This window comes from Meleagris gallopavo, chromosome 4 (assembly GCF_905368555.1).
Source record: "Meleagris gallopavo chromosome 4, MGAL_WU_HG_1.1, whole genome shotgun sequence".
In the NCBI taxonomy this organism is placed as follows: Eukaryota; Metazoa; Chordata; class Aves; order Galliformes; family Phasianidae; genus Meleagris; species Meleagris gallopavo.
The window spans coordinates 44,985,470-45,041,008 of NC_139407.1; the positions used below are offsets into that span (position 1 = coordinate 44,985,470).

Genomic DNA, 55,539 nt, shown 5'->3' on the forward strand with positions numbered 1-55,539 from the left:
TTTCAGACTCGAAACATGCAGCTCTGCACAGCTCCAGCACTGTTTCTACATTTCTCCATTTCTACCAGCCTTGCCAACGGGACAAGCAGAAAACTCAGAACATGCTGCAGAGGTGCCCTGTTACACATTTAGCTGGTTCAGTCCTTCCTGGTTTACCATCTGTAGGTATGTGTGTACAAATGTATAGTGTGTATGGCTTATCAGGTAAATATGTATTGACATACAGCAAAAGCAATAAAAACTAAGCCCCGAGCTTAAATCTTATCCCTGAATTTCCATTCTTCCTCCTGTGTCCTGGTTCCTGCCAGCCATTTACTGCAGGAAGCTATACACTAATCAGACTGTAAACTGCTGCCCTGGGGGAGACCTGATCCCAGCCACAGGCTGGGGCAGATAATAAACTCGCCTCACTTGACAGAAAGATAAAAGAGTGCATTTTGTTCCTTGTGATTTGGCTGGTTTGGGGAGGTGGGTTCTCTCTTTTGTTTCAGTGACATAAACAACATGGAACACCACAACAGGAGCGGGAGCCTGCTGATGCAGCCTATAATTAGAACATTTCCACACGTGAGGCAAAAGGGGAATCTTCAGCTACTTCCCAGCCCACTCATCTGTAGATCAAAAACCCAGGGAAGACACTGATAAGACACTAGCCAGGAAGTGAAGCATACTTAAGGCAGGCTTGTTTTTTGTAGTGGTGTGTCTGCCTAGGTATGCATCTGCAGTGGATTTGAAAAGGTGGCAAGGTGCTGCCTTTTGGGGGCCAGGCATTTTGTGTTCCTTCCTTTGCTCTTCTTTCTTAACCGGAGTGTAACACTATGGACTCTGTGTAGCACCATGGGAGATGACAGTCTTGTGCTCATTCAGCCAGGGTGTTCAATTCTCTGACTCCTGCTCAAAGGACATGAGCCCACCTGTCCCCAGAGGCTACAAATGCCTCCTATACTTGACTCAATGGCTCCTGTTTTCTGCTACAGGCTTTTCTATCTTCACTTCTTATCATTGCTAGCCCATATTTCTCACTTAAAATTTTAATACTTTCTGTCTGCTTGCATGCCAGGGAGGTTCAGGTTGGATATTAGGAAAAATTTATTCTCAGAAAGAGTGGTGAGGGTTTGAAAGAGGATGCCCAGGGAGGTGGTGGAATTACCATCTCAGAGATGTTTGTGAAATATGTGGATGTGGCAATGGAGAATGTGATTAGTGGGCATGGGGTGACGGGTTGATGGTTGAACTAGATTACCTTAGTGGTCTTTTCTAACCTCAGTGATTCTGTGATTCTATGAACCTGGCATCTCCTCTCCTCTCCTCTCCTCTCCTCTCCTCTCCTCTCCTCTCCTCTCCTCTCCTCTCCTCTCCTCTCCTCTCCTCTCCTCTCCTCTCCTCTCCTCTCCTCTCCTCTCCTTTCCTCTCCTCTCCACGTGGTCACTTTTTGGTATGAAGAGCAGATGGCTGACAGGCTGTTGCAAAGCCCAGCTGCTGGGACTAGGGAAGGCAGTGGCAGGATGGGTGTGGGATGAGTTCTGTGCAGTATGATACAAGCTGAAGCCTACTCAGGAGGTTTTAATTGTGATGGCATCCAAGCTGAGCTAACTGATGAGACTGATGTCTTAATTCCCATGAAAAGAATACAGGTTCTGCAGCAAGGACTGGAGGCCAAGACCTCAGGCTCACAGTTCGGCAGAATGCATGCAGCAAATTCTCACAGGCCAGAGAGTTAAGATCATCTGTCAACAGCTCTGTCCCATAATGTGCTGAGAAGTCTGGCCCAGGTCCAGGGCTAATTTTAAGCATGTGAGTAGCTTCTTGCAAGCCAGAGGGAGGGGTGTGGTAAGCTGCAGGCTCAGGCAGCAGGATGCTGGGCTCTGCTGTGACCGGATCCCAGGTGGCCCTCACCGAATGTGAGCACACAGGGTAGCAACCCAGAACTGCCACGCACACTCCCCAGTCCCCTGAGCAGTGCCAGCAGTGCTGGACTGCTTATATTGCATAGGATTTCCTGTTCTGCATGGTCAAATCCCATGTGCTGTAGGACAAGCATATGGGATATGTCTTTTCCTGTATTTTTGCAGTGATCTGCCATGCTTCCGGATGCTTGGGAGTCCAGGCTGATTGTTGTCTGAGAGAATGGCCATTGCACACGTACGGATGGATTGTGTTGCGTGAGCCAGAACTGTTGTGCTGTGCTGTGCTGTTCATTGGTATATGCAGTCTGTACAGATGCTCATTTATCTGTCTGGGATGAAAATACAGTTAGAACCATGATCTGGGGCTCTAAAAGACTTAACACAACAAACCCAGGCAATAGTACCATGTTCACCCCTGGGGGAATTGCTAACCTATATCAGTGAAAATACACAAGGTAATGCTGCTTGTTTACGACAGTACTGTAGCTTGATATGAACGTCTGTGAGACAGTAGTTTTGTGCAGCTGTCATGTAGATCTTATTTTTATAAGCCAAACACCTTCCAGCTGTTACAGTTGCACTTACCTATTGAAATGCTCCTGGAGATGTGCAATTATTAGGAGAGTAGATTAGTTTCAGTCTGCAGAATTGTTTAATGAAGCTTAAGTCTTCAAAGTCAGTACAGCACACCCATCTTTTATCCAAAATCTCTCATTATGTCAGTGAAGGTCACATCTACTAGGGAGCAGCACTTATGTGCAAAACTCTTGTTATCTGAGCATATTTAACTAGTGAAATTCCATGTATCTAGGGTCAACCAGATAAAGAAAGCTACTGTATATTTAGGACATAGCCTGCAGAAAAATTCTTAATAAAATATGGTATCACATGAAACTCTGCTTTATTAAAAATCACTTGTTCTTTAACAGCCTTTTCAGATTCCCATCAAATCTAATACTTTTTTTAGAGTTTTTTAGTTATGCCTCCCCAGCATTCTGTCGAGAGCTTGTTGCTCTGTACTCATTTCCAGAAGATACAATCTCTTTCTTTGCTAGCAAATGCTATATAATGCTATATGTAGCATTATAGACACATATATGATGTTAAATAATGCTAGATATATTAGCATCATAAACCATACCAGTGTACTGAAGGGGTACTGACAAGTGATTGAATGGTTTGTGCTCCATACTATGTTGAACCAGACAGCTATTGTGTTTATAAAGCTGCACCTCTGGGAACCAAAGGGCGCTCCAGGCAGCAGTGTGGGTTGTGCTGGTTGCTACTTTTGGGCATTTTTCTTTTTGTGAGGTGCACCATAGCCCTGCCCAAAGAGGTGTGCTTAAATTCCTTTTTTTCTGCTTCAGGGGCTATGAATTCAAAAATCAATCCAATCCACATAGGATGAAGTCAGAAAACATTGACAGTTGCAAATTAGAATTAAACGTTTTCTTCAGAGGTGCTGCTTTTTTTTTTTTTTTTTTTTTTTAATTTTACAACAAGTATAAACTCAGGAACTCCTGTTATCGACAGGGAAGCACAGGAACAATAGCTCTTTCCTGTCACTATCATTAAAGTGATGAACTAAACAAGCACTCAATAGCAAAGCTACCTGCACTGGGCATGCGCTGAAGCTAAGGATGGCTGCTGAGAAAGACAATGAAATTATGCAGATTTACTAATATCTCCTGTCATGTTGCAAGAAGGGGTAAGTGATTATGAGGCAGCAACATACAGTGAGTGCTGGTAAGTGCAGTGAGGCTGTTTGGTATTCGATTACAGCTCCACATGCCTCCCATGCAGCTGTGCCACAGCTGCACTTCAAATTATGGTCTGGAAAAAACAACCACTGCTTTCTGCTTTGGCCTTGCGACCTGCTGGAGATAGCAGGTTTGTGTTTGACCCAGGCTCTTCGTGGCTGTTCCAGTTCATGCCTCACATGGGACTTGCATGTGTCAATGTGCATCAGTCTGTTGCACGGCCCCTGGCTGCTCCCTTACCCTGGATGTGAGAGACCTAGCACCAGTCACCCCACTATGGGTTGAGCGTGGAAGCATCAGTTGCTCTCACTTAGCAAAATGAAAGCAAGATTATGAGAACTATGTCTTGAGAATATCATCTTGCTAAGTGCTTAATGGGCCCACACTGAATCTTGGGGGCCTCTTTTCCTGCAGACGGGAACAGATATGGGCTGGCTGTCACCATGAGACGGAAGTAGCTCCAGGAAGAAAGCAAGACTCAGAGATGTAGTGAGGAGGAAGCTAGGACTCCATGGGGAAGAAGGCAGGAACTCTGGGCTGTGCTACAAATGGTGCTTTGCAGAAGTGACATGAGGTGCCTGTGAGCAAGCCCATGCCTCTGTGTAGCTGAGAGTCTTTAGGTAGAATTTGTGTTAGGGTCATAACCTCGTTGGAATCACCGCAGTTTGTTCAGTCAGCTCAATAAAATGCTGTTCTTGTGTCCCAGTGAGTGAGTAAGGAAAACCCCAACTTCTTTCATTGCTCCAAGTCTGTCCTTCTCATCATGACTTTCCTCCATTTCCCATGGTTTCAGTGAAAATCCTCCGTTGGGCCCACCACGCTTTTGGCTCATCCTGCGTCTGTGCAGAAGTGTGCTCCTCTCGGGTGTGCTGCAGGCATTCCCACCACGAACGCCCACAATGACAGCAAACAGCTTTTGCTCAGAAATAAAGCCTGGCAAATTCATAAGGAAAACTTGTTGAACTTGGCCTCATATTTCCAGGAGAAAGGAGTAGTAAGCAGATTTATTTGTCATAAATTCTTAGTTGAATGATTTCGGCAGATAATTTTTGGCTACAGACCATTTGCGAATAGTTTTTATTTAATATTGGAGATTTTATGTGTTTTGCTGTAGGGTGCATGAGAAATTCCTTGGCTAGATGAATGTAACTACTAGAATTAGGTTTCTTGAGGAAATTCTTGCGTGCAAAAATCCATATTTGCTTTCTGAGATAGTTTATAATGTACAGTTGATCCTGCCAGGGACTTAGTGGACTGTCCCTTCTCCAAAACGCCACTTATACCTGTGCTTAACTTTAAGGACGAGATTAGTTCTCCAGAAGTCAGGCCAAAGTTAATTGGAGCACGTGTAAGAGAAAAAGCAATAAAGTTGGTTTAGGATTATATGATCATGAAAAAATGTGTGCCCTTTCTTTGTCCTGAACATGTAACAGACTTCCATTTTTTTAAAAATTAGATAACTACTACGGATTGATCTCAGAAAGATGCCCAGTGCTTCTCAAGTCCTCATAAAAAGCCTCATATTGGATGCATGTTTGAAAATACTGGCTACATTTTACGTCTCGTAAAACATCCTTTAGCAGCCTGCCTTTAAAGAGAAGTCTGTGACTTTGAGAGTAAAGCTCTGAGGTGCAGTGGTCCAAGGAGAGGAGAAAGCAGGAGACCAAATAGGCACTGATAGAATTTTGCAACATTTGAGAAGAACTTCGTTCTCACACCAAGGCAAAGAAAAGGGCACACGGTGGTGGTAAAAGAACTCTGTTTATAGTAGACCTATAATAGGCCGCCATACTGTAGCTGATGTTCATAACACAAAACACAACTTTATTTTCCTGGAATTGGTGGAAGAAAAATATCAAAGCAACAACCTATTTTGAAGGGTCCATGTTTTCCTTTAAGGATCTGCTCATCAGAAGGTAGTCTGGAGCATTTCACAGCTCCAGTATGCCAGTGCTCCCTGACTGCTACATGTGACTTGTAATACCAGAGCTGTATGCTGACCTCCTGCAACCTAATGTTCTACTTGGGGGCAAAACTCCCTGCTGCTCTGATTCATCCTCTATTTGTTTTCTGTAGGAACAGCAGTCACACCTGGTAGTGCTGTGTATGTATGGATCTTCTTCCTGTTCCAGGAAGGCTCCTACCTCCTGCAGTGGGTTGGAACAATGCAGCAGGACCACGGCTTGTGTAGGAGACATCCCCATTTCCTATTTGTCCCCTTTTCAAAATAAACTAATCAAACAGCAGGTACACCCACCTTCTTCCCTCTCGCAGGAGAGATTTTGGATAACTTAAGCAATTTTTGTACATTTTGCAGGAAAGCATTTATGAATTTTTTATCTAAAAAAACCTCTCGCTAGGAACTTGAATCACAGGATCACAGAATCACAGAATGGCCAGGGTTGGAAGGGACCTCAAGGATCACGAAGCTCCAACCCCCCGGCCACATGCAGGGCCACCAACCTCCCCATTTAATACTAGACCAAGTTGCCCAGGGCCCCATCCAATCTGGCCTTGAACACCTCTAGGGACAGGGTATCCACAACCTCACTGGGCAGCCTGTTCCAGCACCTCACCACTCTTTCTGTAAAGAACTTAAGCCTTAGAGCTTAAGACTTGAGCCTTAGAACTGAGCTAATCTTGCAGCAGAACTGAGTCTTCCCTTTCTGGAAGTGGTCCCTGGGATGATGTCTGGAAACACTGGCACCACAATACAGAAAAGCTGCCCTTTTTTCTGTTAAGAATCAGAAGGCTTCCGATTCTAAACTTCATAATTGTCATCTCACCCCCTTCTGCTAAAGCTATTTCTATTAATAAATACATAAAATTAAGTGACAGCTTGAGGTCCCACCAGTCTACCTCAGCGTGCAACAACAGTTGTGGTCAAGCCCCATGTGAGAAATATGTTCTCACAGCTGCTATCCTGTTCGCTTTAGCTATTTTGTTATTTTGGCTAAGTTGTCAAAGTACTCATTTCCTGATGTCTGGGAAGCTGATGGAGCGGCATCGACAGCGCAAGGCTCTGCTGCGGGCTGTGAGATAGAGGGAGGCTGGTACTGGAGTGCAGGCCCTGCACAGGCGGTAACGCAAAGAAAGAGCTGCTCTTAGTTCCTTAGTACAAATTTTATCTTATCTGCACACACTGCTCTTTCCAAATCAAGACCAGCTTTTTCATTATTATAAACAACTGGAGAGTGGGAAAATATTCCCTGAGGCAAGGAGCAGTACTTGAACTAAAGCACTGTAATGGAAGCTGTAGAATGCAGCAAAATAAATCACTCCTTGAGATATGCTTCTCCAAATGACATGCAGCCTGGTGTTAACTCCATGAACCCAGTGAGACCCTATGAGAGGACAACAGCTTTTAACAAAGTGAGGCTCAATCTCACAGTGTGCCTCATCTGAGTGTCCCAGCCCCAGTCCCACACAGTGCCTCCAGCATCTACCTCAGCTCCAAATCTCTTCTCATTTGTGCAAGGCAAAGGAGACAGTCATGCTCTATACTGAGTGCTTCTCTTGGGAGTAGCAGGACCAAGGTGAGCCAAGCCATTAGTAACTGGCCTGCAGTCAGAATATGGCTCCTGTTATTCAGCTCCCTTCTTTAGGGATTTTTGTCGATGAACTCTGTTGCATTTTATGACCTTTCTCGGTACTTCAGGGTAAGGAAAGCAGCTCAAAGATTGTAAGACTGCCTCAAGTTGCACCAGAGGAGGTTCAAGTTGGATATTAAGAAAAATGTATTCTCTAAAATAGTGGTGAGGTTGACCAGAGAAGTGGTGCAGTCATCACCCAGGAGGTATTCAGGGAACATGAAGATGTGGCACTGAAGGACATGGTTAGTGGACATGGAGTGATGAGTTGGCAGTTGGACTAAATGATCCTAGTAGTCTTTCCCAACCTTAGTGATTCTATGATTCCTCCTGCACTGTGGTGCTGCTATTTTTGTTAGTTGTTTCAGTCATTCCATCATTAGCACTTTTACTGTGGGTCTGCTCGCTACTAGCTGTTAAATGCTGACTGGGTGTTTTGCTATGCTCGTGTAGGTATCACTTCACCTGGTATTTTCTCCAATACAGTGCCTGAGCCTGCCCCTAATCAGAACTCAGTGTTTGTGAGAGTGTGGTCAAAGTGCACCGCACAGCACAGGATGACAGCCTCAAAGTCAGCTCTGCAGCTGTTGTACTTCTCTGAAAAAGATCTCAGTCAGCTCTTACAAATTTGCTGATGTTACTTCATTTCCAGAGAACAGGCCAGGAGCCCCAGAGCTGTCTCTTTCTCCATCTGCCCTTCCCACCCACACACCTTGCTGAAAGCTTTTTGTTTCAAAGCCTGTCTGCATTCTGCATCAGGTCACTGGAGCGAGGTGCTTGCAAGTAGTCAAAATGCTCTTAAAGAACAATTCCTTCAGTCAGGACTTTGCTTTTTAGTTGCATCTGAACCCATTTTGATCAACATCTTGTGAGTATGCAGGATGGTCCTCCAGACTCTGTGCCCTCAGGAAGGCAAAGGAGAGTGCAGAGAGGGAACAGTAAACAAATGGATCTGAATCCCCTAAGGAAAGTGACACTGCTGCTGATGCAAGTTCAGGAGATGAATTTTTGCAAAACAGGAAGCTGGTGCAGTGTACATCAAACACCAGCCTCGGCTGGGACAGCAGAATTACGGTACGATTTCATGCTTTAGATATCTAGACCTAGATGCTTGCTGCCAACAAAGAGGTGATACTCTCCTTTTGCACTTTTTGTCGTACATTCCCTACCCTCTAGCAATGACATAGTTATGGGGGAATTGGTATATTGGGCTGATCTGTTTCCTGGAAGTGTGTTCGTTTTCTGCCAGACCAGCTCTGTGGAACGACTCATTGTAACAAGTTATGGCTGTAAGGTGGATCAATGACAACCCATGGCTGTGAACATGGTATAGGGTTCACCTGTTTCAGTGCAACCAGATCATGCTGGAACAGGAGACATACTCAGCTTCACTTTCAGGGGCTATATATGAGCCATCAGATGGACCAGCAGTGATCACATCTGCCCTAAAACCACTACCAGATTTGGGGGAGGGAGAAAACTGTGTTTCCCACAGAGCTGCAGCACTAATGTTGGCCCAAAGAAAGCCATAGGGATGCGTGGCTGAGGCTGGGGCCATCCTAGCTCATCTAGGCCAAACCCTAGCTCATCCCATTGGTCAAGATACACCTTTAGAGCTTGAACATACATTTGTGAGCAATGCAGGTGAAAGCTTCTGTGCCCAGATAAGATGAACGATACTAGTAAAATGTATATTCAAGACCTTGTGTATTAAATACAAGGAAGATTAAGGATCAAGCCATGGCATCAGGACATTTGAGTGCCCAGGACTGTACCCAGTCTTCTCTTTCACATAGGGTCTTGTCTTTACTGTTACTGAATCCACTGCCATTTGTATTTGTATCCATAAAATAGGTATTCATTTTGCATTCTCTTATTTTGCTGGATTGTAAATAGCAGTGATTCAGAAGTTGATGAGATTTCCTACAGCAAAAGCAGCAACTTTGAAGGAAGAGGTGACAGAAATCACCGTGATTTTTTTCCAGGTAATGAATCAGACCTTCTATCGAAATAAAACTACTGCTTTCCTGTTTTCTTAACAATTCACATTTCTTTTAAAATAAGAGACAGAAAATTTGTGGACATTTGTGGTATAGCATCCTACAGACAAAGGTACTGAAAGAAATTTGTTAAGGAGGAATCAAATGTTTATATATATAGAACTTTATCTTCCTTTTCCCCCTCAAACAGCGAATGTTTGGGTCATAGACAAAATAAAGGAAGCAGTAACTTCAAAATGTAGCTTAAAAATAGCAGAACTGCCTGGACTCAGCATTAGGAAAGTATCAAAACCAGTGAAATCAAAGGCGGGCTTTCATCTTCTTTCAGCATGAGCAAAATTGAGCCTATCTGTAAGTGGTTGACAAAATTTATCATGTACCGGATTATCGGTGCTGGATTATGTGTAAAGAGCCTGGTATTTTCTACAAGTCTGGTTCTGCATTAGAGCCCTAAGATGCTTTCACTTCTATTGTGCCTTATTAATTAATTGCTGGCAATTTTTAATGAAAGTTCAGCTGAGAGAAAACTATATGAACCCTCTTATCCAGTGTTGATAAATAAAGAAACTTCTCTATAAATTATGTTTTCACTTTGCCCATAATCTTCAGACTTGGAAACACAGTGTGCTTTAGATAATAAAGGACAAGTTCACAGTAATCTTCATGGAGCTGGGGTATAAAGCAGCTCCTTCTCTAAAATGCACTAAGAGAAGTGGAATGAAGTGGAACTGTGGGTGCAAAATAAAAGCTCTGCTCTGTGGCAGTATGTTTTTTTATTATTTTAGTCCACCTAGTTCTGGGTATATTTGCCACTTTCACTGGAAATTCATATTCCACTCTGAATTTTCAGAAGGGATTCAAGAAATAAAAATCAATTGGAAATATTTCCTCAAAGGAAGGGATTTATCAGAGTCTTTTCTACAATATTTCTTTTATTTGTGGAATATATATTAGTCTTTGCCTGTATGTTATTTGAAAGGATATTTGAACTGGTGTGTCATTAGGGAATCCTGAGGGGAGCAGAGAGAATGTTTACAGTGAAAATGGTGCTTAATCTCCAGGAATGACAGGAAAAGATTAAGCAAACTACAGATAAACCATCTTATCATTCAGTAGTATACACGCTGAATGCGTTGTAAAATAAATACACAGCTGCTCTTTACATCCCTTGTGCATCAAAGAACCAGAACCCTAAAAAGGATTTATTCACTTCCAATGGGATTTATGTGGACTCTCTATCCAAAGCTGAGATCTAAAAAACCTTCTACTGCACAGCGTTGTCTCTAGGTTGGAGGCTTCAGCAGCTCCACATTCATCTCCTTCAGCACGATTCAGAAGCTAGGCAAGGTGCCTCTGTCCTTAGCCCATTCTCATTGCATTGGACAATTATAAAACATCATCTGAGAATCTTTGTTTTTGAAACATTTGCCCGTGACAGCCTGTTTTATGTATGCAGGAGTATATATTTTATGTACACAAGAGCAAATTCACATATCCAATAAGTGGGAGGCTTGGGTTTTATGCCGTTTCTCATCAATGACAATTCAAAACTGCAGTTCCTAACACTAGATTATAGCTGTCAGGAACGAACTGAATCTTCAAAAAACCTAAATATTTAGAGAATGTGAGCGCTTGATTGACAAGTAGCATTTTGAGAAGAGTTTCATGGAAGGAAAATTTCCATGCCTCTATGACTTTTGTCAATACGGTGAGAGCTCATGAGATGTTTTTCCCACTGATGTGTCCAGAAAGTAGTTTAACTGTTCAGATATGGGGTTATTTTCCCACCATAATATTTTTTCCTCACAACTAGCTTTTTTCTACCACTAATGTACCAAACCCAGAGATTTCCAATGTTCAACACAGTTCACTTTGCAGAGCCCTTCCTGATGCCTGACATTGAGGGGAAAGCTCTTCCTCGTACAGTCCATTACAGTTCCTCTGAGGCCTACAGGGTACATTTTTCAAGTGCTATTATGGCTACATTTAATGATGATTGCAGTGGTGGAGCTAAAGGTTTAATCCATCCCTGGAAGTAGAGTATATGCTAAACCTTCAGTTGGATGAGTAAAGTGTGGAGCTGCCTGACACAGTTATGCCATACCACATCCAGCTCCCGTGCTGGAAATGCAAAATGTGAAACAAGGATTTTCCTGCATCAGAAATTCATCTATCTCTGCAGATTGAGAGTCATGTGGAAGAAATTGGTCTCTCTCCTCTTAATACATAAAAGTACTCCCATATTTACAGTGAAGGTATAAGTTTTCTCTGCTTCGATTGATAAAAGCACTGATTTTAGGAGGGTACTTGATGAAAGCCAGTGAAGAAAAATAGTGTCTAACCTGCTCTGAATTGCAAGTATTGCCCCTGTGCTGAGAACCCAACTTTACAAATTCTGGTTCTTCTTTTTATAAACACCATAGATTTCTACCTGCTCTGCAAACATCTCATGACAGATGAAAGTCAGTGCCCTTCTTTACATAGATCCTTTCTCACACATAATATTCAGGATTGCTTTTTAAGGAAACATGTCTGATACCAGCTCACGGGTGAAATTCTTTCCACTAGTTGGTGGAAGTGTCCAAGAGAGGACTCCAAATATTGCAACCAGAAGGGTATATTTCAGATGAAGAATTACTAGGTGTTTCTTTAATTGTGCTGAAACAGAGAAATTAAGGGTTACTGTCCAAAGAATGATACAGCAGAATGAGCCTATTAGAAAAGTACAGGATTTTTTCTTTGGCACTGTCAGGAGGACATAGTTTTAAGTGACATTTTAAGACATGCTAACAGTAACCGTTGAAGTATTTCCATATGGAGTTTTCCAGTCTGTATCAGTGCGAAGGAGAGCAGAACTGGACTCACATACCCATAGTTCCTTTGGATGTATAGTTATTTCTGTTTGGAAGGCATCTGGTTATGATGTGAGATAAATGCTCTGGCATTTGGCACCTGAATTACATCTGAACATATCAATGCATAAACACATTGGGCTTTTGAGCAACAGAACTAGCAAAGCTTATTTCCCATGGATTGTGTCCTTTCAGAAATATGTAACCCAGCTCCCTGCCCCTGGGCTGAAGCTGTACTTGAGCTGGGGAAAGTCTGAACTAGGAACAAACTGGCAGGCAGGATGATGTCTGTGTACCCTTTACTATCTATCTGGCCGCTGTCAAAGAGATTACCTGCTCCCCTATGGAGAGTGAACTGATTCTTTCTTCTCTGCTTAGCTGCCAGTTTCCACAAACATAATTATCTGTGCTATTTCTAACCCTCTTTCAACTTAAACAGAATTTGGCCACTGAATTAAAAAGCTTGTAAAGAGAGTGGGGCTTACACATGGACAAACAGTGCCATGGCACAGTTTATTTCCTTTGGACAATGTCATGGTTTTATGTTTTTTTTTTGTTTTGGTTCTCAGTATTCCGCATCAATAAAAAAAAACCATAAAACCATGACAGACAGCAGAGTCCATAAGGGTGGAAATTTCTCCCAAGAGGCTGAGCTATTTTAATTGTTTCCCTTTCTCATCTGGGTATGGAAGAAGCAGCAAGCCAGCATATACTAGATCATTACCAGTCCTGTTCTCTGGACAGATCCAGCTGTGGGAAGTAGGATTTCACAATCAGAACAGAGAGACTTGGCTAAAAGTTCCCTGTTCCTATCTGGCCCAGAAGAGACACAGAAATATATTTGCTTCAAAAACCTTTTTGATGGCACATACAGAGTGCCCCTCTGCTACCATCTGTCACACAGCAACAAAATGTAATGATTGGTGGGAAGGTTCAGCCTCTTCTGTCATACCACCACCACCTGCCTCTGATGTCGTGGGCTAACATAATAAAATAGGAGGCATTACTTTCAGAGTAGACCACGTATTTCTCAACAAAGGAGTGTTTTGTGGTGAATCACTCATCAATATGTTCTGAGCTCCTGTGGCTTTCCAAAACCACCATGCAGTGAGATGCTGTTGTGTTGCTCTGTTCTTTTCTCTTGAGGAATGTAGCAGTGGGCGTTCCCCTTGAAGCACTCATCTGCTTCGTCACCATCACTGCATGGTGAGGACAGAACAACATCAGTTGTGGTAGCATCAGTACAGACTCTATTCCATGAGTTAGATCAATCAAGGTAATAAAAAAAAGATGTTGAATTCTGAGGGGACTGAGCAGACTACTTTTTCTTCCAAGACTGAACTTTTGGGTACAGATACATTTTTCCACCTACCTCTGCTTTTTAGGCTTTTTTTAGACTCTGTCCAACTGCCTCCTTGGCCCTTTCAGCTGGGGCTATTTTCTGTTTTCTTAGGAGAAGCATCTCAGAAGAGACTCTTATCCTGGAAGGAGAGGCTTGGAATGAGAATATAGAAGAAAGTGCAAATTACTTTTTTCTTGCACTCACAACAGTGCATCTGTTGGAAGGTGAGGACAGAAGCATTTGGAGGAACAGTGCTCTGTTTTTTCATGCATACTGTCACCTCTGTGAGGCATTTTGCAAAGGCCAAGGTCCTCTTTCCCATGAAGCACTTATTGGCCTACCCAAAAAGGCAGCCAACACAATGCAAGGTAGTTTTTGGTCCCTTCTCTACCACCCAACTGATCATGATGAAACACCGCTTTGTTTTCCAGTTGCAAAAGCGATTTGAAACCAAACACATTCCCATCACACAGCCATCCTTGTGGGCTGGTGAAAATAATGAATCCTGGACACAGAGAAGGTACAGGATGTTGCCGTGATCCCAGAGCTGGTGTGCAGGTGGCAAGCCCTCTTGGAAGAGGAGCCAGGGGTCAGGAAACATGTGGAACCCCAGGGGCGGAAGAGAAAGTAGTGAGCCCAGACTCAGCTTTCCTGATGACATGCATGTCCAAGAGGAAGGCTGGAGGCTTATGCAAGCAACTTTCACTATCTGCACCAGAATAGTATGGCAAACCTCCCTATGCATCAGTGTGTCCCAGAGCATGGCTGTGCTGTGCTGGCCGGGGCCATGCTCAGTGGGTCAAATGGACTGAGGCAGAGAGGCAGAATGTAGAGTCTTTTAACAGCTTTTAATCAGGACCTGCTTTTTTTTTTCTTCTTTTTTTTCCTATTGGCTAGAAACCATATACCTACATTCTCCCACTCGCTTCCTTTAATAACTGGGTAATATTATTATATATCTGTAGGTGTGTTATTCTCCTAGTATATTTTGACATCCATACCTTGGGGTTGCCTGATATATTTTTGCATAACTTCAATCAAATTATTTTCACAGGTTCACACAAGAAAAACACCTAGTGACTGAAATGATGACAAGAGAAGAGAAAAATCCACAGTTAGACTCTGTGCATATGGTAAATGACATTATGAATGAGTCAGAGGGAAAGCTGTGAGCAGACAGAGCATTGTTAATGTGGTGAATGTTCACACATCTGTGCATGTTAGAGAGATTCTTTTTTCACTGGTTCCAGTTGCTACATTTTTGGAGTAAAAAGGAAGAAAGTGATTGTGATTTTTAAGAATTTAGAAAATCTTAAATACTATGCTTGGATTCTCTCTCCTTATAAAACAAGTCTTCCTGTATTTCTCAGTCATTGGCAATAAAATAAGTCTTGTTGGCAGGTAGCAGTGACCCTGAGCTCAATGTCTTCCTTCCTTGAGCTGCTCAGTTACCTTTTTCTTGGCACACGACAGTCAGCAGATGTCAAAGAATAAGGAGCAGTTTGGTGCCAACGTTTCAGTGCTGGCATACTGTTTTCTGCAATAAAGACTCTAATTTCAGGTAAGTAGAGAACTCCTGTTGACTTTTGTTCTGTGGCATTTTATGGATAAAAGTCCAAAAAATGGAGAATCTGAGGTAGTGAGAATCGTACAAAATTTTCACTCTATACAGCTGATCGCAACATTCATTTCTTAGTGGCGATAGCTGTGGCTTCAGGAGAAAATTCTTCCTACCAACTCAGCCTTGTGGATTTGGCATCCCTGCCTGCTTTTGCACATGTTCAGTTTGCACTCTCTCTGTCTGCCTGCAATTCTTGGACACCTAGTTCCCCATCTCACCTCTTTCGTTACCCAACACTACTCTGCCTGGATCCAGTGGAAAGAACTAGCAAAACACAGCCTCTGCAGAGAGAGCAACACCCCTAGCAGCCTGGCATCTTTCCATCATTTGCCTCCCATGTATCAGTTCTCCTGGTGCTTTGCATCCAGGGCTTCTCCAGAGAATGTGATCCTGATGATAGAAAGGAACAGAGCTGGGTGTTCTCCCTTGGCTGCAGGATGGGTTTCTGGGAAACCTCCTGCCCCTCCCAAGGGTCTGGGCTTTTCTGAGAGCTTCCTTGGCGGTGTCAACCTTCATCAGCAGCCTCTGAGTCTGGGCAGGAGGAAAGTAGTGCCAGTTCTCCCTCCTTATTGCTTGCTGACAGTGCTTCAAAGAAGGGTCCTCTTGGTTATTCCCACCAGCTGAAAGGGCTGGGGTGGTGATGCACTTCTTGCAAACACTGACAGCAATTCAGTGAAATGAAATAATTTCAAAATGTTTATACATCAACTATGTTAATAGTAAATGTTACACTAATGGAATTCCAGAATTCTTCCTGAACTCCCATGGAGTACAGGTATACATGTATATATGCGTGTATATATACACATGTGTACATATATATATATATGTAATACTTCCCAATATATAAGTCTGTTACTGTACAGTTACTGTTGTCTTTTTACAGCTAATTCAGTAGAGTGCTAAGGTTGTTACTATATATGATCCCTAAATACTCCTGGTTAACATGCAGGCCCTGACCCCTTCCCAAACTATACCCTGTCTGTCTCTAACTTTTGTTAGGCTCCTTCTACTGATACTTCTCTTCTAGCAGAATTTGTACATAAGCAACAGCAGGAGCCAACAGGCTCCCTATATTTAAGGGTCAAACTACATCTGATATTTTCTTTTGACCTTAATTTTCTAATTTTCTGAATTTTGCACATTTCATCCTGGCATCCCCCTCCAGAAAACAAACTGATATGTATTTTTAACCTTCTCTTTGTCCGCTACATGAGTCAAACTCAATGTAGAACAAGTACTCACTTCCTTTCCTGTCAGTGCTTTCCTTCTAGAAGCCACACTGCCACTCATCAAGTGCTAAAAGTTCAGAAAGCAGTGAAATCTTGATATTGTATTTTTTTATGACATTTCTGCTTGGGTGAGAGGTGTGAGAAAATATTCAGATATTTACAAAAAAACCCCACGTAGTCTAACATAATCAGTCGACTTGTTCACAAAGGCAAAAGTATGTAGAGAACAAGCTTTGGGGCTAGACTTTCTGGGTTTGTTGTCTGGTTGTTAGAACAGAGGTACTCTGCATCCCCAGATGCAGAAGGCTGATTTTTGGGTAGAGAAATGGAGAATTTTGATCAGCAATTGAACCGAGATATTCACCCTGAAATGAGGCTCTAGCTCTTCTCCAAACCTGATTGATTTGCTTCCTTGAAAGGGAGTCTGGACAGAAACAGAACATGTCACTAGTGGAACAGTTCTCTACTTTGGGACAAATGATGATCAATATCTGATAGATTTGGCTATGAAATAAAATGAGAAAAAATATTAATCAGAAAGTAGGCAATTCTTTTTTACGAACTTTTGTACTTCATCACTTTTAAGGTACCAGCTGTGCAAACAAATATTGACTGTAGCATAGTTGAAATAAGGCTTCCTCAGTTCTGGGGTAAAAATAGCTCTTTGGAAGAACTGTGGTAGCCAAGTATGCCCATACCCTGAAAAGTCTTCAGGAGGGTGGTAGAGTGATGGAGATGCCTCCTCTGTCTTTAGGAGGGAGCCTTTGTTGTGCTCTTTCCTTCATGTATTCTTACACTGGGGGACCCTACATTATGTCCCATAAGAGCTATAGCTCCTCTGTCTGGGAAAGGCTATTCAGTTCCACTCCTACTGGCTGTGAAAAAATTTGCAAAGAAAATTAATTACTTGGAAGAAGGCAGTTTAGACATTTCCCCAAGAGCTGCCTAGATGGACCAGCAAGTATTAGCTGAGAAAGAAGTCATCGTATGCCTTTGACATGTGTACTATGCACAGCCATTTGTGCTCATCTGGGAAAGATGTTCTATATCACTTCAAATCATCAGCGCTTGTATTTTGGCAGCTACTGACATGTTCCAGAAGTCCCCATCAACTTCTGCATTTTTCCTATCTCAGGAACTCCTACCTGGTACTAGGGCTATGTGAACAATTGTTTGGACATTGCCGTGTTTTTTGACAGTTTAGTTGCTGAACACAGCAACTCACACAACTCACCAAATGACAACAAAATAACAACAAAAGCACTTGCTCTGAGATGCCTCCCCCCAGAAAGAAGCAGAATAGGTATCAGCTCAGACTGATGGCACAGATATTGTGCCAAATACAAAATATGCTGGATGAAATACGTCTTGACCCAACAAAGTGCTTCATTTTCAGGCTGTTTTATTAAAGCCCAGGAAACCGCAAATTATATTCCTATCAATCATGAATTCATGGGCTTGAGTAAATCTGAGAAGACTACATAATCCCTACTTCTGTTGTAAAACAGAATTGCATTTCACCCTGACAGAGATCTGTCAGACTTAAAGTCCTCAGCTGATGCCAGTCCCAGGCTCTTCAAACATTTTTCTATGCTGGACTGCCAGGGAAGTCAGAAAATGTTCCACATTGCCTGAGATAAATCTCCTGTCCAGAAAGTTAGACTGATTGTTTCCTTTCCTACCCTTGGTGATTATAAAGGTAATTGATCAGGTAATAACACTGGAAGGCTGTTATCATATCCATCTGTCTGTTTGGAACAGATGACTGCCGGGGATCCCCTCAATTTCAAACCATTCTGCATGATCTCTTTTTCAGGATTGAGCAGGCTCAGTTCTTTCAGCGTTTCTTCACAGGCTGGATTTTTATTTCTGACAATGCTGTGCTCTCCTTTGTGTTGCCTCCAGTTTGTCTTGTCTTGTGGTGACACATAGTCAAGGTGAGTTAGCCTCATATGGGACTTGGAGCAATAAGCACAATCCTCCAGGTTTGTTGTAATCAGCATCCAGCCAGCCTCGAATCGAGTTTTCACACACACCACACTCACATCTTCCCTGGACACAGCCAAACACAAGTGACATGCTGTCTTAGTTTCAGCTGGAATGGAATTCTTTTCTTCAGACTGTCGGGTATGATGCTATGTTTGGTTCTGGAGAAAAACAATGTTGATAACACACTGATGTTTATAATTGCTGCTATGCAGAACAAAACAGAACAAAAGCCATCCCCAGTGAAGGGCCTGAGAGAGAGCTGAGAGAGAACAGAATTAGGACAGCTGAGTTAAACTGGTAAAAGGGATATTCCATACCATATGACATCAAGTAGAAGCAGTTTTGAAGGGAGTGAGAATTCATCTTTCTCTCTTCTGATGCTCAGGGGGCTAGCTGGGCATTGGTCAGGGGATGGTAAAGCAATTCCTTATGCATCGTTTGTTATGTAGATTCGTGTATATATATAGAGAGAGAGAATTTGGGGATTGGAATAATCTTAAAGGTGTCTCAGTGCTCTAATCTGAATGAAGGCATTTCCCTGAGCAGCTGCACACTTGAGGCTGCGAAGGACCACTCACAGGCTCGCTCAGCTCTGTGAGCAAGAAAGCACGTAGTGCTGTCCTTATCTGCCCTGGCTGTTAATTGAATAATTGAGCAAACAAAAGGCGGCTGCGCTGTTCTGGCTGGACTCCTGGCCGCTGCCCGGAGGTGCTGACGGAGCCGGAGGGCCCAAGGGAGTCGTGACAAGTCGGGATGGAGAGGGAAGAGGGCTGCTTTTCTTTGTGCCTTGTTTTCAATGAGCTTTAGCAAGTCGGAGACACGGATGTGTAAATAAAAGTTTGGCCAAGGCGGGACTGAGTGCCCACTCCATCTGCAGTGGTTGTTTCCCTGCACAGAGGCTGAGGGCAGAGAAAGGTGCAGGGAGGGAGGAAAACAACTCCAGGGAGAGCTGTGCTACGCAAGGTGCTTTGCAGGTCTAAGACTAAGGCTGTGCAGAGATGGTAACCTAAAATTGGGTAAGAAAGCTACCACCACTCAAATCTCTGTGGTTTGGGCTTTGTAACTTCTATCCCTTTGCTCCTCAGCCTCACAGACATCTGCGGTTCAATGCCCTGTAGCCATCATAGCAGCAGAGCACTTACGTGAGTCTTTTATCTGAAATTCAGGTGATTGTCTTCTGTGATCAGGTTGGTTTTCCTTCCGGATGTTTCCCACAGCACCCTCCGATGACAAACCACTTGAGGCAGCCACACCAAGGCTCAAACCAGAAAAATCAGAGTAGCAAAGCACATATTGTACCATATCCCTTGTGTCAGTAAAAACTTTGCATACTTTCCAGCTTTCACATATACCAACACTTCCAGTGATTTTACTTGACCTTACCAGAAGACTCGTCCCATGATCATTATGCCCATAAGTACTTTGATTCAGCCCCACATACATGGAATGACTCCAAATCGAAGTTGTTCTTGTGCTTTGATATTTATAGGGCCTCATTCAAGTATCGGGAGTGTAAAAACCTATCTTCTCATTTTCTCATTGGTGCCTCAACCATCCCTGGTGCAAGGGGGACAGAGATTTGTGCAGCGAAGCAGCACTGCCTGCAGCATTATTCTGGTTAACAAGATTACACTGGCAGCAAAGGACTGAAAGATTGTGTCCCAATTGGGAAGCATAGTATAAAGATTGAGATCTCAATAGGATCACTGGGGGAAGCAAAAGTGCTGTGTGGCTCTGTGTCCTTCCCAGAGGATGCCTTGCACTCAATCTGCATTCTCCTGATGTTGACTGTGTCTGAGGGCTCCTTCTCGCTCTGAGTCCTGGAGGAAAGGCACTTTTTTTCACCTTTGTGCCTCTTTGGGTGTGTGACTTAACAGCATGAGGTTTGGAAAAGCAGATGTAGCACTGTGTGAAAAAGAATTCATATATCTTTGCTCAGATCTGCTTAAGTCAAGCTGTGGGTATTTGTTCCTATGAAGCTTAGGAAACAAAATAATTTTTCGTGACAAAACCAACTGCCCCTCCTAACTTAAGAGCAATAACTCTACATGAAAACAAAGTGTAAATAAAATTACAGCAAGCTATTGTTGTGGATCATCTGATGGAATTTCGGAAAAGCTATTTGTTAAAGCCAATATAGTGATATATTATCTGCAGATAGCAATTGTGGAAGCCGTGGTTGGAGTGCAGAAAGCACTGAAGTGAGCTACCAGTGACTGCACCTTGCTTTGGGGTCCTATGGTGCTTTCAAGTGGCACTTTTTTAGCTTTGTTGGCCAGCTGAACTGCTCTGGAGGGCGACAGTTCTTGCACGCATGCCTTTCCCTAATAGAATTTGTTCTTTGTAGTTAGAAAACAAACAAACAAACAAACACAAAAACAATAAGACCAGCTTCACCATAAATACAGTTATCAATAGCCACTCTTTAGCAATAGGTAGGTTTGATGCTTCTCAGAGCCACAGGCACACAAGACTCTCATGCAGCCATCTCAGACAGAGACAGATGAGCCATCACAGCCAATTCATTTATAAACACCACTGGGCCAACAGCACAGGTGGGAAAATACCGATTTTCTGGTTGTGGAGCTCATAAGAATAACAAGAGTATGTGTTGTTTGCATGGTGCCAACTCACAACTGTTGAACCACACAAGTCCTCTGTGAGATATCGTTGGATTTATCGGATCTCTGGGAAAAATCATCAGAGAAATGTGGCTTCTTCCACTCCTTTATCTTTCTGAAAGCAACAGGACTATCGTTTCAAATGGAATTACGCTCATCCCCAGCCCAGCAAAACAGCCAGAATTGCACAATGTGGAAAATAAAATCGCTGCTTCATTAACTGAAGTCATCAGTGGACACGTGCGGGGGAAGGCAGCACAGAGCAGCACATGTATGCACACACAGGCACAGCTCTGAGTACAGCGTGTTGCTCCATCCCTGTTATCATCCACCTGCCTGTGCATATCTCCGTCCATGCACGTCTGTTTATTTCCAACAGGGGCATCATGTGCATGGACAAAACGTTAGCCTATGTTTGCTTCCCTTGTCTGGTCGATAATTTTACCTAAAAGTGCATTATAGTGGGGGGTTGGGTCGGAGTTGTTTGGGGACAAATCCAGCCTCCGCTAGGAGTAGGGCGGGGCGCGGGGAGGGGCTTGGGTCAGCTGGGCGGGGCGTAGCGGCGGGTCCCGCCCCAGGAACAAGAGGGCGGTGCTGCCCTCGGGATCCCGCATCCCTCGTTCGGTACGGTGCGGCTCGGCTCGGCTCGGCTTCTCGCTCCGGGATGGAGCTGGGGCCGCTGCGGGTGCTGACGGTGCTGCTGTGCCTGACTCCCGGTAAGCCGTCGCGGAGCCGTCGGGGAGGGCTGTGCTCGGGTCCGACTGCGGCACCGGCGCGGTCCCGGTGAGCGGGTGGCGGTCCCCACTTTCCTGAGGGCTGTCGGGGCGGGCAGAGCGGCTCGGTGCGGCATCACCTCGTGCTCGCTGGGATCCTACTGCTTCCCAGAGCTGAGCAGAGCTTGGCTGAAGGAAAGCTGTCATCAGTCAGCCCGTGAGGATGCCGGTGGCTGCAGCACGGGATCCCCCGGGGTTCCCTGGGAAATAGCGGGATAAAAGGGGGAAAGCTCCAATCCGGCCTCGCTGTCCCGTTACTCGCCCCGTCTAACTGCGCTGTGCCGGCCGGGCTTGGTGCTCGCCGTGATGCGGAGCTGTTCGCGGCACGACGGAGTGCTTGTCCGATGGGAAGGCTCTGCCCATGCCTTTCACTTGCCTAAGAGCAGCGCTGGCACCGGCATGTGGCCCTCAGACAAGCGGCCCAGGGCGAGCTGGTAGCAGCGGGTTTGTGTCACATTGCTTGGGAAGAAAGGGGAAAGCAGTATAAAGGAAAGTGATGCTGAGCTCCTGGGATCTAAGATTTGTGCCAAAATGTGTAAAGTAGTTTCTTCACATAATTCATTGATCAACAGTATCAAAGAGTATGAGTATTCGGTTTATTATGAGAGAAGCTTGTAATCCCTTTCCCCAGGGAGTGAGATCATCAGATGTAGGTTCACTTTATTTCAATGTTCCACATCCTCTTGTTAGACCTTGAAGTTGGCAGCACAAGGAAACAGGAACTCCACCCTGGCCGGCTGAATTGTCGTGCTCTGCAGCCAGCTCCTGACCATCTGCCTGGCTTTCCTGTTATGACAGAGTTTTTGACCTTTCTGTGATGTGTGAAAAGTCATTATTTACCTTTCACTGTTAAGTAGACGATGTGAAGGTATCTGCTTAAAGCACACTGCATATTCTTTCCTACAATGCTGTTCTGGTCGAGTAGCATTTCCTTTTGCTATCGTATTCGTCTGAGGGCTTTTTTTTATATCAGTTTTTGCAGGTTTGTTTATTTCTATGGATCAGCCAACCCTTAGCATCCAAAAAAGTGTCCTCACCATAACCACAAATGATACTCTGAACATTACTTGCAGGTAAGGGCCAATCTGTACATTCATTTTGATAGGGGTGATTTATGCAGTGAGTTTCTGGACAGTGCTTCAGGTGGTTCTGTCTCTCTCCCAGTAGTGCTTGTTTCCCCCCTTTCCTTTGCACCCCTCATCTGATTTTTCCCTGTGGTTCTGTCTCTCTCGCAATAGTGCTTGTTTCCCCCCTTTCCTTTGCACCCCTCATCTGATTTTTCCCTGGCAAAGCAGGCGTAGGATGGTGTGGGAGGGAGCTGGGTGCTGTGTGACAGATTCGGTGCAACTTTGTTCTCAAGTAGCTTCCTTTAGGATACGAGTAACAGGTCAATTTATGTGAATTTATCCTGATGCTTCATAAGGTGGGATGAAAGCAGTTCTCTAGGGAACCTGCAGAGATTAGCACTTACCCCTTTTGAATGCTTGCCTTCCAGTGGTCAGAGAGCTGTGTATTGGTCCTGGCCCAATAACCAGAGCAGTGCTGAGAAGCGCCTTGCTGTGACGGGCTGCAGTGATGGCCCTTTCTGCAAGACCCTCACCCTCCTCAGAGTCATAGGCAATGACACTGGGGACTACAGGTGCCTTTATGGAGACAGCCAGGCAGCTACAACCATTTATGTCTACGTTCAAGGTAAGTTCTCACGTGGCTTGTTTTATAAGCTCGGGAACTTTCGTTTTTTGACTGATTCCAAAAAGGGTGCTGCCATTGGGGGAGCCAGTGTAGCATATCACTGCTTTCAACTGATATTTCCTGTAATACTTATGCAAGAAAAATCACACTGGGGTAAATCAGATTTGTGTCGGCACGCAGACTGTGGTGGCAGGAAGCTGTTCTCCAAAGTGTGTACTGCTGCCGATAAATGCTTTGAGAATAATGATACTATCAACCTGGAGGGCTGTCAAAACATGTCCTTCCTTTTTAGTCTCATCGCTTAAATGTTTAAGCAAGTAGAAAAGAGCAAAACTGACTTGAGAAGAAATAAATAGGGAAAGATAATTTTAAAAATAGTTTCCTTGGTAATCACACGACTAATCATATCCACTTACCAACTGAATATTCTTCTAGATTACCGATCTCCATTTGTGACTTCAGTTGGTGATCAGCTTGGCATTGTGTACATCACTAAGAATAAAACTGTGGTAGTACCATGCCTTGGAACTGTGTCAAATCTCAATGTATCTCTACATGCGGTAAGGAAAAAGCTTGTTGTTATTTTAAGAGTTAATTAGAATCACTGTGATGTAAATATTTTGCCTCAGATATAAATGTGTTTCTTGAAAACATCTTTCCCTTGTTGGGAACTTTGCAGCCTGTGGTGAGTGCTGTGACTGTGTGTCACCATGGTCCTGTGCTTTGGAAGTGTGGGGTGATTGCCCACAAAGGGAGAAGTGCCTGAGCTGAGATGCTAAAACTGGCTTCCGGCTGATACGGAAGACGTTGCACTTGAAAATCCAAAGTTGTTTGCTTTTGAAACCTGACAATGCATTTTGTCACTATTTCAAACAGAAATATCCAGAAAAGGTATTTGTTCCTGATGGTAAATCAATTTCGTGGGATAATAAAAAAGGCTTCACTATACCCAGTCATCTAATCAACTATGCAGGCATGGTCTTCTGCGAAGCTAAAATAGATAATGAAAGCTACCAGTCCGTGATATACATAGTCGCAGTTGTAGGTAAGCCCAAGTTTTTTCTGTATAGCTGATGTTATTTTGCTTCTACAGCATGCTGACACAATTACATTTGATTGGGCCTTAGGTTACTCTATACTGACAATGTAGCTAATGCAAAATGGATGTTGTGATAAGCATTACTTTTCTGTTAAATACAATGTATTCTGTTTTTTCTAGTTGATCACTGGGTTAAGGGCTTCTATTTTTAGTTTAATATAGATGCCAGGCATTTTTCTTCCCAACAATGCAAGCCTTTCTTCCCCAAATCACTCCCTTCTGTACTTAATTTGCTTATCTAGGATCCAAGTCATTGTTGAAGGGAACTAGAGGCAGGCACCTATCAGTAGAAGATGGAAAGAAATTGCTCTGAGATGTACTGAGGGAATGGGTGATCAGAAGGTCATATGAGGAGTTGGGTTGTCTTATCTCACTTCAGACTGACTCTGAAGGGAATTTGTGCTCTCTTGGTATATGCTGTCAGTTGTTCAGCAAAGCCCAGAAATGCTATAGTGCTGTGTTGGGCAGCAGGATTTGTCCTTGTGCTGTTACAATGTGATGGCTGCTCATTGAATTTCTCCTCTCCTCATTTGGAGCTGTTCCCTTTCTGTGCTGAGATGCAGGACGTATGTGCTCAGATTCAATGCTGTGTTTGTGGGGGCTGTCTGGCTTCTAGCCACTTGGGGGTGAGCGGACCTCATTTGCCACTCCCTGGAAAAGACCATGTAGGTCACCATCTCCTGCCTGCACCCAACACCCGGGAGGATCTGAACAAGCATATACATCCTGTTGTGACACTGTCTTACATGGCTCTCGCGTCACACGTGGGAAATGCTTGAGACTAGCAGATCCCTTCCCGCCAGGCTCCTTTGCACGCTAGTCATCATGCTATGCTGCTGGAGCATTGAGATGCCTCTTTGTAGCAGTGGGTTTAGTGGGAGTTTTCATGAATTCAGCTGGGAAAGTTGGTACCGAGTGCTATAACACAATGTGTGCCTTTTTCTTCCTCCAGGTTATCGGATTTATGATCTAACAATGAACCCACACTACCAAGTTGAGCTGGCAGTAGGAGAAAAACTAGTTCTCAATTGTACTGTAAGGACAGAGCTGAACGTGGGAATTGATTTTAAGTGGGACTACCCTTCCATCAAGGTAAAATCATATTATCTGAAAGGTGCAGCAGAATTTGGTTTTGTTACAGTGTTACTCTGCATTTAGGAATGTTCACAAGACAGCTGATAATACAGAAAGAAAATGCTGGCATTTATGGGTGTGAGAAAGAATAAATTAAAATTCCCAAACACTTGTCTCTTCTATTGCAGGAAAAGCGTGCAACCATAAGAGATTTAAAAACCACTGCAGGAGAAATAAAGACATTTGTAAGCACTCTTACCATTGACAGTGTGAACTTAAGTGACAAAGGTCGATACACGTGTGCAGCATCCAGTGGTCGCATGAACATGAAGAACAGCAGTTACTTCATAATCCATGGTACAGCATCTTCCATTTCAGTTCTGTTGGTTGTTCTGGCTTTGGGGTGGGTAACTGGGACACAGGAGGCATCATGGTGACGCACTGAATGATGGAAATGAACCAAGTGAAGCTGCAGCTGCTCTCTTGCACCCATTAGATTGTTCTTGTGTAGTTTTGTACCACAAGCTTATCTAATATATTTTTAAAGAATAATTAATTGTTACTGAAAGCTGTAAAATCCCATAGGAAAATGGATACTTAACTAAGGTAAACCCCTTGTGCTCTTCTGTGATGACCTCAAGGTCCTACAAAGCTAGCTTTGCACAGATGACGTTGTGTAAGAGCTACCTGTTCTCATGCCAAGTGAATGTAAGTGAGGTTCTGATGGCTCTGTAGGACAAGATTCTAAGTTAGCTTAAATGAAGCTAGGCAAAGAAAACTTTTGGCTTCCAAATTACAATGAACTGAATCAAACTGAGTTCTGGTCATACAGATATGATGCAAAGGAAACAACTTTGACTACCTCCATAGGTAAGTATGAGGCCACATTCTTACAGCCTTTTTTTCAAGCCCCTCTTGGGCACAGCCATAGTGACTCCACTGGCTTATTTCTAGGAAAAAAAAATTGCCAGCATGAGAATGGCCCTTTTTTATCACTCAGTCAAACAAAGGACTTTGTATTTCAAAGGAGGCTGGTTTTCCTGTATTCTGTTTTCAGAGGCCATACAAAAATATAAGCATTCAAAATTACTGTGTGGCATAGTGCTTCAAAATACTCTTAACTTTCTCTTAGATTTTTTCTATTTTTCTTGAGGAGCCAAAACCAGATCATTTGTTATTCTGAGCACAGTAGATACCAAACTGATAAAGTCTTAGCCAAGAAGCTTGTTGCTGTTTTAGTCTGAATGCAAATTTAAAGTAGTAAAGCATTTCATAGTATTCTGCAACTGCTAAGTTTCAAGTAGATAAATTCTGCTTCTTCTCAAGTGTGTAACTATGACACTGTAGTTTTAAATACTTTTTTTTCCTAGAATGAGTCCATCAAGCCAGTTTTACACTATATATGTAGAAATACTGAGAAGGCTAAAAAGGGGATGCTAAGCAGCTGAGCACTGCCTGGAATTGCTCCTTTTGCAACATCATAGTGGCTCAATAGACCTCTAGGTCTGAACATTGGCATACTGAGGTCCCTCTGGTCTCTGTTTCTCCAAGCTCCCCAGGAGGGAACTGGGCAGTTCCTCTATGCAAAGGAAAGGACTTGTTTTTTGTGCTTCTTCAGAAGCCAGTTTAGAGATTACTGCGCTTTAACAGTGCCTTCCTGTCACCAGCCTCTGGTCATCTGGAGTTAGATGTTAACCCAAGCGGAGACCACTTACAACTTTTGCCTCTGCAGAAAAACCACTGTATTACTGTATTCTTTATTTATTTATTTATTTACTTATTGCAGAAAGTCCTTTTATTCATCTAGAGAAAATGGAGAATGTGGTTGAGATGAAGTTAGGAGATACAGTCAGTATTCCTGTGAAGTTTAAAGGATATCCTTCTCCAGAGGCAAAATGGTAAGAATCTGGACAAAATGAGTTTGAAAAGCTGAGCTATTGTTGGTTGAGGTAAATCTCTAAAATATTCAGAGCACTGTGTTTTTTCTGTAGGTACAAAAATGGAAAAGTCATGAATGCAAATCATACAGTTAAGCTTGGCTACACATTAGTAATCACTGAAGCAACTGAGAAGGATGCTGGGAATTACACTGTTGTCCTTACGAACCCTACCAACAAGATGCAGAGGAGACATACATTCACCCTGCTTGTGAATGGTAAGTGGTGTGCAGGGATTCCACCCTTCCATGCATAAACATCATGTGTTACTGTTCTTAGGATTAATTTCACATCTGAGCTATGAAGCTTTAAACAGGGGCGGGGGCTTAGATCAGAGCACTTTATGCTTAGCTGGGGTGATGCAAAGCTGGGCTGTCTCTCTTGGGCCCTGCCCTAGGATGTTCTGGTAGAGAAGCTGCAGGCTTCTGTTGTTGTTGTGGTGCTACATGGTGGGTGTGTTTTTGTTTTCTGCATATTATTTCTTTGCCTTTGTGTCCTGTCCTTTTCCTGTCCTCCTTGCTCCCCGGTGCCTCCCCCACTCTGCTCCATCCTGACCCTGGTTTGCCTCGCCCATCCTTCCTGCTCTATGCCAGCTGTCCCTCATCTTCTGCCCTGCCCCACTCAGTCGCCGTCCTCCTCTTCCTCTCCTCTGCTTCCCAGGAAACAGCCTTTCTCCTGTGCTTTGAAAACAGCGGGTCTTGGAAAGGGCAGCGAGGTTAAATTCTGGAGTGTAACAAACATTTAATAGCTGGGGATAGGGGTAAGACCTCAAGGGCTACCTTTTAAACACGAGCGTAGTGAAGGGAGATCTCAATGGAGATATTAAGCATTGCATCTTGAGATCCCGATCTTCAAGGCATTGGGCAGGTTCAACACTTTCCAATGCATATTGTTCCTTGGAGGTGCTCTGCTGTGCACTCAGATGTCCCCAGCTTCCATAGGGACAAAGTGACATGGGGTGTGTGTACACAGTGCCTTTGGGAAGCCTTGACGGAGGTGTAATATCCTGCTCTCTCCTCCAGTGCCCCCCCAGATTGGTGAGAACGCGCTGATGGCCCCTGTTGACTCCTACAAGTATGGCTCAACGCAGGCACTCACCTGCACCGTCTATGCCATCCCACCGCCCGCCGCTGTCCTGTGGTACTGGCAGCTGGAGGAGGAGTGCACCTTCAGCCCCCAGTGAGTGGCAGTGGTGGGGCTGGGTGCTCATCGTGGTGTTGCTTTGTGTCTGGGCTTTGAGGTGAGCTCAGCTGAGCTGGGTTGGTGGTTTGGGGCCTCCCTATACTATACATGCTGGACAGAGAGTGGTGGACACTGAAGGGTTCCGCTCTAGGAACCCTTTTCCTCTCTCTTAAGTCATGGGAGAGCTTCGCCATCAGCAAACCTGAGGCCTCAAAATTACTTCAATTGCCAACAAAGAAGATTGTTGTACTCAGTAGGCAGTCGGCTCTGCTGACTCATGGGCAGGGAGTTGAGAGACAAGGGCCACCTGTGGTGAGGAGCTGGCAATGCTGGCTTGTTACCTTCAAGCCTTCTTCAAGGGCATCTTGACCCATGATGGGTTTCAAATATAGCTATTTTTGTGCCCCCCACCCCTATCAGCTCTCTCACTGGGCTCAGTCCCAAACACAGGAAACTTGCTGTTTATGCTAATTGCAGACCTTTGTGGTTGTTGTTTTTTTCTCCTTATGCTCAAGTGCTGAGTGTGACAGTGCACTTTATCTGTGTGAAAGTGTATCTTAAAGGAAGTGCACTGATTGATGTTAGGGAAAGATAGAGAGAGTGCCTGACTGAGATTCACGCAGCTTCCCTTATCTGGGCCTGCCATAAGCCCAGATTTCCTTTCTAAAAAAAAAAAAAAAAAAAAAAAAAAAAATCTTCTTTCCTGTTGTTGTTTTTAAAGTGATTTCCACAAGTTTCTTCCTTTGGTGCCTGGTTGCTTCCTACACAATGGCTACTGTCCTCAAGAAATTCTTGTAGGGAGTTCAGTGATTTCTATGTCTCTCTGTCTTCCTTTGAACTAAATTAACTTGAATCTTGCATTTATGAATGGAGGTTTGTTCCCAGAATAGCCGCTTCCCTCCAAGCATCCTGATGGAGCTGACACAGGCAGATTAATTAGGGAATTCACCTTTCAGCTTGAGGGCTTCTTATTTTACAAAGCACAAAGGTTTCAAAAGGTTATGGGGTTCAATTTAATAGAAATATTTCAAGAAACATACTTTTTCCCTCCAAAATGTAGGCTGTAGCCAGTGATCCATGTGATCCATGTGCATCTTCATATTACAGAGAAAACAGAAAAACACACTAGGAAAGAGCTAATGTTTCCTGTGGGCTAATACATCTCCTTTCTTCTTGTTTCAGAAAAGTTCGCTTGGGAGCCAGTCCATATGCATGCAGAAAATGGAAGGTGATCTCAGAGAGAAAGGGTGGGAATCAGGTTGAAATCAAACAGCGAGTCGTTACTATTGCTGGGAAAACAAAGGTAAGGAGATTTTTTTTTTTCTGTTGGTTGGGAATGACTAGCCCTATTCAGCAGTCCACATATCAGAAGTATATCACTAGAGATGAGAGTCTTAACCTAGTGTTAAACTGGGGGATCTGGTCTCTTGTCATATAAACTCCTATTGAAGCTAATAGGTAGAGATGGACACTTAAGTCTTTAGACAATCTTCCCAAAGATTCTTCATTGTGAAGCTTGCTTACATTTCATTACTTTTCTTTTAGGGGTATTAATTAGGTGAGTTAATTTTGTCAGTTAATAAGGAAAAGCTAGGAAAAGTGAAGAGCAGAAAAGCAACAGGTACAGTATTTATGGACATGAACACCATAGCCTGCTTTTTGTTGTTTTCTTTTATCTGATCATCATGCACTTATGCATGTGAACATCAGTAAGGGACCGTATAGCCACTGTGCTATGGAGGATGTTTCAGTTTGCATAGCAATTTGCTGAGCTGTTGTGGTGGTCATACGCATGCAGGAACTTTAACAACTGATGTACGAAGTTTCTTGTTTGTTCTCTTGTAGACTGTGAGCACCCTTGTGATTCAAGCAGCAAATGTGTCTGCTTTGTACAGATGTATGGCTACTAACAGAGCTGGATCAAGTGAAAGAGTTATCTCCTTTCACGTGACCAGTAAGTATACCTTTCTGAGGAGTCATGTTAAATTAATGTTATTTTGTATTTCTCACTACTTAGATGTGCTTCTACACTATTATCTGATTCCTGTCTTTCATAAAATCCTTTAATCTTACTGAAGGTTTTCCTAAAGCAGTTTTTAAAGTCACCAACTTCAACCAAGACATTAGTTCTACTGGCATCAGTGGAGTGGCAGTCCCATGAAAGTAATATGAAGTGGGCACCAATATCCAGAGAGTGATTCCTGTTGGCTTTTTGCAGTCTTTCGAAAGAGCTAAAGAGAAATTTGTGTAGTTTCACAAAAGGAGTAATGATGTACTATAAAAGCTAAGCTAAAATTTTCAAAACTGATGGCAAAGAGCTTCTGTCTTCTTGAAAATTTGTTCCCATATTTACGTGAAATAATATTTAAATCCATATCAAAAAAGGAGCTATAAGATAATGCTAAGAATCATCATGGCTTGCCAGAAGTTTCTGTAGGAAGAGGAACTGTATTAATTAGACAAGCCTTTCTTTAATCCATATAAATACATTGCTTTTAGTGAGATTGTGCTCTTTACCTAAGTGATTGATTTTTCAGTGATTTGTTCCTTCATTTAAAGATAGACAAGATGAGGATAATGCTATATCTGTAAAAAGGCTTTGCAAGTTTGTGTTGGCAATGAAATATACAACCTGATAGGAATTTATTTCTTTTTTATTTTTCTTAACGTGCAGGAGGTCTTGAAATTAATCTCCAGCCTCGGAGTCAACTGACAGAGAAGGATAACACGTCCTTACAGTGCACAGCTGATAAATTCACATTTGAGAAGCTATCGTGGTATAAACTCAGTGCTCACACCTCACAGACACCCTTTGGAGGGCTGCCCATGCCTGTTTGCAAGAACCTTGATGCTCTTCAGAAGCTGAATGCAACTATTTCAAATACCAATGGTGAAAATGTCACCTTAGAACTCATCCTCCGTAACATCTCCCTCCAGGACGGAGGTGACTATGTTTGCATTGCTCAGGACAAAAAGGCTAAAACACAGCACTGCCTGGTGAAGCACCTCACTGTTCAAGGTATGGATCTCTTGCTGTGAGCTATGATGAGGGGCTGCAGACGAAAACAACTCCAGGAGCACAAGGTTTTGGTGTCTGCCTGCCTTGTATATGTGCATTCAATTTATTAAGTAGATTTAGGCTATTTGTTGTAAACAAAGGGAATGTTAGTTGGAGATGCTGATATCTGCTGAATGCAGGTCTGGGTCTTATCCAGAAAGGACAGACCACTTCATCTGTATAAGTGAGGAAACACTGGCTATAGCACTGAGCTCTGCAAGGTGATAAGTTTGGCTTTTGCACAAATGATGACATGTATTTAGCTTAATAACTTCTCAGTTTTATTTTTCCCAACACTTTTTTCTCTACAGTTGTAAGTGCCTGTGTGTATTTACGGCATTAGTGCTACTGCATTTTGTCACTGAATCTTGGGTTGGAAGTAGCGTCTATAATTTAAAACTGTCATGAAATAACACTGGAATTCAGGTGCAAGCAATAAAAGCTAGTAATCAATTAGCTTTTCACACAAATAATGATGACTTTGTTTGAGGGCCTAGATGTCTGGTCTCATTAAACAACTGTGGCACTGATTCAGGAAAATACCTACTCATGCTTATTGGCTATCTTGAATGAATGCCTGATGGACAGACAATGTCAGCATTCTCATAATGAGCCAGACACAAAAGTGGGAGGGAAGCAATTTCTCACCTATCCCTCCTTGCGTTGCAGCCCAAATAGTTACAAATTAAATGATCTAAAGCTGCTAAAATTTTTTTAGATACTACGATCGTCTTGCATCATGTGGAAGATTAACTATGATTTTAATTTGAACTCTGCAGCTATTGATTTTATTGAAAAAAATGGAGACTTCATTATTGAGTCAAATGTGTAGAGCATCATCAACAGCTATTTCTACAAAAATAGATGCTTTTTTTAAATTTTCATTGATCTAACCTTGTTTCAATACCAACAGAGCCCATGGCACCCACACTTGTGGGAAATTTGGAAAATCAAACAACAAACATTGGTGAAACGATAGAAGTGTCATGCACAGTAAATGGCATTCCTCCTCCAAACATCACGTGGTTTAAAAATAGTGAAATGCTTTTTGAAGATTCAGGTGAGGAACTTCTCTTTTGTTACGGATTTTCTGTCACTCAAGAGCTTTGATTCCTAGGGTTAACTTTTAATTTTCATCTCAGAAAGCTTCATTTTGCATTGTTATCACAAACCAACATTAAAAACAACCAAATTAAGTATAATCTTTTTTTTTCTAGGTATTGTTTTGAAAGATGGAAACAAAACACTAACAATACGTAGAGTGAGGAAAGAAGATGGTGGGCTGTACACCTGCCTTGCTTGCAATATTCTTGGATGCAAAAAAGCAGAGGCTTTTTTTTCAGTGCAAGGTCAGTATCTGTTTATTTTCAGTTTGTGCATGAACTTGTTATGATGATTGGAATAGGAAAAAGAGTGAAGTCTTTGTGCACTCTATTGTGTCTGCTGTCCCATTTCATTGATAGGAACAGGTAGTGTTTTCGGGTTAGGAAACTCCAGGCTTTGTCCACCAAGCTTTGAAAGTGTTTGTGAGACCCATTTCTCATTTGTATCACTTCTACTGTAGCCCACCAAAATGCAGCTTGCAATAGGAAATAATAAAACCTAACAAGAGGTTAGTCTCCAGTTTGAGTAACTGGAACTATGATGGACTTTGCACCAAGGGTTAGGATTCTGCTAGTAGAAACCTTCAAGTAAAAAACTCATTGTCTTTGATACTAGTATATTTATCAAAAGTAGTTATTGAATAATTCACTAATCTATGTCTTATAAGTTAGGATGATTGTCGTCCTATTACCTTAAGGTAATCAAAGCATTATCCTCTATTTTCATAGCTCTCATTAGGATATTAAGATGTATTAAGGGCAATAACATTTATGTGGGATGTTATTTGCAGATGATGTTAATTTCAGCTGAGTTGGTAAATGTAGCTGGGACATGATTTAAGGGTCTGTAAAAGTTGGAAACCTGTGTATTGCATACTGTTTCTCTTCAAGTATTGTATAGTCAGTTGGGATCATGAGGTGGAGTGTGCTACTGTGTAGGAAAATTAATGTGATGCAATAGGTGACAGGTGAGCTGAATAAAAGAGAGCTACTGCTGTACATAATTAGATATTCAAGTATTGTTATAAGTCCTCATTTTCATGTGTTGCTGTAGAACCACATTTTTTATGACCCAGCTGAAGCATGTCTAGAGACAAGAGAGAGAGTGCTCCCTAGGTCATTCTCAGCACTTTATTTACTTTTTCTTAACAAATAATTTTTCATTTGGGGTATTCTGAAACAACCAATTATTTTTAAACTATGAAATTTCACTTTATATTGGTTGCTAAATATCCAGATTCTGCCCATGGAACAAAGCTGATGCTAAGAAATCGTGTGGTATTTAAAACCACACTGAAATAAGCATAATATTCTAACATTAAACCCAAGCTTTTTGTTTTATTTTGCTTTTGTTTCCATGCTCCATGTTGTGCTTTTAAAATAAACCTTTAGAACAAGAACCTCCATTCTGTAATATAATGAATGAACAAAACCAATACGCTTCCAGCTATCACTTAGATATTCATTTATTTCTTCCCAGGCGCTGAAGAGAAAACAAATCTGGAGCTCATTATCCTTGTTGGCACTGCAGTCATTGCCATGTTCTTCTGGTTGCTTCTTGTAATCATCCTTCGGACCGTTAAGCGGGTAATGAAAAAATTCTTGTACTGTCCTATCAGCACTGGTCTTGCATGACAAATGAAAGCTGACTTGAATCCTTTTGTGTTGTTTCTTTCCTTTGTTCTTAAATCAACAGACACATTTTTTCTCTTCATGCTGTAACATTCTTGCCTGGAACCAAGGGCACAGAAATTTGTTTTTAATTGAACAGGCCTTCATGAGAGAAAATTGACAAAGTTCTTCAGCTGTTTTTGTTTATTAAAAAAAAAAAAAAAAAGTGCAAGTAATTAACGATGATCAAACTCCCAGTGACATCGTGTTGGGGAATGGTAGCCAGGCATTTCTGGGAAACAGCAGAACACTTCAGAGTGAGAAACTGGCACTTTGCACATCTCCACCAAAAAACCAATGCATTTACAACTAATGCCATTTTCCAGGCCAATGGAGGTGACATGAAGACTGGGTACTTGTCAATCATCATGGATCCTGATGAAGTCCCCATAGATGAGCACTGCGAGCGGCTTCCATATGATGCCAGCAAGTGGGAGTTTCCCAGAGACCGACTGAAGCTAGGTGTGTTTTCCCTGCACAGGCCATTATGTGACCCTGCAGCCAGCCCTGCTCCAGGAGCGGCTCCAGGGTGGGTGGTGGGACTGCCCTGATGCATAGCCAGCAGGAGCAGGGAACGCTCCAAAGTCCCTTAGGATATAATACAGCCTCTCCCCACTGTCAGTCCTCTGTTAATTTCTCATATAGAAGTTCAGTTTGACATTTATTCTGTATCTTTTGATCACTGTACCAGGCAAATGAATCAGTCTGTTCTTTTCACTTCAAGGTAAACCTCTCGGGCGTGGAGCTTTTGGCCAAGTCATAGAAGCTGATGCCTTTGGGATTGACAAAACTGCTACCTGCAGAACTGTGGCAGTCAAAATGCTTAAAGGTAAAAAAGATGACTAAGACTTCACCTTGAATACTGAATATATGGATATTGCCAATCCTGTAACCAGCAGGGATAAAAACGAACCAAAAACAATCAAAGCATTCATACCAATAATGTATTAAAATTTATCTTAACAATTGGTGTAAAATACATACCTTTATCAGTAATCGGAGTAACGCAACTGTGGTTTTCTAGCCATTGCTTTTTAGACTTACCCACATTAATAAAATAAACTTGCACCGGCAAGCAATTTTCAGATGTCCATATTTGACTGGGTGGCTTTCTGCAGGCTTCAGACATGTTCCAAAATGGGCAGCAGTTTTGAGAAGCTGGGACAACAAAATAGGATGCAGAGAATCCAGGGGCTGTATCCCCCCCTCTGCTATGATGGAGGTGGATGGGAAAGCAGGCAGGCTTCTGACAGTACAGTGTGAGCAGTTGCACAGTTTCTAACTCTAGTCAGCTGTATGGGCTGGCTGCTAGGGTCAAATGGCAGAGTACAAGTTGTTCAAAAGCTCTGTGGGGAAAAAAGGTATTTGACAATATTGTTTGTGTCTCTGGTCATGCTGCCCTTAGCAAATTTTGTTCAAAAGCACAGCAAAACCAACCTTGTAATCCATTTGGCTAGTTTCCATCAGTGTCCTACAGCAGAGCTGATCCAGGATGCCAGCCAACAAGACTTCTCACTAAATGAGATGGAAAAATAACAGTAGAGAAGATAGAGGAGAGGAGAACCTTTCTGTCTGTGATGCTCCTGACTTGCATTGTTTTATCTCTGCAGAGGGTGCAACCCACAGTGAGCACAGAGCACTTATGTCCGAGCTGAAGATCCTCATTCACATTGGTCATCATCTCAACGTCGTCAATTTACTTGGAGCCTGCACAAAGCCAGGAGGTGAGTAACTTTTCAGTGAGTGGGAAAGTACTAACAAAACGCCTATTTCTGTCATTTCTACTGCCGAGAATGTTGAGTTTCAAAATTAAGGTTAGAAGAAATTACCCTTTTTTTTTTTTTTTTTTAATTCCTGGTAAATGTAGCAGATCCAGAGATGGGATAAAAGCTCAAAGCCTTTTGTAGTTTGCACAGCTCCATCCCTTGTTCATTTTTGCAAAGCCTTCAACACCCCTGTTCTCTCACTTCACTTTTCAGTACCTCGTATCCACTTTCACAGTGGATGCCTTGCATATAACAGGCTCTGGATCTGAGTCTAGTAGGAGATTTCACAAGTTGGTCTTATTCTTTCCACTGGCTACAGTGCAACTGCAAGTAATGGCTTCCCTCCTTGGTTTTGGACAAGGGTGGGTGCATCTGTGTGTGAGTGGGAGGGGAGATTGCGTTTTGAAGTCCAGCTCTGGGTGGATGAACCTATTTGACTTTATAATCTAGGACAGATGTTTCATTTAGCAAATTCAGCACTGAATGCTAATTTGGAAGAAATTCAACGTGGAGTAGGTCGGTAATAATTTTTCAGGAAAGCTGAACTGTTGACTTACCGTGTGATCAGAATTTAATTTGTAAAGTTCTGTGAAAAAGTGCAGTAATTGAAGGAAACATAATACATAAATATTTCTTTCTTTGTTTATCACACAACAAAATTGATATGGGCAGTATTTGGAACTTAGGGTGAAAAATCTGTCATTGTAATAAATGCTTATATGAGCACAAAATACCACATTTTGATTGTAGATTAAAGGATCTATATTTGAAATTGAGTTCCTAATTTAAGTTGTTAGAACTTAAACTACCTAGACAAAAACTAGATGATCATAAATGCCCCTTCCAACCCAAACCATTCTATGATTTTGTGATTATATGATTCTATAACTGATCATTCCAAGTAGTTGCTTTGTATGTTATGCAGGTCCACTCATGGTGATTGTGGAATACTGCAAGTTTGGAAACCTCTCAGCATACCTACGGAGCAAGAGGGGTGAATTTGTCCCATACAAGGTGCAGTATAATGGTCGATTTGGTGTTTTTTCTCCATACACAATTTTTCTGTTTCTTGGGGAGAATGTCATGGCAGTTTCTTGTGGATGCTGGCTATTCAGTGCTTTTCATGCGAATGAGAGATGATAAAGACACCAGAGGTCATCTGGTTTTTCCCCTGGCCCCTGAAATGTTGCTATTTTGTTATTGTTAGCTTAAAATGTGCAAAGGAACTGGGCTTCCAGTATTTCCCTTGGCAGATTGTTCTATGCTTGGCTGTATCTGTCAGGAAGTTTTTTTCTGATTATCAGCCTGAATTTTTTCCTTTCTTAGTTAGGCTCCAGACCACCTTAAATAACTGCACTCCCTGCTTAGTGTATATATCCATCATATCCATAGATATCTTTTAGCGTGCAATCCTTTCCACTTTTCCCTTGCCTCATTGCTGAGCCAGATTACCCATATTGTGTGCTGTTAATCATGTTGTATAAATGATGTATCCCTTGAGTTTTTGCTGAGGTTTTCACCTCCCAAATCATTTGGAAAGGAGAGTTCTCATCACAACACTTTATATTTGCATCCTGCTTTAAAGGAGGGGAAGGACGGAGGTTGGCGTTTTCAAGGTCATTTCTGGACACCTCTGCAAGGAGGTGTGACACAGGATTCATCCGCTCTGAGGGTCAGATGCCAGCTGAACAGCATGGCTGTAGGTGTCCAGTGCTGAAGAGCATGCCTGGGACTCTACATTTTTTCACCAGCAGCCATGAGAAAGGCTGCTCAGTGCTCTGCAGCGCTGATAGACCCGTTCTTCAGCCTTCTTGCAGCTGCTGTGTTTAGATCAGAGCTTCTTTAATCTGTTTGTCAGTTCTCTAGAGAGTTATTTTTCTTCACCCTTGGAGTCATTGTTTACTATTTCATATTGGCAAAGGCAGCTTGCTGCATCCTTTTACGAGGTAAAAAAGATAAATGTCTAAGGGAACTTGAGGAAGGAGGCGAGGTTTTACAAGAGTGATGACCCTTGCTCACTAAAGTGATGGGGATGGGAATCAGCAACAGGAAAATGCAGCACTGCCATGGGAGCAAAGTAACCAAACTGAACCAGACTGAGAGAAAGGAACTGTAGTGCAGGAAGACTGCAGGTCTGGATCATATCCAGGCTAATTTGGTGGTTCTGTAGAAGAAGGTAATAAATCAGATTTTGAGGGCAGCTAGGGTTTTGGCATGGGCGTAGAAGCTTAGTCAAAGGGCCTTTGCAGCAACAGAAATTAATGCAATAGAGATGCTCAACAGTGAGGAGATTCAGCAGCACATATGCTTTGTGGTTTGTGGGGACCAGGGACTTGGTAGGAGACTGTGAAAGCCAGATTTCTGAGACCTGTCAGAATAGGTTTCTTCTAAATAGTGTAGAGGTGGCAGTGAGGGGCAGCTGGGAGGCCATGGGAGCAGGCCATTGTGGTGCTGTGAGGGGATACTCATGACGTGGACTACAGAGAACTTTGTTGCCTCTCCTGGAGAAGCTTCTGATATACTTTCTGTTTCTGATTTCTCCCTCTTTCTCTGTCCTTTCTAGACTAAAAGTGCCAGGTTTCGGCAAGGTAAGGAGAACTACGTTGGAGACATCTCCACAGACCTGAAGCAACGGTTGGACAGCATCACAAGCAGCCAGAGCTCCACAAGCTCCGGGTTTGTGGAAGAGCGATCCCTGAGCGATGTGGAAGAAGAGGATGGTAGGATATGTCTTCTCCTGGTTTAGGAACAGCTCTCATTTGTAGAGGCTGATGAAGGGGCATCAGGGTGTTTTTCAAATATCCCTCAAAGCTGTATACAAAATATTTATTGGATGACCAAACTTGTTGAGCTGTGGATCATTGTAGTTCAACATCTCAGACCCCTCAGCCCATTCCCATTCCAGGATATAAAAGATGCATTTTTAATGCACTGCTTCTGGACATCTCCCTATTTAGTATCCCAGTGTCTTTAGGAAAAATCAGGGGACACAACCTCCAAAGGCAGCATAGAGAGGATGCACCAGAAAGCTAAATGAATTTCCTCAGTGTTTACCCAGAAGTTAAATACCATGAAAAACCATCTGCTTTGCTGCTTATTCACAGAGAAGTTGGTTTGCCTTCCCTATGTGCAGGTGGTCCACCAGGAACAGGAAACTTAAATTTTCCGCTCATTCAAAGCCTCCCTTGGTTATACGTACTCTCTGCAACAGCTTCACATTTATCATGTTCTCCTTTGGTAGCAATAGTGCAGAGTGCTCAGTGCTGCCCAAGTGTTTCAGAGAGCACTGATTTCAGCAAGTAGTGGGATCAGACCACTTAGGAGGGAAGCCATAGCTCAACTGTTTGTGTCTCAACTAATACTGAAAGTCATGTAATGCAAAGTAAAATATCAGTCCTCACTTCACTATGCATTTCTACACCATTTTGGTCCTTTTCAGACATCTCTGGAGTGAACACTAACTTTTGAGCTGAAATGTTGTAGAAGTGTCTAGGCCTAAAGAAGGCTTTGAGATGAGGGTTTTAGCCAGCAGAGTTGTAGTTTGTGGCAGATTTCTTCTAAAAATTTAGAGCTCTGCAAGGAACTTGAAATATTTCTATCAGCAGGATCTAAGTGCTGAAATATCTTCATTGGATACTTAAGTATGTTATTTCTCAGGGTCACTAGAAGATGAGGTTAGATTTCTTCTACCCGAAATTGGCAGTGCTTTTTGCCAAACTTGAGTCTTTCTCCCTGTGGCATATTACTCCCCCATAAGAACTAGGTGGGGCCTTCTCATTGGTTTCCAAAGTCATCTGCTGAAACCATAGCAGGCCTTTCCTGTCCTAGGAGTTTGTGAGTTAGGGTTTTTGGTTGTTTTTCTTTTGTGATTTTTTTCACAAATCTTTCTACTGGTGAGAACTCTGCAAGTAAGCAAGGAAGTCTGGGTAAAACTAATAATCTAAAAGTTAAATTTGCACAGGTCTAGTTTGGTTGTTAGCGTTGATTATACAGCCAAAAAAGAAGGGCTTGATTTGCCCTTTTGATTTCCAGTTTACAGTGACATGAAATTAAGATGAACATTTACCTAAGAAGCAGTCATGGGTAAATTCGGTGACAGAGGACATGCTTGATTGTTTGATTCTTTGCAGCTGGTTCTGAAGACCTTTGCAAGAACCCTTTGACCATGGAGGACCTCATCTGTTATAGCTTCCAGGTGGCGAGAGGAATGGAGTTCTTGGCTTCACGCAAAGTAAGGAACTTCTCAGGAAGAATGGCATGTTATTTATTTGACTGTAGGAAATAGTGCTGTAGGTCTGTAGAAGGAAACAGTGTGTTCATCTTTGAGCTGGCAGTCATCCGCAACATTTTTCTTTTTGCCCTAAGAGATATTCCAATCATAAATATTACGAAGTGAAACAGCCCGTATGTTTATTGACACAAATGTTAGTGACCTTTGTAAGGTTTGTGGGTCACTGATTCATAGAAGAATGATTAAGTAGTTGATGGAAGGAAACTGGCATATGAGAATGACTGAAGGAATTAAGGACAAATCCCTGGAAAACAACACTAAGCTGGAGTAAAAGATCTTGCTCTGAGGAAGTTGCCTGTGACTTGTGCATTAGAATTGGAAGGACAGTGCCAGGAGAGAGGATGCTCATCTATGAAAATTTGTGGATGTCTCTTTGATGAGACTCTTAGCAAACAATACCCTGGGTACCCCCTGCTAGTAGTACCTCAATTGCACTTTAGCCTTATATAAGTCCATCTCTTTGATTTGATCCTAAATACATATAGAACATGTTTCAAAGGATGCAAATGCCAGTAAGAGTGAGGAACTGATTATACTGTTGTAGAAACAAAGTTGCTTAGAAATGAGGAAAGGAAATAAAAGAAGGGAATATAACACTGCTCCAGGTGTGCAGTACAGACATCGGAGCCTTTTCTAAAAAAAGATTTTTATATACTTTTATATATCCTGGTGGGTATGTATATGTAAAATTATGCCTCTCCTCGATCTGTATTTCTAGTCCATTCGAGAAGCAAATCTGCAGCCACTTTCAGAACATAGCTTTTTTTATTTTTAGCTATCGAGGCTTGAATTTTAAAGTCCTTGGGTTGTTGGTTAAGTTCTCATTCTGCATAGGTAAAAGCACAGACTTTTCTTTCTCCAAGCATGTTAGTTTGTGTTGGAATCGAATTGGCATTTTAGAATAGTATGTTTTTCAGAGGGAGAATGGAATATAGAGATTTTAGTGAACTTTAGAAAATCTAAAGATAATCAGATCTGAACCTGCTTTGTGTCAGCTTCTTGGGATAAATAATTAGATAACTTCAAAGGACCTCTTTGCGTAGTGCATAAACAGATGTATGTTTGGACTTGGAAACACAAGTATTCCTGAGCCAAATCAGTTGTGACCATCAAAAAAACACTTTAAATCAGTAACTGCTAATGCTGAGGTTTCTTTTTCTTGAGGGATTTTAAGAATTATCTGCCCTTTGAGGGTAGGAGAGCACATATGTGAAAGAGATCAGCCCCACAGACAGAGCTGTGACAACAGGCAGCGCTTGAAGTTGTTTACTTCTCTTTGCAGTGCATCCACAGGGACCTGGCTGCTCGTAATATCCTCTTGTCAGACAATAACGTGGTCAAAATCTGTGATTTTGGCTTGGCTCGGGACATCTACAAAGACCCAGATTACGTCAGAAAAGGAGATGTAAGTTTCAGACTCTCTATTTGAGAGTGAGTTAATGTGAAGTCAGAACTCAAACCCTTAAATAGGCGTTTAGAAAATCAGTCTTTTACTGAGCTGTGATGTATATATGTTTTTAAATTAAATGTTTTCAGGCTAGGCTACCACTAAAATGGATGGCACCAGAAACCATTTTTGACAGAGTGTATACCATTCAGAGTGATGTGTGGTCATTTGGAGTTCTGCTGTGGGAAATATTTTCATTAGGTGAGTCACTTTAATTTCATTGACCATCTTAAAATCTAAACAACAGTATGTTGAAGAAAATAGTCAAAATGTTCTTGGATTCCCTTCAATATTTTTTACTTCCTGAAGATTTCCTGTTTATTTTCTCCATCAAAGTGAAATACTCAAACTTCTTTAAAATGCAAATGTTAACATGGACTTAAATGCATCTTCTTGCGATTTCAGTATGTGATTATGTGCCTCATTTACTCATTCACTTGCTTCTGCCATTGTAAATATAATTTGTTTGCACATCCAAGTGTACTGAACTACCTTATTAACTCAGGCGACAATGAATTATATATTAGAAAATTAATTCCAGAAATTAAGAATCTAATACATTAAAATTACCATTGCTCTCATTTTAGGTGCATCACCATACCCTGGAGTGAAAATTGATGAGGAATTTTGCAGAAGACTGAAGGAAGGAACAAGAATGAGAGCACCAGACTATACAACACCGGAAATGTAAGAAACCATAATTTCAGCTGCCGGAGTTATGCCATAGTAATAGCCGGTGTTTAAGAAAGTAGTAGGTTCTTGTGTTTTCTTTATGCTGGTATTTCACTGGGCTTGTTCTTCTAGGTACCAAACTATGTTGGATTGCTGGCACGGAGATCCTAAGCAGAGACCAACTTTTTCAGAGCTGGTGGAGCACCTGGGGAATTTACTGCAAGCCAACGTCCGTCAGGTACATGAAATTTTCTGATTACTAAAACTACCAACCAAACCCCATCTGTCTTACTAGCTACCACAAAATGCCATGGATGAGTACTAGCGCTGGGGGAGAATGCATTCTTCCACTTCTCCTAGCCAGCAGCTGGAACAACTGGCAGAGAAGAATGATTGGGTAGAGGGAAAAGATCACTGAAGTCTGTCAAGATGACCAAAATGCACATTGCCTGGCCAGCAAGGGTTTCTCATGTTGCCACTGGTATTGCTACTTTGCTTTTGTATATGTGTCATGTAATAATTTGAAAGAAATGAATGAAAAAAATTAGAGAAGAGTTGTAATCTATTAAAGGACTTCTTATGGGACTATAAATGGATATACAGTGTCAAAGAATGTGTAGTCCCATTTTCTCTTCACATTTAAGAGCGGAAATTTAAGCAAATAAAAGAAAGTTTAAAAAATATTAGCCTACTTATTCGTATCAATTGAAATGCTGAAATATATATGTACATATATAGAAAACTTACTGTTTTTGCAATCTGTATTTCATTCTTTTTTTGTTTACTTCTTATGCATAATTTAGTTCTTATATGCTGTAGTCTGACCTCATCCTCAATTTAAGGTGTTTGTTTTTTTTTTTCAGATTCATGCACTTCATGTTATTGGGATTCAAAAATCACTAAAAATTATGTTTTTTATTTCAAAGACATCAGGAAACAATTCTATTTAAATGTATTTTATAGTACATCGTATAAACTTCTCATTTTTTTAATCAGAAACAACTCGGCAGTAGATCTTTACATTTCCTTTTTTTTGTGTGTGTATCTGCTCCTACAGAGGCAATATAATTCTCACAATTCAATAAAACAGCCCACATATCTCTCCTAGACTGATGCATTCTCCATGTATGTGTGTGAAACTGTGTTTCTCTATAGCATTTTTCATTTTTGTATTTTTTTCACTGCATTCTACAGGATGGTAAAGACTACGTTGTCCTTCCTTTGTCAGTATCACTGAATATGGAAGAGGATTCGGGCCTCTCTCTCCCAACTTCACCTGCTTCCTGTAAGGAGGAAGAGGAAGTCTGTGATCCTAAATTCCATTATGACAACACAGCAGGAATTAGGTATTTTATATGATCGACATCCTACTGGGCCTTGGGGCAGTTTTTGTTCATGCTGGGGGCAGGGAAAATGAAAGGAAGAGACTTCAGCTGCTCTGGTCCATATTTAACCTCCTCTATAGGGATATAAATGAATCTGTAGAGTTTCAGGAGGCAAAAACTAGTTTCTTACTTCCCCCAAATGCAAATGGTAGCCTTTAGATTTCATTCTCATTCTCATTCAAAAAAAAAAAAAAAAAAAAAAAAAAAAAAAAAAAAAAAGGCAAGAGTATTGAAGAGTATTATTAGTTTTTAAGAAATAGAACAGAGTTGTACTGACCCAAATCAGGTGTGCTCAAGCTCTGGTATTGCAGCACCCTCAAATACGAACAGTAATAGATCTATCATTAAGACTTGTTGGACTGGATGATCTTTTCCAACCTTAGCTGGAATCTTGCCTGGCATTTCTCCTCCTGAATTGGAATGTTGGTAAATAGCTCATGAACTGATAGCTAAGGGGAACGTGAGGCAAACAGTGTTGTCACTGGGATTTGTCCACTGCTTATGTCTGTTGTGCTGCAGGAGCATACACGGTAGACCTGTAGAGATAGTTGTTGGGTGTCATAGCAGGGGTGAGTCCCCCAGTAATGAATTTATAGTAATGCACTTAAGTGAAGGCTTATGCTGGATCTTGTGAGAACTTTGGGCATGGGGCCTTTGTGGAGGTTTCATTCCATAGTATGTAAGGGAGAATGTCATTTTCTCATCAAATGCTGCTTAAGAGCAAATGGAGCAGTTTAGATTCTGAGTGTCCTGGGGTACTTGCTGCAGTGTAGGAGGAAGGAGGAGGGCAGGAGATGGATCCAACCATCAGCAGAAAGAAGGACTCTGCTGGCAGGCTTCATGTGGTTTCCTCAAGGTGCCGTCTGAACCCCTCTCCCTCACTGTTTGTGTTACACACATCAAAGATAGACAGGATTCCCAGTAATTTGGGGTACTGCAGGATCACATTTCTTTGTGGTGCTGGAAAAGACTAGGTAGTCACAGTGCATTTCATACTTCAGCTGAACTGATGGTCCTAGAGCTATTTAACTGAGACAACATTCATTTTATTCCAGATTCACTTAGAGAGAAGGTTGTTGTGTTTGCTTTATTAGTGCCTCTGTGAAACTCCAGTTTTTCTGTTTGTTATTTTTTGGTCTCATATTTTTTATGGATGTCATCCTGACCAGAGGGCTTCTTTTGGAGAAGAGCCTTCAGGAGAGATGCAGCCCTGCCTGTGCCGATCCCCATGGTTTAAGGGCGTCAGTCTGCTGAGTCTGCTGTTGTTGTCTTGGGTCCAGGCAGGGGTCCCAGAAGTTCAACCCAAAGAAAGAGACACATGTCTTTGTTCCAGGCTCCTCTGTTTATTATACTTCTGAGCAAAGCTTGCAGGAAGTGAAGCCCTCCAGCGTAACTGAGGAAAGGAGCTGTTTTCTCAAATCTGTTTCTTAGAATTTGTTCAGAGATCAAGGTTGTCAGGAGTAGAAGGTCAGAAGCTTGTCACTTGTTAGGCAGTTTGTCCTTTTCAATAAATGGATATTTTGAGGTTTGCAAAACATGTTTTGACAAAAAGATTAATTTCTCTGTAGAGAGATAAAAGGATTCTGATATCACTGTGCTGTTTTCAGCCAAGTTGTGGATAGAGGACACAAAGTGATTGTTTTTGTGTTGGTTTTTTTTTCAGTCAGTACCGACAAGGTAGCAAAAGAAAAAGCCGACCTGTGAGTGTGAAAACGTTTGAAGATATCCCATTGGTAACCACTGTAAAAGTTGTTCAGGAGGTGAGACTGTCTGCTCTTTGTATATCTTTTCCTTTTATTGATGTGTGTTTATTTTTTTCTTTTTTTTTTTTTAAGCCCCTTTCCATTTAATGCATTTTTACCACTTTTACAGGAAAACCAGACAGACAGTGGGATGGTTCTTGCATCTGAAGAGCTGAAGACACTGGAAGAGCAAGATAAACAAGTCAAAATACCCTTCAGGTAAGGTCCAGGCTGCAAATACGATTGAATATGATATTTTTCTTGCAGTAATTCAGAGCACTGATATTTTATTAAAATACAAAAACTTTTCTTACTGTTTTTTTTAAAACCACACAAAGAAAAGTTGTTTATTGTACGTCTGGTCATCTGCATTTGGTACCAAGAGAGGGAAGGTAGCACAACATAGAAGGGACTTGTATTTACCATCTGCAAAAGCATCAACCACCCCTTGAAGGAACTGAGCCAGTGCACACAACTGGGATGACAAAGAGCTCTTATTTTTGTTATTCTTTCTTTCTTTCTTCTGAAACCAGCTCTCAAGTTTTCAGGATGTACCTGGATGTATTTTCAGAGCATTGTACAGGGATTTGATTGTGCAGTTCACAGGAAATACAGTGGCATTCATCTGACTTATGCTTTCTGAGAGCTTCTCAGAGGAATTATTTTGTATAAACAAAGGTGTATAGCAGTTATGACTGCACTGTGGCTGTATTGTACAAAACATATCAAAGTTTTATCTCATCTGCAGTTGCAATCCAACTCCCTACTATCATAAAATTAAGTATTTTTCATTCATTAGGGTTAGTTAGGACATATAAAAATATCTCTTCTTATAACCAAGCACACATTTGAAGGGCTTAAAGCCAGTTTTGTTGAATTCACTGTTTTGCTTTTATTGTTGCTGTGATGTGAAGCAGTTGCCCACAGGAGTCACCCACCTGTCCTCCAGAAGACAAATCTGTTTCTCTCTGACTTGACCTATCTGGTATTTTTGCAGCACACTAGCGCCCAGCAAGAGCAATGAGTCTGTCATGTCCGAGGCTTCCAACCAGACAAGTGGCTACCAGTCGGGGTACCACTCAGACGACATGGACACCATGGTCTGTTCCAGTGAGGACACTGAACTCTTGTGTGCCCAGGAGGCCTCCCCGGTGCTGCCCCGTGCACATGGCCTGGCATATGACAGCCCTGTGCCTCTTGCGTCCCCACCACTCTAGGCCGAAACTGGTGGCTCCAGATCCCCTGGGATGTGCCTTCCTTGCCTTGGCTGATGGTATTCACATTTGGTGTGTACAGAGACTGTGGCCGTGGGCCTAGGGAAAGACATTTATTTTTTCAGGAAGAGGATACAGAAGCATCTTGCAGCCCGAAGGCAGTGCCAGGCTGTGGGGTGCTATCCTCCAGAGACACTTGTGGCTGAGGACACGAAGCTGCGGTCTGTGGGTGCAGTGCCAATTCTATGGCAGAAGCAGCGTGATGGCCTTTAGGACCTTGGTGACAGGCTGAGCCCAACATGGACAGTGACATGGTGTTCAGCTCAACTGTTTCTAATTGTACGAAATAAAGACACAGCCCTGCTCTTTTGTTTTTCCCGGCTGGACTCCAGGAAGGAAACAGCACAGTGCTGGCTTCTTGTTTCTCAGAGTTATCCCATGCCTGCACCTCCACAAACAAAAAAGGGAACCTCCAGCTCAAGGCTCTGGCACTCACCAATAGCCTAAGGCTAAACATAGGCTGGGCTAAATATAGGTGGGGGAGGTGATCTCTGTCCTTTGTGGAGAAAAATGTTGCTGTACTAAACCTCGTGATCTCCATTTCCTTGGGGAAGATGTACTTGGTGAGATTAATTAGGAGGAGCAGTGTGATGATGGAACATGGGTGCATGGGGCATGTCTACCATGGTGATGTCTCTGCCCACACCCTCCCCAGCACCCTCAGCCCTTGCCAGGCACCTGATCACCTGTGAGCTAGTCAGGAGTGCTGTGGGAAATTCCCCTCTGAACTGTCACTGGGGCAGAGGTAGAGAGGGAGAGTTAATTTACTTTGGGACCATAGACAGCCCTGTGGTCTTGATGGGTTATCCAAAAGGCACTCTGCCTTCTCTTCTCATCCCTCTTCCTCAGGTGTAAGTCACATCTGTCACTGACAAACTCAAAGTTTGTTTGCACCAGCAGAGATTGTGATTTATGTAGTCTGGGGAATTTGTGACTGGTTTCATGGCAGCTCCAATCTTCTCCAAATGGTGAGATTGTAGTTGTCAGACAACTTCTTACTGTGCTCTTGTAGTCCCAGAGCTCTACTCTACTGATAGACACAATGCAGACTGCAAGGTTTTAAAATGTAAAGCTATTTCTACTGAGTTCTTTTTTGTATTTTTATACTGTTGGGTTGTTTTGTTTGTTTGTTCTTACTATAAAGTCAGATGCTGGGAACCATGAATATAAGGCATATACAGTATTTATAGCCTCCTTATGTAGAAATAAATGTAATATATTAAAATATAAATATATATATTATATAATGATATTGTACTATTCACATTTTCTATCAATGTTCTGTAGCCTTATGGGGGTCACAACATTTTTAATAGATAAAACTTTTCATTTTATTATAAGAGATTGGAAACTTAGAGCAGAGGGGGTTATAGGTAAATCTTCTCTTGCCTGTATTTACTTATATCCTGTCTACTGACAGGGAAACTTATCAAGTGCTAGTTATTGTAAGTGCCACTTAACAAATCTAGATATTTCTACCATTGTACATGTCCATGAGCATTTCTGAGGGTACCTATAGTAAAGAAACTTCAGTAATTTTTAGTGGTTGGAAGTAATTGAATTTAAAGAATGGCTCATAGGAGAAGACTGTGTTTTACACAGCCTGAATCTTCTCTGAGTTTGTAGAGCTCAGTTAGGGAGTGGTTAATCCATTTGTATTGTGGCTTTTGCCCAAGGAGTAGCAGTTGTCCTTAAAGACTTATTTGGTTTTTTCCCACTTGTCTTTCTTCCATCTCACTTACAGCTGAAATGTTGGCCCTTGCTCTTATGTAACCATGCATCATTTTATTTTGAATCCTTATACTTAAACCTGCCATCTTTTCACTCTGTTTTCTACTTTTTGACTTTCTCTTCTGTTCTGTGCACACCTGCATTCTCAATTTGACCACCATTAAGGTACTAGTTCTCCAAGAATCATAACAGTTTATGTTAAGAAATGCACAAGAGAAATTAAGCCACAGCATTAGACTTGAACTCTCCATCTCCTTATTGCAGTTTGAAATATGATCTTTGTAGACTACTGCATAATGAGATCACTTGCCCAGCAAGTGGGAGATATCACCAGTGAACTCTGCCAGGGCTGAATCCAGGGCAAATACCTTCTTTGTACTAGATGAATTCCCCAGCTACACAGCTGTTGGCAACCAGATTCAGGTGTTTCTCCATTACTCTCCTTGAAGGTAAAGAATTTTACAACTGAGAAAACAAGAGCTGGGAGATCAGACAGCAAAATAAGTGAGATGCTTCTCAGTTTTGCTGTGAGGGCTCCTAGGAAGGATGTAAGTTTTTCGTGTGTGTATTTGACATTTGTTTTCATTGCCAGGCAATATTCTGGCCAGTAGACTACACTTGATAGAAAATGTTGCATTCCTCAGCATCCTCTCTCTCTCTCCCCCCAGTATTCTTCAACATTGTTTCTTCTGTCTGTTATTATATGCTGATATAACCACATGATGGAAATTCCTGGCACAGGAACACAAACGGAGACAGTCATCAATGTTCATCTGCTCTAGATCTGAAGCTCCTCCAAAGTTTGAAATGTTCAGCTTAGATGTTTAAATTTTTTAGTTTTGGTTTCTCTCCAGGATGGTGCAACTCATGATACGTGCCACACATACATAATCACGTGCTTCCCTGTGTGTTTGCAGTACCTGTAAGATGTATCCACCGTAACGCAGACTGATGAAGTTGCAATAGAGCCATTCTGCTTAATGAGCTTTCATTTACAGTGCCTGGGAAATCTGGGAACAGGCACACACCTGGTTTAGAAGAGGAAATTAGCTTAAATTAAAAAAAAAAAAAAAATCATATATATAGTTTCAAGAGCAAGCAAAGCTTCTATAAATACATTTGTGTATTTGGCACCCTGTTCCACAATTCTTTTCTTAGACCATGGCTTTTACATCCTTGAAAACACCTGGACTTTCTGTTGTATTCTGAATACAGCACGTTCAGCTAAACTCCAGTCAGGCTACATCTGTCCTGGTGGATGTTTTACATTCCAAAATGGCTATTTTCAGTGAAGCAGTAGACACAGTGCAAATCTGCAAACGCTTCACATATTCTTGGCTTTATCTCCATTCTGCAGCTATGCAGCATGGTTCAGTATTATCCTTACCCATGAAGTGCAAGGGAGATTCCATGGATTTGAGCCCTGTAAGCTGCAACTAAAGAGACATTTGTGAGATTAGGGATAAACATATCAGTATAAGCAGCTAAGTAGGAGTGAGGAAAAGCTTTGATGGGGTTGACTCCTCCTTTTCAGAAGAACTACTAGAATGAACTGGAATTGCTGCTGCATTTGAAGTGGGAAGTCAAGCAGAGTCACACCTGAAATAGGAAGTTTTGGAGCTTGGAGATGGCTCTGTGTTAGGTCTCATCAGCAGAAACACAGTATATCTGGAGAATTCAAGGGCAGTCGAGCACGATAACTAGGTCCTTCTTCATGCAACAGGTAGTGTAAAAAGGATCTTATTCTTTTCATGAACACGCCTTGGCCCTGCCTAAATTTTTCATATTCATAGCAATTGTATAATTGTATTTTGCACACACATAAAGATATGCAAGTCTTAAGCTGATCCTTCTTCTGATGTGATTGTCCCCACATACTATGCTGGACTTTTGGGACGAACTGCTCACTGATTCTAAAAGCAGCATGTAACTAAAAAAGGCTACAGTCCTAGAGCCACTGCAACTAGGGATTGAAATTTCCCCCTACTTGGATCTCTCTTTGGTGGTTCTGTGTCTGGAAAACATGCTTGGATATCACGGGTAGCCTCCAGATATAAAGCTGGAATTTGCTATTTTTATGTGAAACATTCCCAAATCATGAATCATCTGAGGTTTCCCCTCATCACTGATACTTGAGTACACGCCCTGCATTACCTCGCAGCGTGGGACCTAACAAAGCAACAGCGAGGACAAGGAAAACAAAGTTAATGTTTGTTCTTACTAATTGACAAATTTATTAGGGACAGAAGTTAATCAACAGAGACCTTTTCTTTGGACTAGCCCTGAATTTTTATTCTGCCTGGCTGAACGCTGCAGTTTGTGTCATAATATATGTCTTCAGCTCCAGAACCCCTGACACTTGGGCTGATTAAGTCCTGAAGGTCATTGGGAAACATAGCAGGAGCTCTTAACATATGTTGCTGATAAACATCTCAGCATCAGAGATAAGGAGCTGCTCAGAGTAATCTTAGGAAGCTGGGGTTTTGTTACCATAAAACTATACAATGTAAAGCTTAATCCCCACACAGATTTAATTAGCTGTTAAAGGTATCAGGTTCATGATGAAGGGTGTTCTGGTTACCTAGATGTTATTCATTGACTGCTACTAGTTGGTTCAAAGGCAAACTATCTCTGCCTCGCAGCTTGTTAGAATGACATGTTATGGTGAATGATGGATGCTTTGTAGATTTAAGAAGAGGGGGAAAAATGCAAATTCATGTAATTTCTAGGCCCAGCTCCAGACACAGGCTCTGGTGCCAGTAAAAATGTCAGTGTCATGTCGTTTCCTGAGTCTTCATCAAAAAAGGATTTTTTGAGGGGTGGAATATGTGAACTGAAGCTCATGAGGCTTAATTCTCTTTTGCGGGGAGAGCTGGAGATGTTCAGCATCCTACAAGGCATCCCACTGGACTCCATACTGTTCTCTCCTGTGTAACCATACTAAGTGGCTTCCAAGCTCTAGCAATGGTTTCACAAAAGTGAGTGGAAATGAAGCTACTATTAGTTTTATTTCTCTTGGTTTGCTTTCCCAATGCAGTTAGAATTCTGACTCAACATTTTATAGAAATACCTAAGATAGTTTAAATCCTGCCAATTTAAGCATTAATTCCAATGGGGGCTCGGCAGACCAAGCTCATAAGCAGAAAGCTGGCTGCCTTGTACACCTCTATGTGTGCCACAGTCCCACCTTCAGCTGCAGTGTGTTCACTTTTGGTAATAACCACAGGTGAGCAAGTAACATTTGATGACTGGAGCTTCTTGCATTTCTGGGTGTACTGCACTAACCCATGGCTGTATCTGTGCCATGCATCATGGCAGCAAAGACTATATGTGATGTATCTTTTTTGTAATACCATTCTCAGCAACTCTTACCAGATCTATTTCAGGCTGAAGACGGCTGTTTATTTTTCATCATTTGTTCCAAGTGCACTGATCCTGCTATTTGCACACTGCAGCCAATGGGGCTGATGGGCAGCAGAGGCCTTGGGTCTGATCCTGCCCATACTCAGCAGTGTTGCACTGGCATAGGGCAGGAGACAGGAGAGAAACAAAAGGCTGAAAGAAGTTATGTTAATTGCATATACTCTTTTTGAATATACACCTGTCCCTGTCCTGGAGAATTTTACTTTAGCACCAGGAATCAAGGAAGAGCAAAGGGATTTTACTCATTATGGCTGCATCACTGGACTGGAACACCAGCATCACTTATTGCTGTCATCTGAAGACTACTTTTTCATTTGTAGTTCATGCAGAAATAAGGCTTCTTTATCACAGTGATTCCCTTGCAAAATTGCAAGCAGCCCATTGCCCAGTATGCTGGCCAACTATTCTCTTCTCATTTTCTCCATGGCATTAGGATTTGATGAACAGCTATTCCCCTGCATCATCACCCTAATAGACTCAATATTAGCAAAAACAGTAAAAACTCTTTGTATCTCCAGCACCTATAAGGAAGGCCTCATGGTGAGGAGTGCCAGGCTTGGCAGGATGCGCAGTGCGTCTCCATGACATATTAGCTCCCTAGAAAGGAAGAAGGCTGTGGGCTGGTCAGCAAGAATGGAGCAACTCCAGCAATTTGCATGATGGATGCACCACAGACTTCCCAGCATCAGTCAACGTCAAGACCCATCTTGCTGGCATTGTCTCCACTTCGCTATTTCGAGCTGATGAAAGACTTCCAGGGGCTGGGCTGGACTCACCTCCTGCACATCCAGACCCATTCCCAGGCTGTTTGTGCAGCTTCTGTCTGGCTCCAGGGAGGGATAGGGTGCATAAGCAAAGTCTGTATTGCTCCTACACTGCATAAGCAGGGGCAGCACTTACTGGTGCGAGCTAACAGAACGGAGTGAAAGTATGGCCTATCTTATCAGTGACTTAGGGAGTTAAGACTTTAGGATATAAAAACTCTCTTTAAACTCAGGGCAGTACCCATAAATGGAGCCCTGAGGAGATAACTTCACAAGAGGAACTTTTTGGGTGCACTTACATGCAGATTTAGATTACAATTGCAAAGACATCTTTATGTTTTCTGATAAACTTCTTCAGCTGAAAATAACTATTTAACATTATAGTTTAGTTAAGTACTAAAACAGCAGGGAGAGCGCAGATAAAGAGGTACAATTATTAGCATATGGTTTGGGAATGCTATCAAAACAATAGCTTTAGGGCTTTCAAGCTTGGTCTCAGGCTAATGTTGCTAATTTTTCAGGAAGATTATTAAGTTTTATTAGCAATTTACTTCTCAAAATAATTATATGGATATTAGAGAAATCAATATTGTATAATGCAGAGTCCTCTAATGACTACACAGTTTGTTGAGCCTGTTATGGGATCAGCTTTAAAGTAAATTTAAGGAGGAATCTTTATAATTCTGCCAGAATTGGGCTTTGCATGATGAGGAGATGCCTCGGAAAGGGTTGGAAAACCTGCCCTTAATCTTGAATATTTGAATGTGAGTGACAGTTTTACAAATAGATTACAGAAAACTGTTGCTGTATGTTTAAACTTATTTCCCACTTTCTGACTGCTGTTGGTTAATTGATATATTCATTCATATTCCTGATCACTGCAAAGCTTTCATACATCATATGTCATAAACACATTTGTCATCCATTAAACAAATTCACTGACCTGAGATGCAGAAGTATTGGCTACACTAGCTCTTGTGAAAGATTTACCATCTGACTTCATGGAATGCTTGTGTTTTTTCTATTACATGATGTTTTCTCCTCTTTCTTTGAGGTCTTTTTAAAGGTCTGGGCTTACGAAAATTATCAGAGCTTAACTATCATAACTTTTTGCCTGCTAAAAAAAAAAAAAAAACAACAAGATGAGCTTGGATGAACCAATAATTCATAAATGTCATCTTCATTAGTAGCCATGAAACTTCAGCAGAGAATTTGGAAGAATCTCCCATCCCAGTAAGCTAGACAGACTTAAATAGGCAAAGGTATACTTTTCAAGCAAGAAAACCAAGTTGGGATCAGTGTTTTAGAAAGAGCAAAAGCAGAGATGGGGCTCTGAAGAAAGAATATTGCAAGAGCAGCAATATTGGGAAAGTAAAATCCAAGGCAGAAATCACTGGGGACAGGATGGGAGCAATGGAAACACAGGAAGAGTCACTGGAAGCTGAGCTGTTCAGGATGAAAAACCTGACACATCAGTTAGACAGTGATGAAGACAATTACCTCCCTGGTCCTGTTGACTACACTGTTTCTGGTAGAAATTAGCATGCCATTGGCCTTCTTGGCCACCTGGACACACCACTGGCTCACATTCAACTGGCTGTTGACTAATACCCCCAAATCCTTTTCTTAAATGTAGTTTTCCAGCCACTCCGCCCCAAGCCTGTAGCACCTCAAGGGATTTATTTGACCAAAGTGTGGGACTTGACACTTGATCTTTTTGAATTTCATACAATTGGCTTCAACTCATCAATCCAACACATCCAGATCCTTCTGTAGAATATTCTACAGAGAGATCTGCAATCTACCTTCAGGTAGATTTTACTGACGGTGCACTCAATTCCCTTTAAGTACATGTAAAAACGCAAATTCAAAATCAAGAAACCTCTGAGCTACAAATCTTGGACAACTGGGACAGGATGTTTGGGAGAAGTTTCTCTGTGTGCTTATCCCGCTCTTCGACTCTTTCTTGGACTTCCACTGTTGTCTGCTAAATCTCCCAGAATGGTTTTTAGTATCTTGTGGGTTTGATAAGTTAAGCAAAATGTTGGCTTTACACAGTAATTTTCTGCATGAGTTACATCTCTCAAGCTGCACATGAAAGATTCTAATGGGGTCTTTCCAACATACACTAAAGCAGTGAAACTTGGCTAAAATGCTCTGCTCTGAGCATGGCTTTGGTTAATAAAGGGAATTCTGTAAGTGCTGTAAATGATTCTGAGCCTTTGGAAAATCAGTGTGTCTCCAAAAAGAGAATGAGCAGGCACTGGTTCATACACTGTGGCTTTTCCGTTGAGTGCAGCCTGCAGTTTGCTCCCAGAGCTGCTTCAGTGCAGTAAGGACCAATGGCACAGACTGTACAGCTTGTGCACAGGTCGTGCAACCTTTGGAAAAGAGACTCTAAGCCCAGATTTTCAGCCCTTTGGCTGCAAATAAACAATGCATTCCTGATATTTCAAGTACATAGACAGAATATCCTCAGCTCTGGCAGGCTGATGACAGGTTGTGCAGAGGAAATCTTCTACAGCCTCAGGAACTGATGGG

General features: G+C 42.1%; 1 protein-coding gene across 1 annotated transcript; it reads left to right on the forward strand.

Annotated features, from left to right (window-relative positions):
• Positions 1-21,496: 21,496 nt before the first annotated feature.
• Positions 21,497-48,332, forward strand: KDR (kinase insert domain receptor). The gene is made up of 30 exons (XM_085223141.1): positions 21,497-21,630; positions 22,661-22,760; positions 23,183-23,379; positions 23,815-23,939; positions 24,256-24,424; positions 25,431-25,570; positions 25,741-25,909; positions 27,339-27,450; positions 27,544-27,707; positions 28,512-28,668; positions 29,854-29,974; positions 30,517-30,625; positions 31,346-31,690; positions 32,643-32,789; positions 32,947-33,078; positions 34,313-34,419; positions 34,830-34,965; positions 35,228-35,332; positions 36,114-36,227; positions 37,195-37,283; positions 38,833-38,989; positions 40,400-40,500; positions 41,843-41,965; positions 42,097-42,208; positions 42,595-42,694; positions 42,812-42,917; positions 43,874-44,025; positions 45,728-45,824; positions 45,937-46,025; positions 46,804-48,332. Exons 1-30 carry the CDS (start codon positions 21,579-21,581, stop codon positions 47,021-47,023), a joined length of 4,047 nt encoding a protein of 1,348 aa, XP_085079267.1. The 5' UTR covers positions 21,497-21,578; the 3' UTR covers positions 47,024-48,332.
• The last annotated feature ends 7,207 nt before the right edge of the window (positions 48,333-55,539 follow it).

Bases quoted from the DNA above. Each gene is read 5' to 3' on its own strand.
- KDR (XM_085223141.1), top strand. From the start codon at position 21,579: ATGGAGCTGGGGCCGCTGCGGGTGCTGACGGTGCTGCTGTGCCTGACT. The intron at 27,451-27,543 runs GTAAGAATCTGG...TTTTTTCTGTAG, and splicing joins CCTTCTCCAGAGGCAAAATG to GTACAAAAATGGAAAAGTCA. The intron at 28,669-29,853 runs GTGAGTGGCAGT...TTCTTGTTTCAG, and splicing joins GAGTGCACCTTCAGCCCCCA to AAAAGTTCGCTTGGGAGCCA.